Source organism: Procambarus clarkii, chromosome 85 (assembly GCF_040958095.1).
Source record: "Procambarus clarkii isolate CNS0578487 chromosome 85, FALCON_Pclarkii_2.0, whole genome shotgun sequence".
NCBI classification, from domain to species: domain Eukaryota; kingdom Metazoa; phylum Arthropoda; class Malacostraca; order Decapoda; family Cambaridae; genus Procambarus; species Procambarus clarkii.
Window position 1 is genome coordinate 21,967,825 of NC_091234.1, and position 67,004 is coordinate 22,034,828.

Below are 67,004 nucleotides of genomic sequence, written 5' to 3' on the forward strand. Positions count from 1 at the left end.
CCTACAAATGGTAGCCCTAGATATCGCACTACAGTATTAATTACAAGATGAACAATGTAAAATCAATACCACAACAGCAAAGGATGACGGCTTTTCAACAACCGACAAACACCCAGGTCTAACACCAGCCATCCCGAGAGAGGACGTCCCAAGCATGTACACCCCACAACTTTACATCGCCTTTGCTACCTCACGCGAGCACGCAACAGCATGAGGATGCCATACTCCCAAACCAACTCCATGCACTTTGAGGCTTTAACAACTCAACATTTAAAAAGTTGATTTAAACAATCAAACACCTGAATTTTTCCCTAATTAAATTTACTAGGGAAATGCACACCAAGCCATGAAACTTACAATGAAGATGAACAAACTACACACAACTGTCACCAAACTTCCACATACCACCCCCCTCTCACTCCTGCCCTCCCTCCTTAGGTGCTCTGATTGGCTGAGCACCTGAGCCACCACCACTCACCTCTTGTTGTGAGAGCCTAAAGCATGTTTGGTTGCACTTTAAAAGTTCCCGAGTGTACTCGCCTAATTGTGAGTACCGCCTGCCCGGTTCACCATTTTGTTTTTCAATCTACCTCAATTTACCCCTTTACAGTCAAATATTATGCAAAATTCTGTTTAAGACTTGTCCCTTCTTAACTTAAATAACTGCTTTGGCCATCTGCAATCTTTCTAGGTGGGTAAAAATGACTCTTGAAGCCAGAAAGGACTTATCAGACGGCGATCATAACAATACGGTACACACATAAAATCACAACCTGATATACACCAAGCAGAAAATCCACTGGAGCTGTGAGGCGACGTAAACCCTTGCCCAAGGCACTGGCAGCTGCATACTCTACCACAGTATATTACTGACTTTGTAAAAGTCTTACAACCGGATTTCCCCATAAATCACAGCAAGTTTTGAGGCCCCTCCTTGAGTCAACGTCTTACGTAAGACCTACAAGCACTCAGGTGAAGGCTGAAGCAGTTCAACACCATACGCCCCAACTTCAAATACACAGTTGAGAGGCGGGACCAAAACGTGATTTTCTGTGTGTGCCTGAAGTTGGGGCATACGGTCTTGCTTCACCCTTCACTTTACCCTTCACCGGCGTACTTCAGGGGTTTTATTTAATACTTGGACTGGCTTCAGTAGGGCCTCCAGACTTTCTGTGGCTTCACAAGTGTCACGTGAATCCCCTGCATAGCAGTGGAACTGCCTTTTCCCTTCACCTTCAATGCCTCTGCACTGGAAGTATACATCTACACCAGCCCAGAAGAGTCATCAGTCCTGCCACCTCTCCATACCCCCCAGGGCCTGGCACGGCCTGGTACGACTCAGAGGCAAGCCGGGCGCCACTGCTAACTGGCAGTTTGTCCCCACAAACAAGCAGTTAGCCGCCTTCAACTGACAGTGGTACAGCTCAACACAAAGGCACCGCCAGCCACAACGAGCAGTTTGCTAGTTGACCAGATGTCCACCTCGTGTTGACACTGGATGAGTCATCACCGCCGGACTATATAAAGAGCGCTGCCTCCCTGGAGAGGCAATCTCTCCCTTAATGCTCTAGGATCACCTTGGTGTCTCTAACCCGTCGTCCACTTCCAGCCAACATCGTGTGACTGATGCCATGGTGGTATGGTAGCTGTCTTCAGAACACCAGTATATCTTCATACTTTTATTCATTGCTTATAGTTTATTTTTTGCATTTAAGGTCATACTAACTTGTTCACCTTTGCATTACATGATAGTCAAGTATTGTCATGTGTTATTTTTGTTCATTACTATTTCAGTAAATTGTTTAATTATTTATTTGATAATTTTCATTTGTTTCCATCTGCAACTTACACACTGCAAGGCCAATAGCAGCATTTCTTTCATTTATGTGAGGGAGAGCCATACCATCTTGGTTCAGTATAGCTGTGATACCATAACCCGTCACACAAGATATCCAGTTGTAAGACTTTTACCATCAGTGGTGGTAGAGTATGCAACTGGCAATGCCTTTGTTACAGGTTTGCTTCATCTCACAGCCCCAGTGGATTTTCTCACACATTTGAATACATGAAACAACTTTATTTGATACATTCCAAACCAAAGTACTGTACAGTACAGTAATTATCAAACCATCAAATGTGTGGGATAATCATAATGCGCTAAATATCACTAACGTCGCCAATACAAGAACAAAAACGCATACGGCGAACAATATCAAAGGTATTGAATTTACCAAGAATTTTATCGAGGGACAATTGACAGTGAGGGATGGTCGGGAAGCAAGACACGTAAGTCCTGGAAGTCAGGACATGTAGAGACAACGGTTTGGACAATAAGAAGCAGGGCAGCGCTCCATTAAGTGCCCGTGAGTTAAACGTGTATGACCAATATACAACCTCGCCAGAGCCGTTTCCCACCACCGGTTACGGTGGTAGGAGGAAGGCCACGGGAACACACTACTCTTAAGAGCACACAATTTGTTACCAGTAACAGAAGACCAACAACCCTGACAACGGGCAAGAATGGGGAAATGAATAACTGGGTAAAAGTCATAATAAGGAATACCTTTACGGGAGATGGGACAGGTGCGGATAGCTTCCTTAGCGGCAGTGTCCGCACGCTCATTTAAATAATAAGAACACACCAATATGGGTGGGAATCCAGCGAAATTCCACTGTCTTAAATCTACTGGAGATAAGAAACAGACAAAGTTGAATTTCAACTACCAAAGGATGGACTGGATTAAAGGATTCTAGAGCCATGAGGGCACTGCAAGTGTCAACAACAAACACAGAGGAGGATTGACAGCGAGAAAAGAGTTGATGAAGAGCATAGAGAATAGCATAAAGTTCTGCCATGAAGATGCTAGTCTCCGGAGGCAGGAGACACAAAGGTGCAGTCAGGAAAAACAACAGAGTAGCCTACACCGTCTGCACACTTAAGACCCATTGGTGAAGACGGAAATAGAGTGGAAGTGTGAAGAAAAGTGTTCAAGGAAAAGGTGATTTAGAACTGTAGGAGGGGTAAAAGTTTTAGTCATGTGGGTCAAGGCTTACAGAATTTAGGAACGGGGACCCCTCTATAGGGGCAAAGACGGAATGACACGAGGGGAAATATTGGTAACACAAACTGAAAGAGCATTTTGTAAGAGAGACAACCGTACAGAAAGAGATAGGTGGTGAAGGGGAACAGGAACCACAGGATGGGTAAAGGTCAAGGCATGACATAAGCAAGAGTGAGGGTGCTGTAAGGACCGTGCAAGGTGGAGAAGACAGTAGCGATCATGGCGATCCTGTAGAAACAGGACGCCAGTTTCAACATACAGGCTTAGGGTAGGTGTCGAAGGAAAGGTACCAGAGCTGAGCCGTAACCCAGTATGATGCAGTGTGTCCAGATGGTGAAGGGTAGAAGGAGAAGCAGACGAGTAAACAGGGCCATAATCGAGTTTAGACAGAACGAGAGAGGAATGTAAAGAGAGGAGCAGTGTCGATTAGCTCCCCAAGAAGTATGGGACATGACCTAAAGTTAGTTAAGGGCCTTAGAGCATTCAACTCGGACGTAAAAAATATGGGGCGACAAAGACAAACGAGTGTCAAAGATTAGCCCTAAAAGCTTTAGCAGATTCTTTGTACAAAAGGGGATGACCCCTGTTACCTAACAGTAAATAGGTATCTGGGAGTTAGCTGTTACAGGCTGCTTCCTAGGGGGGTGCGTGTGTGGGAGAAAAAAAAATTTAGTAGTTAACCACTGAACTGCTCTGTCTCCAAATAACACCCTGGTGCACAAGAAATAAATTCTTTCCAAAAAAATTTTTTCTCTTCTTATATTGTTAAAATGCAGAGTCTGATCACGGGGAAACTAAACAAAAAATATTGTATGTGACTTACTTTAGCTGCGATATAGCTGGGAAGTTGAGCAAATTATGGGCGCTGAGCGTTGGAGCGATGGGGGTCTGTCGGCCCCGCCACCCCGTGCGACGGCAGTTGCTGCGAATAAAATGTTGCGCAATTATTTTGAAGTTTCTCATTCATTTCTTCTTTTTTTTTGCTGTAATATTATTTAAAAGTGTGTAATTTGTGGAATTTATATAATTCAAAGTATAGAACATCGCTATGCTCAAAATTATGGGCCTCATATATGCGACATATTCTACAATCAAACAGTGTTTTTGCTGTTATTACACTATATACACACACATTGTATATACCCATCTACGTATGTATTCACCATAACGATCCACTATGTTGGTATGGTGAGCCCAAAAAACATGAGTGAGCTTCCACATCCTGCCAGTCCTCCCTCCCTCCTCCAACACATTACTCGCCAACATTCCTCCTCCCAAAATACTGTTATTGTGTTTATTACACTATTTACACACGTTATGTATAAGTATGTACATGTTTTATTCATGTACATACGTACATACTTGCCATCTCCTCACCTCTCTCTCTTGCCTACTTAATGCTCTTGCTTCCCTCATCTCATCACAATCGACTTTATAATGGTCCAGGACGGATCGAAATGTCGTCGTCTATTCAATTTCCAGTGTGTGGTTTGGTCAACAATGAAATCTTCATGCAAGATCTTATAAAGAAAACCCCTAGAACGAGTTTTGCAGATACGAAAGAGTTTAAGGTGAGTAGGCGATGGTTTGAGAAATTTTGAAAAAAAGACGTGGTATTCATAGTGTTATGAGGCATGGTGAGGGTGCCAGCTCAGACAAAGTAGGGGCTGAAAGATTTGTTCGTGATTTTAAAGATTTTGTAGATACTGTATTGATGGATATATTCCACAACAAGTGTTTATTTGTGAGGAGACATGGCTATTCTGGAAAAAATTGCCGAAGAGGACATACATTACCCAAGAGGAGACGTCACTGCCCGGACACAAGCTAACTTGGGCTAACTTGTGTCAGGATAGGCTAACTCTTGTGCTGTGTGGCGATTTGAAAATTAAACCCTTGCTCGTGTATCATTCCGAAAATCCAAGAGTTTTAAAAAATATATAACGTGCAGAAAAACTGTGATGTAGAGTGGTTTGCCCTGCCATCAAAAAATATCTGCAAGAGAAAAGTTTGACACTAAAGGGCCTGCTTCTCGACAATGCTCCTGCTCATCCTCCAGACTTGGAGGATGCATTGTTGGGGCCACTTTTTTTTTTTAGGGATATTCCTGCATGGGCCCTAAGTTTCTGGCTAATGAACCAATGACATGAAGGAGGAGTTTTCAACCTACCTTGTGTTAGGTGTGCAGGGGTCAATAGGCTGAACATAATGTCAGGAGCAAAGGGGGGCGTTTGCCTCTTCAAACACAATTGTGACCATCTTCATCTCTTCGAACTATCCTAAATGCTCTCTTCACCTGTCTGACCAAATTGGGTGTCCAGACCACCTTTGAATCTGAAATTGTAAAATTAATAGTGATTTCAGAATATTCAGTCCATTTATACTAACAAAATTATATACTGTATACTGTAATTGAAATTTTACAGAATGATAAAGGCAATTTAGTAACTTTGTTAAAATGCACATGGGGGAAATACATGAAAATAGGTTAATATGATTTGTAAGGTTGATGGGAAATGTTTATTACTTTTATGATTTAAAAGATGTATAGCCCTAATACTCCATCCTGGGTGCATTCCACCAGGTAATGACCACAGCAAAAGTTTTCCACGAGGCTCTATTGTCACAAACTTTTTACATTTTCAAACTTGATTCATCTTTTTCTCCCTCGTTCCAGGGGTTTTCTTTAACACTTTCGCTCACCCCGCGCGCCACCCCTCGACAGGGCGATATGGGCCCCAGAGTGTCACGGAAGCGCGCGTTAATTCCGAAAAGTGTATACTCTCTTCAACTTTGTCACCTCAATTCTCCTTCTACGAGATTAAATTTGGTATCATTGTGTTCGCAATAAAATTCTCTACAGCACTAAATGCATATAAACTCCAAAAGCCCGGCTAATTATCCGCAGCAAACAGAGAAAGTGCGAACGAGTTACCCGGGAGCGCGCAAACGGGATAAAATGTTTTCACTATTTTCACTCTGGTCACCTCAATTTTTGTCCTAGGTCTTTCATTTTGGTCTCAATGGGTTCGTAATAAAATTCTCTAGAGGAACATTAGCCTATAAAAAAAAAAACCTGGTCACGCTCCAACCGCCGACGAGTTGAAGACGGGCCACGTGTTAGCCGTGAGTGAGTGCTCAGAGGCCTTCCTGCTACACTCCCAATTCCTACCCTTTTCAAGCCTTTCTTTCGCAATTTTCTTCCTGGAAGGGCCTTGTTCATTATTACTATCCATCGTGGAGTAAGCGTAGATAGTTTCTAAAGCCGCAGTAAGAAATATAGCCACGGAAAATAGCCGAAATGTTCACACGTTTGAGATGCGAGGGGAAGCGACATTGGTCACAACAGTGTAGCAAAGACAATGGGCCCACGGCGTGTGCCAAGCAGCCTGAGGGCGACGAGGCTCAACAAAGAAAATGGGAAGACATCGGCGCACATTTTAAAACCAGTCCCCAAAAAATCGGATAAAAACCTGATTTTTGGCGAATTTTTAAAGTGGATGACGCAATGCTGCGTCATCCCCGGCATTACCGCCAGTAAACGGATGACGCAATGCTGCGTCATCCCCGAGCGAAAGTGTTAAAAGGTCTTCATGCAAATGCCTTGGTTTCTCACAAATGATGGCCTCTGAAATGCTATCACCTGCTAACTCCTTGTTGTGTATCCAAATTAATAAAAACTTTTCAACATCCTCAAGTGTTTGTTTTCTTTGTTTCGGGATTGTTGATATGCCTTTTGCCACTTTAACGCTCATAATGTCCTTTTTCTTAGCAAGTATAGTGCATATTGTTGACATAGATTTGTTGTACTGCCTAACTAGTTCAACAACCTGTGCACTGTTTTGACGTTTATGAATGCTCTCTTGTTTTTCCTCTATGGTCATTCTCACATGTGTTTTCCTGGCTTGAACCTTACCACTGTCTTTCTTGGGACTCATGGCAAGATATATAATAACAAATTTTATGTTCAAATAGCCAAAAATCCCAAAACAAATGTAATGCTTTATAAAGAATTCAGGCGCGATAGTTACTAGGCAGGAGACACTGGTAAACTGAGGTGCGATCACCATGCCAACACACGCTAGGTCAGCCCATACGCATATCAACAAACTCATTTCCCGAGGCAAAGTTTGTAACCCGATTCAAATTTTTCGAAGAAATTAGGCTCGTAACCCGAAAAGTTCATAAATATTCATTCGTAAGCCGAGGTGACACTATATATAAGTAAAAAACCAGCGTTGAATGTAATGAAACGCCATTTTCTGGGTGAGTCCCGGAGGCTCCCCGGAGCTATCCCAGGCTGATATGCTAATGTCAGACTTTGGCATCAGTCATGTGTATGGAGTTCTTAGGCCTACCGGGGACCACGGCCAGAACCGGGCCCCCTCAGAGAGGCAAGGGGAGCAATGGCCTATAGAAGCCCCCGTGTAGTTGGAAGCATTCTATGTCTGCCATCGACCGGAACAGGCACCCAGAAAGGTAAGCGCCCCAAAACAAACCCCTATTCTGGTTAAAATTGCTACCTAAAACCGAACTAGTGGATAGAACTCCCCAACCGAAAACAAGCAAACTAGTGTGACGTCACACACTGCCGCGCCGCTGTCTGCGCAGCTCCCCCCTCCCCGGGAGGGGGAAGGGGGAGCCCCAGACCCCCCGCGCCGGCTACCCACACCTCAGTTCTTGAGGCTGGATGTCAAAAACGCGAAAAACCGCCGACCGGAGGGAGGGAGGGATGCCGGGGAGCCTCCGGGACTCACCCAGAAAATGGCGTTTCATTACATTCAACGCTGGTTTTCTGGGGGGAGCCCCGTCGGCTCCCCGGAGCTAACTACCCACAGACAGAAAAAGAGGGACTTACCCGGGAGGCGGTCGTCGCTCACCCCTCAACTCGAAGCCGAGACAACTGGCTGCAACCGCCGACCCAAAGCAACACAGGCCCGACGAGGCCCAGGGACAATCACAAGGTAACGAGCAGCCAGGACCCTGTTCGACCGCCAAAATCCCCGCGCCCGAATATCAGACCAAGACATATTCCCAAAGACGGCAGCAAGAGCCGCGAACTTACGAACGTCATGGGCACGGGGATAGACCGCAGGCTGGCTGGACCTAATAACCCTGCGGACGACCTGAGAGACCCGAACCCGCGAACAGGGAAGAAGGGAAACCGGATCAACCCACAGCGCGTCCCCGGACACAGAAGCTGTGGCGCGCAAATAACGGCGAAGCGCCGCAACCGGACACAAAACATGATGCACCCCCGGCCTGACCAACCAAGCATCAACCACCCATGGACCCCTCCGGAACGCAGCAGTCTCATTCTTCGCCAGAAAAGAAGGAGACGGCTGCAAACGAACAAAACTATCACCACGACCAAAAGAGCAGAAACCCCTGCGCCGGAGGAGAGCATGAAGCTCCCCTACCCGACCCCCAGAGGCCAAAGCCAACAAGAAAAGTGCCTTGGAAAAACAATCCTGGACCGAAGGGGCCACAACGAAACGAGGAGATGAAAGGAAAGCGAGCACTCTGTCCAAAGACCAGGACGGCTCAGGCGACGCATGAGCAGGCCGGAGGTGAAACAATGCACGAGACAGCTTGCGAAACGGCGCAGACGTAACATCGATACCGAAAGCAAGCTGAAGCGGCTCCGCCAGCGCCGCACGATACGAAGCGACAGTGTTAGGCATAAGATGACGGTCCTGAAACAACCACGAGAGGAAGGACAAGACCACCCGAACAGACAAGGAGCTAAGACGACGAAGACGCAAAAAGAAACGGAAGGACCGCCAGGAAACTTCATACTGCCGCCGAGAAGAAGCCCTCAGGTGGGACACCAACAAGGAGGCCACCTGATCACCATAGAGATGATGATAGACTCGAGTCAAAAAAACCATACGCGAAGACTCGAGGAGAAGATCGAACCAGCTACGTGACGTACCGGCCCGATCTGCTGAAAGAGGCGGAGCCGCGGGAAAACCCTCGGGTTCGGACACCGAGCAACCAGCGCCTGAAACCAGATGGGACTTCCTCCAGTTCACCAAGAACCCGAACCCGGCGAGCTGGGAAAGAACCAAATCCCTGGCTAGCAAGCAAGCTGACTGGCTGGGAGCCCAAACCAGCCAGTCGTCGAGGTAGGCCAACACCCGAACACCTAGGAGACGCAAACGAGCCACCACAACCCGTGTAAGGCGTGTGAACACGCGAGGTGCCAGGTTCAACCCGAACGGGAGACAACGAAAGCGGTAACTCAGACGCCCCACTACAAAACCGAGCCAGTCCCTGAACCGCGGATGAATCGGGACATGCCAATAAGCGTCCCGGAGGTCCAGGGACACCATCCAAGCTCCCGGCTCCAAGAGGAGCCGAACCTGAGACAGCGTAGTCATCCGAAAGGAGGGGCAATGAACCCAGGGGTTCAGACGGGACAAGTCCAGAATGAACCGCAGGTCCGCGCAGTCCCGTTTCGGAACCAGAAACAGACGGGAAACCCATCTGAGGGACGACGTCGTTTCGACGACGCCCAAGCGTACCCACTCCAAGACGACTCGACAGAGCGCAGGGGAAGAAGCCTGCCCTGCCAGCCCCGACCCCCCAAAGGGGGGAGGGGCCACCCAACGCCACCGCAGGCCGCGAGACACGACCCGAAAGGCCCACGAATCGTGGGACCAGGCGCGGGCGAACAGCGCAAGCCGCCCCCCTATCGCCCCGTCAAAGGGGCAAACCGCGAAAGGGCCGGCGACCCTTACGAGACCCAGAACCCCGCACAGCGCGAACACCGCGCCGACCAGATGAGGGAGGGTCCGCAGGAGGAGCCAACCCCAAACCTGACACCAGAGGCCTACCACGACGAGAGGAACCCCGAGCCCTGGCACGACCTTTCCGGGAAGACCCACCCCGGGACCCCCGGAAAACCAACAAGTCCGACATCGGACGACAAGCCGCCGACGCAGCCTGAATAAACTGCGCCACAGCCGACTCCCCAAACAGGAGAGGACAAAAAGGTGAAGAACGCCTAAGAGCCAGAGCCAAAGCAGATTCCACGGAGGAACCCAGCACCGCCGGCCGACACGCGAGACGGGAAGCATAGAACAGGGAAACCGCATCCCGCAAAATCAGCGTGAACAGCTTCAACAAGGCAGCCGACGAACGCGCAGCTGAGGACAAGGTGCCGGACCCCGGGACTGACCCAAGCGTCCCCACATCCTCCACGAGCCAATCCGAAGACAGCTCCAGGAGGGAAAAGAACCGCAAGGCCGAACACAAAAGGCCCCGAGCGCGCAAGTCCTCCGCCACGAGCGCCGCCGAAAGGGAGGGAACCTGCACATGGAGCTGAATAACGCCCACATCGCGGGGAAGGGCAGGGGCAAACAAGCACTCATTCAGGTACTCAAGTTCACCCCCCAGGAAAACCTGAAGCACCGTGGAAGCTTCCCGCCACTCCAGCGTGCGGGAACGACAGAAAGAATGCCAGGAATCCAGACCAAACAAGGGGCAATCTGCTAGCCAGGACGACTCCGGAACCTCGTAACAGAGCCAGAAAGGGAACGAAGTCCCAAACCTGAACGTGGACGGATCCATTTCCGAGGCATAATCCGGGTCACGCAGGAGGTAAGCTGCAAAGGCCGCTCGCACCACACCAGGTTGGATGCGATAAGCCGAAAACCTCCGGAAGGACGGAACCGACGTACCCTGGGGAACACGGAACCGTACCCGGGGAGGGGCCGACACCAAATCCAACTCGTACGCAGAGGGGGGGAAAGAAAACCCCACTCCTTGTAACAATAAGCCCCGCTCAGTGGGAAGAAAAACCCAGGCGGGGTCCAGCGGGGCCCAAGGCCCCAAGTCAGCCCCTCCCCAGCCTCGAGGTCCGTCACCACAGGACCCGAGGCCGAGTCCTCTCCCCAAGCCCCGACCCCACAAGACAAGGACGGAGCAGCCGGAAAAGCTGGAGGAAGGGGGGCCCACTGGTCAGACCCTGAAGCCTCGGCCGGGAGACAAGACTCGAATGCCTCTGCCACCCCCCCGGAAGGGGCAACCCCCGAAGCTGCCCGAGTCTCGAGATCAAGTAACCCCTGCTCCGACCCCGAAACCCTCAGACGCTTCGGGGCCGGAAGCAGGGGCGGGGGACCAGAACGAACAGAAGGGGAAGGACGAGGAGGTGCGGACTGAACCAGGATCGAAGCGACCCCCACCCCCAAGTCCGGGTCTCGAAAAGCAAAGCGGGGCAGCCCCGGGGCATCCGGGGAAGCAACCAACCGAGCGCGTTGCAACAGACGAAACCTAGACTGCAACGCACGTGCCGCCTGTACCCGAATAGAATCATCAGAGGATTGGGTAAATTGAGTCACAAGCAAGCAGCAACACTCACAGGACTCAGGGTCGAAAGTATCACCGACCCAACAGGCAGCGTGGCAGAGGCAAAAACAATGAGGGTCACCCTGAGACAAGGGGACCGAGCAACCCTCAAACTCGCACACAGCGAGTGGGGACTCCGGGGTCACATCCATCGGACCCACGCGCCCCCTAGGGGATTCCCAGGGTCCTGAGCGTTTACTTTAAGAGGACTCGCGCTCAGGTAGTCCCAGGCAGGGTGCTGCAAACCGGCGCCCAAAACTACCAAGCAAACTTCTAAAGCTGAACCCCAGGGACGTGTACACTCACGGGGACCTAGCAGGGGGCGCCACCGAGGAGAACAGTGGAAGGGCAAAAACAAACTGAATAAAATGACAGAACCCCCCACCAGGCAAAAACAAAAAGAAAAACAAAACCCCGCAAGAGGACAGCGAACCCCAAGGAACAGAGCCGGCCGCGATGTCGGGAATTACAAGCTGAGCAGCACCCTGCGCCCCTACCAGTGCAAACTGCCTCTTACCTGCCGGTAACAAGGGAGAACAGAACACCCAAGAGCCCAACAGGCGGCCGAAAAACCGAAAGGTAAAACGGACCAGCAGAGGCAGACCCCGAGGAGCCTGTGGAAGGTGGCCCCAAGCCCCAAGGGCAGTACTTACAGGGCACCTAGGGAAGGCAGCCCTAGGCGCATGCAGCCCGAGTACTGAAGATAACTCCTGGCTCTCGCACCCACAAAACTAACACCACACTCAAAGCACAGTGCAGTAGCGACACTGGAGCCAGAGCACACGACCATCGCCTATAGCATCAGCCTCAAGAACTGAGGTGTGGGTAGCCGGCGCGGGGGGTCTGGGGCTTCCCCTTCCCCCTCCCGGGGAGGGGGGAGCTGCGCAGACAGCGGCGCGGCAGTGTGTGACGTCACACTAGTTTGCTTGTTTTCGGTTGGGGAGTTCTATCCACTAGTTCGGTTTTAGGTAGCAATTTTAACCAGAATAGGGGTTTGTTTTGGGGCGCTTACCTTTCTGGGTGCCTGTTCCGGTCGATGGCAGACATAGAATGCTTCCAACTACACGGGGGCTTCTATAGGCCATTGCCCCCCTTGCCTCTCTGAGGGGGCCCGGTTCTGGCCGTGGTCCCCGGTAGGCCTAAGAACTCCATACACATGACTGATGCCAAAGTCTGACATTAGCATATCAGCCTGGGATAGCTCCGGGGAGCCGACGGGGCTCCCCCCAGAAAATTAAAATTTTGTAGATACACTGTGATGTATTGATGGATACATTCCACAACAAGTGTTTAATTGTGAGGAGACATAGCTATTCTGGAAAAAATTGCCGAAGAGGACATACATTACCCAAGAGGAGACGTCACTGCCCTGACACAAGCTAACTTGGGCTAACTTGTGTCAGGATAGGCTAACTCTTGTGCTGTGTGGCGATTTGAAAATTAAACCCTTGCTCGTGTATCATTCCGAAAATCCAAGAGTTTTAAAAAATATATAACGTGCAGAAAAACTGTGATGTGGAGTGGTTTGCCCTGCCATCAAAAAATATCTGCAAGAGAAAAGTTTGACACTCAAGGTCCTGCTTCTCGACAATGCTCCTGCTCATCCTCCAGACTTGGAGGATGCACTGTTGGGGCCACTTTTTTTTTTTAGGGATATTCCTACATGAGCCCTGAGTTTCTGGCTAATGTACCAATGACATGAAGGAGGAGTTTTCAACCTACCTTGTGTTAGGTGTGCAGAGGTCAATGGTTGAACATAATGTCAGGAGCAAAGGGGGGCGTTTGCCTCTTCGAACACAATTGCGACCATCTTCATCTCTTCGAACTATCCTAAATGCTCTCTTCACCTGTCTGACCAAATTGGGTGTCCAGACCACCTTTGAATCTGAAATTGTAAAATTAATAGCAATTTCAGAATATTCAGTCCATTTATACTAACAAAATTATACATACAGTACTGTAATTGAAATTTTGCAGAATGATAAAGGCAATTTAGCAACTTTGTTAAAATGCACATGGGGGAAATACATGAAAATAGGTTAATATTGTTTGTAAGGTTGATGGGAAATGTTTATTACTTTTATGATTTAAAAGATGTATAGCCCTAATACTCCATCCTGGGTGCATTCCACCAGGTAATGACCACAGCAAAAGTTTTCCACGAGGCTCTATTGTCACACAAACTTTTCACATTTTCAAACTTGATTCATCTTTTCCCCCCCCCTCGTTCCAGGGGTTTTCTTTAAAAGGTCTTCATGCAAATGCCTTGGTTTCTCACAAATGATGGCCTCTGAAATGCTATCACCTGCTAACTCCTTGTTGTGTATCCAAATTAATAAAAACTTTTTAACATCCTCAAGTGTTTGTGTTCTTTGTTTTGGGATTGTTGATATGCCTTTTGCCACTTTAATGTTCATAATGTCCTTTTTCTTAGCAAGTACAGTGCATATTGTTGACATAGATTTGTTGTACTGCCTAGCTAGTTCAACAACCTGTGCACCATTTTGATGTTTATGAATGCTCTCTTGTTTTTCCTCTATGGTCATTCTCACATGTGTTTTCTTGGCTTGAACCTTACCACTGGCTTTCTTGGAACTCATGGCAAGATATATCATAACAAATTTTATGTTCAAATAGCCAAAAATCCCAAAACAAATGTAATGCTTTACAAAGAATTCAGGCGCGATACTTACTAGGCAGGAGACACTGGTAAACTGAGGCGCGATCACCATGCCACCACGCGCTAGGTCAGCCCATACGTATATCAACAAACTCCTTTCCCGAGGCAAAGTTTGTAACCCGATTCAAATTTTTCGAAGAAATTAGGCTCGTAACCCGAAAAGTTCATAAATATTCATTCGTAAGCCGAGGTGTCACTATATATAACTAAAAAATTAAACTCAGGATTACTTTCAACCCCCACCCCTTTTGCTCTACTCCATCGCCACCTACCTTCACCCCCCCTCTATGATGTACTCTTCCATAGACACCTACCTTTGCCCCCCTCCTCCCCTCTACTCCTCCATCATCACCTACCTTCACACCCCCTCCCTTCTCCTCCTCCATCGTCACCTTCCTTTCACCCTCCTCTATGATGTACTCTTCCATAGACACCTACGTTCACTGCATATAATGCTCCCCTCTACTCCTCCATCGTCACCTACTTTCACCCCCCCCTCCGCTCTACTCCTCCAGGGTCGCAGACAATTTCACGAGCGTGAGAACTACGAGTTCTCTAACTACTCTCACACTCCTACTCTCTCACCAGTGAGGGGGAGGGAAGGAGGGAGGAAATGAAGGAAGAAAGGTGGGGGAGAGAGAATAGGCAGGGGGGAGGAGGGCCTAGATACATTTCTTCCATATAGATAGGTAGACTGAGGGAGAGCTGCTTGCCAAGAGCCCTATCAGACAGGCTTCCTATTCCTCAACCCTCCCTAATATGCCACATCCTGGTCAGGACAACTTGCTCGATTGTTATTCTTGGTGTGACTCGAGAACTGACCTCGAGGCGGGGCATGGGCATGGATTATCTCCCTGGGGCACGCACCTCCCTGCCCCAGCTCTCTCTCTCTCTCTCTCTCTCACATAATCTATCAAGGGTCTAACATGAGGTCATTGTGCCTACCAGAAGTGTATATGTCCAAGGCTGGCCACCTGTCTGGACCATTCAAATGTATAAACACGTAATTAGTCTATTAAAATTATATATAATGCTACAATTATAAATTAATTTGTTCATGGTCATTTGTTTATCAGTATTTTAATATGAGGTATATATACGCATGTATGTATACGTTGACGTACACATATATGATTATGTGTATGGAATGATTATGATTATGTGTAATCATATATGATTATATCTAATGGAATGCATTAGTAAGTGATGTGGTGGAGGCTGACTCCATACACAGGTTCAAGTGTAGATATGATAGAGCCCAATAGGCTCAGAAACCTGTACACCTGTTGATTGACGGTTGAGAGGTGGAACTAAAGAGCCAGAGCTCAACCCCAGCAAGCACAATTAGGCGAGTATATGAACGAATGCACATGTACACTTTCAAATGAATTAAGATACCTTGAGATACACAATGACTTAGTTTAAATAGTTTAAACACATTATGGTACTGATTTTGACATGCTGATGTCTGGAAGGGAGAGGGGGTGTGGGGGGTTATTGTCTGAGGTGGAGGACCAGAGGAGGGGGTCAGTGGAAGGATGGTGGCTGGAGGGATGCCATTGTTCTAATGGTTATGAAAACAATTATTGATGGCAGGAATTCAGTGGGTGTGTACTTCACCCTCACCATCACCATACTGTGCCCTGCTACAACCCCCCCCCCCCCCACTCCACCCATGCTGTGCGGGGCGTATTACACATTATGGGATAACCGACTGTCTGTCCATTCCCGTCTGCTCGTTATGCTGCCCTTCCTTTTGAAAATTGTCTGCTTTATCGACTTCCTTCAAGACCACACGTTAGCCTCTTATCACGCCCTCTTACCACTCTCAGGGAGCCGGCTCTTCTATACAATAGTTACCACTCAGTCCCCAAGGTGAAAGTGTCCGGGCATATGACTTGTTACGTGTACTTATTTGCGATTCGTTTGGGCTGTCACGTGTGGTGATTAGTGTTGGGTAAGGCTAGGCCAGGTCAGGTCAGACTAGGCCAGGTCAGACTAGGCTAGGTAAGGCTAGGCCAGGTCAGGTCAGGCTAGGCAGGGTGAGAGAAGTAAAGCGGCAGGTACTTACGTTTCCGAGAAAGTAGCGGCGGTAGTATATTGTTGATTTAGATTCGACGACATCGTGAAGCTAGTAGGTGGCGGCCTCATCGCTCTCGAACTTGTTGTTGTTGTTGTAGGGGATACGAGGCACACCCAATATCCCCATTACATTGATCACATCGCACACTAATATTTTTACTATTTCGGACACCAGATTTGTCTGTTTCGTATATGTATAATTGTTCAATATTAAAACCACAATAGAATGCTCTAAGTACTTTCGTATATTAATACATCTTCAGAAGGAATGGTTCGCTCTGAAGATGTATTAATATAAGAAAGTACTAAAGGAAATTCCTGTTTCAATTCTTCCTCCGTGGTCTGACACTCTTATTATATATTGTATATACTGAATTATATATACTATGCTTATATAATATATACTGAAATATTGTTACATTTAACGTATGAAACAAAGTATATATCTGTATTTTTAATAAAATATTAAACATTAATATTTATCAACGTATCTCTGTGAATTACATAATTTATCAGTATTGTACAGCCTGTGATCTCCACCTGGCTGGCCACTGATACCTAAGTAGCTTTCATGTGTCCCGACACCGGCGATAGGATTATATTATTTAACTTTAAAGAGAGATATATTTCTTGAAATGTTGTCACATTAACGTCTTCATCTTCTTTCCTTCTGACATATGGTCACTGCTTCACAAGCGGGGATTTTTCTGGCGGGGGAGAAAGAAACAATTGCGCAGCGCGTCCCGCGGCGTTGCGCGGGCAGTTTGGGGCCGTATAAATACGGGCGCACAATGGGGCTCTGCCTCACTCCGCCCGCCCTCGCCGCTGCCCTCGCAAAGGGCAAGGAGCGCCCTCGTTTTGCGAGGGCAGGCGGAGTGAGGCAGAGCCCCATTGTGCGCCCGTATTTATACGGCCCCAAACTGCCCGCGCAACGCCGCGGGACGCGCTGCGCAATTGTTTCCTTCTCCCCCGCCAGAAAAATCCCCGCTTGTGAAGCAGTGACCATTTTCTGACCAGGGGGAGAAAGATACTGGCAGTATGGGGCGTTAAAGTTTATTGAGGATTAAATTCTGCAGAACATGTAAATATATAAAGTTCAAATATAAAGTAAGTAATTATATAAAGTCTATATTAAACACGGTTTATATTATAGACTTATAACAAAGTTGATATTATATTAAACTTATAGCAACATATCATTTATATATCAAAATATATAAAGTAAGAATTAACAGTAACAATTCCAAGTCCGAGGACTAGATTTAACTTAAGGTACACCCGAAGTATGAGACCTTAGCCTATAGTGACATGGAAACTAATTCTGCAGAAACCTAAAGGTTAACTGGTACTAGAATTAAGGCCGAGTGCAAATGTGTAGTAATTATATAACACTAGGATAAAACTGGCCATTCGGCCTTCCTTCGGCAAGCTCAAGTCAGTCAGTTAGCATGATGACGGCCAGCATGTTGTTGGCCAGCAGCAGACAGCATGTTGTTGGCCAGCGCAGCCAGCATGCTGTTGGCCATACGGTCGCTAACGTTCTTTGGCCATCCGGCCTTCTGGGCTATTTTACTCTTCTTGTTCCTTCGCCATTGCTGTTTCCTACTACGTAATAGTATTCTATTAAACTTTACCTCATCTATCATTAGGTTAGGGGCCCTTACCTCCAACCGCTATTCCTTCCACCGCGCTCTGCCCGCTTGGCGCTCAACGCCGGCTTCTTCTGATCCCTTTATTTGCAGCCACGACAAGCCGGAAACCCCCCCCCCCTCCTTACCCTTCTGCGGCGAGGAAGAGAACGCGAGCCGGATATTCCTCTGATCACCATTACAACGCACGCAGCGGTGTCGGGATGCAGCCGCCCAGGGCCTACGTTAATACTATTATCTTCCCTTTATTTGCTGGGCTATATGGCAGTATTAATATTATTCCGTATCGTTACTGTCATTCCAGTATTATTTTATTAAAATATAAATTGTTATTATGGTTTGGCGTTGCTTTCTTAATTTCTTCCATTCTGCGGCACTTGCCGTCATCGGTTATTTACGATATTACATTGTATTCTTCATTGTACGATTATTTACGACATTGTATTCTTATTATTATCCTTATTACAGTTACTGAATGGCAGCTCCCTGCCGTCGATTTCACTTTGCTCCCGTTCTAAAGATGTTGCCGAAGTTCACGGCGTACTAGCTGCGGCTCGCAGACGCTCATTGACAACACAAGACTACACTCAGCGGCCACTTAGGCAGACTCCTTGGCTTCTATCCAGCCCAATCACCCGTCTGGAGGCAGAGATGGGATAGAGACCAAGGGTAATGTTCCCCGCTCACATTCTACATCCGCTTAGGACACAAGCATGTTATAGATTTGGCTTTAAGAATTGGTCCTTATTCCATTTTATTGTTTATGTATATGTTGCTTAGTTGTTATACCGTTCTTGGTATATGTATTGTTTATATTCAAGATTTATAGTGTTTCGTCTTACCCTGTTAGTTGCTTTGTGCTTCCTTGCTGTTCTCCTACTGGTTTTCTCCCACCTTTGCTCTTAGCAAAGGTACTTCCCCCTTCCGTTTGCTGGAAGATTCTTAGAATTGTTAGCCCCCTTCATTGCTACAGTATAATTACTCGGATGCTCTTTATTCATCCAGGATTGTTAATTAAGGTTTCTCTTAATTCCTGCTGCCGGGCTCTTCCCCCGTTTTTCGTCTCTGTATTGATTCAGCTAGGGTTTCCCCCTCGTCTGTGCTCTTGCCTGTCACGATAACACTGCATGCCGCTTCTGCCCACCCTTACTGCCTTATATCTTTCAGCCCGGGGGAGGTGAGCTACGCGACAAAAAATCGTCGCACGCTCCGACTGGACCAGGTATCGCTTACATGGTCAGGAATCAACACTCTTCGGATCCTACAAGCACAGATCCTACAAGCGCTCCTGTCACCAGGCGGGATTTCTCCAGGATCCTATGCGCTGCCCTCTCTGCGCTAGGCTTGACTTCAGATGACTACGCTCCGCACCCAGCTGTCTCGGGACGGGCTCGCCACATCAGAAATAATGGCAGACGGCAGGCGGAAGAGTAGTGCTCACATCCTACGTCAGACGGGACGTTGTTGCTCTGCTACTTTGAGTGCCTCACGCGGCCAGCTGGCACTCGCCCTTCGGGGGGGGGGGGGGGGGGGGGTCCGGCCGCTGGCCTGCGGTGGGGGTGCAGCGCCGGTCCCCAAGTGTCCCGCTGTCCGCAGCTAATACTTTGCCCAGTCTAGGTGCTAGTAAGCCCTACTTGTAGTCACACCCCCTTCTCCTTATCCATTAGGTCTTTTACGGCCTCTTGGCCGGGTACATTACGTGTTATGTGGTCTCTCACTTATTAGTTATTCTTTGTGTCCTGCCTGTTATATCCTAGTGTTATATAATTACTACACATTTGCACTCGGCCTTAATTCTAGTACCAGTTAACCTTTAGGTTTCTGCAGAATTAGTTTCCATGTCACTATAGGCTAAGGTCTCATACTTACTACGGGTGTACCTTAAGTTAAATCTAGTCCTCGGACTTGGAATTGTTACTGTTAATTCTTACTTTATATATTTACTTTATATATTTTGATATAAACGTTATATATTTACTTTATATATTTACATGTTCAATATTAAGTTTAATATAATATCAACTTTGTTATAAGTCTATAATATAAACCGTGTTTAATATAGACTTTATATAATTACTTACTTTATATTTGAACTTTATATATTTACATGTTCTGCAGAATTTAATCCTCAATAAACTTTAACGCCCCATACTGCCAGTATCTTTCTCCCCCTGGTCAGAAAATAGATTTTAAGGTTAATTAGCATATATGGAAATAAATTACACAATTTATAGGCTGGTGTGAAGGGCTTCACACTCTTAGAGCAAGCCATCAAGAAACTGTACAGTATCAAATGCATATATCTTCGCTCTCACTGCAGTTATATTTATGACAAGTATTTAAAGTGTAGCTTATATTTCTGCCTTTCTGTTGACATAGAAAACTTTCGTTTATTACATTATCTAGATAAAATTAGCATTGATCTTCAAAAGGTTGTAGTTGTAACTTCCATTATAAACAACATTATTATTGCAAACAGTAGGAGTTTCAAAGTCTCATTTGTATGGATACCTTCTCATATAGGTGTTGTCCAGCATGATGACACAAGCAAGGCAGCTAAAACTGAATGTGATAAGCCTGAAGTTGAGTGGGATATGGGCATTCCAATCTCTTCTGTCAAAGCCGCAATATTTTAGGAAATTAGGAAAGACAGAAGAGCAGTCACTGACACACAAAAGCCAGAAAGCAAGAGTATAAAGAGTTATGACATGTTTATGTGCCTCTGTAACCTTTTCCACTACCGCCCACAAGATGATATATGGGGTGCATAATTAATGAACTAAACTAAGTAAACATGTTTAGAATCGAGAATTATATGAACGGACAGCATAAAACTTCCACTAGTGTCACAATGACAGTGTGACATTGTAATTGCCAGAATTAGGCTAGGATATCGATATGTATCGCAGGTGGCTGCAGGTAATGAATAGCCCCCAATGGTGAATATTCCAATTGTAAACTATGTGAACAAGAGCTGGGACATACTCACCAACACTATATCTGTGATTGCCCTGTTATAAGTGACTTCAGACCAAATGGTATAAGGTACTTTGAACTCTGTAATTACTTCATACACTTAGGAATATTGGAAGATATTCTTATGCTGTACCCGGATTTTGCTAACGGAGGCTAATAGATCAGCCTTATATTTTATGTTCTCACCTGATTGTTACCTTGAGGTAGGCCCGTAAGTGGTAGTCCTCTTGAACCATTAACAGTATCAATAGATGATACTGGAGATCTGTGGTGGTGCGACTGGACCCTGCGTGACGGGAGATGTATCCCTTGTTTCTTGTGATTGATTGATGAGGATTAAGCCACCCAAAAGGTAGCACGGGCATGAATAGCCCGTAAGTGGTGTTCTTGTTAGTCACAGTTGATTTTTTTTTTATTGAGGCAATACAATCATAATGTATACAATCATAAGCTTATTTGTGAATCTCTATTAAACAGTAAATCAGAGAGCGTGTAAGGTTCCGTGTTCCATGTCCGAAGAAACAGGGAGATTTTACATAAATACAGTACATGATAGTTTAAGTAGCGAACGCATACCAACAAATAACGATTAGTATCTATAACAAAAATATTGTTCTATGGAGTTGATTTAACTTCCAACCATGTATTTTTAAATAATCTTTAACGTTTTCTGGCTAGTTATGTTAGATTTGATTAAAAATACGCATTCTACTTGTTAATATCGTTAGATTTGATTAAAAATACGCATTCTACTTGTTAACATCATAAATTAAATTTGCGATAATTTGAGCAGAGAAGTTCGACGACTGGATCACTGTGTACAGAAGGTTGATATGCCAGCAAACACTTTCCAGAGAGCAATATATCTTGGATAAGTCGCTCCACGATATTGTTGCTTGGACCATCGACTTCCTTTGGTATTACATATTTACATCTTATTTTGTTATGAAATTATATTTTTTCAGAGTAAAATTATGTTTTCTCATTTTCTGCATCCAGCATCCACATTATAGCGAGTAAATATACCATATTACTTCATTGCTTACGTAATGCTAGGAAGGTTTGAGTAGCTTTGGGTCTTTAGTGGACAGAATCTCCAATAGATGGGGCGAGAGTCGCCCCATCTCTCTCGACCGGGCGGGACTCGAAACTTAAATTAAAATTGCTATATCATTGGTCTCCAACATGATATATTTCCTTTGATGCACTCACAATAACGATTATAGCTCTGTCTTTCTGGAGGCATGTAATATTTTAGGCTTTATTAGCGTATCTTTGTTAATTACACAACATATTGGCAAGTGCGTAGGCGTCTGCACTCCATGACCGAAAAGCTACTGAACGCCACTATAAAAACATATATATCTTCACTTGAGCTTTAAATATGTCTAATGTAATGTATTTAAAATAAAGCTTATATTTCTATCTTTCTTAAGACGTGTAAAACATTTGTGTTTATTAACGAATTTACGTAAAGAAACATTCTTCTCAGAGAGTTGCTCTGTCGCTCAGTCTATGCGGGGGTCGGAGCTAGGCGATTATTAAAATACATTAATCTTCATTAGAACTTTAATTATGTCTATGATAAAGTGTTTAAAATGAGCCTTATATTCCCATCTTTCTTGAGGCATATCAAAAATTTACGATTATTTACAAATTTACGTGAAATAAGCATTGTTCTGAGAGAGAGTTGCTCCGTCGATCGATCTGTCCGGAGTCGGAGCTCGGTTATTATAAAAGAGTACACGTATCTTCGCTTTAAATTTAAATATGCCCATGGTAAGGTATTTAGAACGAAGCTTATATATCTGTCTTTCTTGTGACATATAAAACTCTTACGTTTATTAAGGAATCTGCGTGAAATAGGCATGGTTCTGAGATGAATGCTGCGGTTTTCGAGTTTGACGAGCGATGAAAACTGCCGCTTTTATGCAACTACAAATATCTTCGGTTTTGCTTAAAATATTTGTCTGGTAGAGGTTTTACATATAGATCGCGTTTCTGTCTTCTGACTAATAAATAATTTTGGTTTAATCAGTTATCAAGATGTTTTCAACAATATTCTTTCAGCGTTCGTCTTTTCCAACTTGGGCGACCCTTTTGGAAGCGCGATACTTGGGTTAACCCATCCTATAGTTGGGTCTGTTTCCAACTGGGGTTCGAATAGTAAAAATAAAAAATAAATAAAATAAAATGTTTATTTAGGTAAGGTACATACATACAATAAATTTTTACAAAGATTGGTTGACTTATAGGTAGAGCTAGTACATACAATGCCTAAAGCCACTATTACGCAAAGCGTTTCGGTACGTACTGTAGTAAACAATGTTATCAGTGCCCACGCTGCTGCTGCTGCTCTTGGAACTCTGCGAGGGAAAGAAGTTGTTGTTTTAGATTCAGCTACTCAGAACAAAAGTTCCAAGTAGCACGGGCTATGGTGAGCCCGTAGTGGACTTACCTGGCACAGGAGCGGGGCTGTGGAGAGGAAAGGAAGGCTTTGTGCACTAATGTACACTCTACGTCGGCTCCCGGCAGGTAGTTGTATTTCCCAGAGAACCTTATTAAAGTACCCGGAAGCAAGCAACAACTGGTGCATGTATCGCCAGGAGTTACAGGGTTATTGATAGATTTCAAGTTTCCCCTTTGATCGTGGTGCGAGGAAGACAGCAGATTGATTGATAAAAGATTAAAGCCACCCCAGAGGTGGCACGGCCATGAATAGCCAAAGACAACAGATCTTGCAACGTCATAGACTATTAGTTGCAAGCCTTTAACGTGCAACAAATAAGGATCATATTTTCATCTGAAAGGCATATATTTTCCATAGGCTGTAAGAAAGTGGTTTTGGTGTCAAGTGTCGACCCATAAATCACAGCAACCAAGAAAAATCTGCAGATTTTACACCGCACTTTGATATTTCTAAATTCACACTTACCACAAGAAGATACTGAACAGATCTGAAATGCTAGGAACAGATTCACTTAAGTTTCTGGAGGACATAGGATGTTGTCGACGATGCATTCTGGTCTACCTAGGAGTCCGAACAGATGCTTTATATGGTGGACTGGCAGCTATCAATTCAGCAATTCGGGAAGCCACCGAGGAGCTTAATACAAGCAAGGAGGAGGCAAGTATTAAAACAGACCTGTAAAATGCCTGAGTAGGGGGTGCCGAGTTATTGTTGATCTTGTGCCTATGAAGCAGTCACTTTAGGGCCAAATGGCAGTTGAGTTTTTTTTTATAAACAAACTTAAGTATACAGGGCAGTGCTGCTATCTTATTCTATATGAAGAATTAGAGAGTCTAGGTAAAAAACTAGCTGATTTTATCTAGTATCTCCATCTATAATAATAATAATAATAATAATAATAGTTATTAATATTAATAATTATAATAATAATTTGTTTACACAAATGTCCATAAATATGAGTCATAAAAGGGGAAGATGCACAGATAAGTATATTGCTTAAAGGCACTAATTCACAGTGAGCATTTCAGGCATAACTTAAGATAAAATTAAGATTGTTTAAAGGTTTGATGAGGTGGACACTTAATACTAACAAGAAGCATGCTAACATGCAAAATTGTACAAGACATTTTGTAAATTATATACAGTACAGCTTTTAGAGAGAGCACAACATGAAAAGAAGTCAGAGAAAGGGAACAGGTGTTATTAGGAAATAGTGGAACCTCGAATGATGAGCGACTCCAGTTACGAGCATTCCGAGTAACGAGCGAGCCACTTGCAGAAAATTTGTCTCGATTGATGAGCTTTTGCTTGATTAACGAGCAAACCTCACGATGCTTCCTAGCGTTCCCGATAGTTCTCGGACGCCTCCAACGACAGTGTTGTTGTTGTTTCACAAGATGAGCGTTTCACATGACGAGCTCAGTGCCGGAACGGATTAAATTCGTTAATCGAGGCACCACTGTACTTAAAATTAAGGGACATACAGGAACATAATTAAATTGTTGAAAATTATGAAAATACTTGATAACTTATTGAGAGACATAAACAACAGCTGCTTTAACAGTTCATATAAAGTTACACATTTTTAATTGTGTAACATGCAAAATGTAAGTCCACGTGCCCTCTTCCTTTCCCTGCAGGTGTGGTTAGCCCTGTTTTTGGCCTTCACTCACCTGGTTCCACCTTCAAAGCATCTGAGAGTTTAGCTTTGGGTGTAGCCATCAACCACATCAATAATGCAGGCAGTTGAGCCTTCAGGTCCTGCCAGGGTTTTGAAGCAATTGTCTCCACAACTGCTCACTCCCATCCCCCCCACTCCAAGCCTTCTTCCGAGGACATCTTTCTGTCCCAAGTGTTGGATGAAGACTATGGCTATTCCCCAGAGTCTATGTGGCAGTCTTCTGGGGCTAAGAGGGAGCCAAGGAGTGCCTATGGGTGTTGTTTAACCCTTTGTGGACCTTGGTTACCTCTCTGCAGTATCATTTGCTCCATGGGATAAATTTCATATCATTCTATGTATGAGTATGATTGTTCAGCTGCTGCTCCTTGTGTTCAGTTCCAGGTTCCATTTGGTGCCTCAGAATCATCATAGTTCTGGAGGTTTCCTTCCCATGTTTTCCCTTTGGTGGCTCACACAGATTTGTTTTGGTTTCTCTTGCAGAATTTAGACCATTCTAAATTTGAAATAATGCCGACTCATCACACCAACAGCTGGCAGTGGTGCAGCAGCTGGGACAATGACGCAGGAGGCAGGGAAAGTAACACTGACTGAAAATCCCAAATGAGGCTTAACCAAGTCTGAACCCAGGCCAGAAGAAACTGAGACTTCTGCCAGCATACCAGGAACCTGAACTTGGGGAGCCAGGAAAAACCAGATCCCTGGCTAGCAGACACGCACTCCCATCAGAGGAGAACTGAGGGTGGAGCAGCTGGCTGACCCCTGGCTGCCTCCCTCCCTGAAAACGAGGGAGAGGTGGAGATGCGGCAAATGAGCTGGCACAAGTTTCATGAAATTTTGATAATTTATTAGATTATTGGGAGAGTTCTATTGTGGTTTCTGGGGGTTGCATTCTCATGCAAAGCCAACAATATTTGTTCTTACTTGCCGATTTTTGGTGCCTTCCTCAATGGTGGCATAAATGAGCAACTTAATATATAAATGTCATTGCTTCCTGCTCCTCTGGGAGGGGGGTTATGTTCTGGTTCTTGGTTCCCAGTAGGCCGTAGAACATGACTGATGGAACCTGGTCATATGACACACTAACAAACCAGTGTGACACCCTAACAAGGGGAGCCGGTCGGCTGAGCGGACAGCACACTGGACTTGTGATCCTGTGGTCCTGGGTTCGATCCCAGGCGCCGGCGAGAAACAGTGGGCAAATTTTCTTTCACCCTATGCCCCTGTTACTTAGCAGTAAAATAGGTACCTGGGTGTTAGTCAGCTGTCACGGGCTGCTTCCTGGGGGTGGAGGCCTGGTTGAAGACCGGGCCGCGGGGACACTAAAGCCCCGAAATCATCTCAAGATAACCTCAAGATAACAAAGATGGTAGCTTCAGGGAGCCACCGGGGAACAACCGTGGACATCTTCAAGAGGAAACTAGATTGTTTCCTCCAAGGAGTGCTGGACCTACCGGGCTGTGGTGGATATGTGGGCCTGCGGGCCGCTCCAAGCAACACCCTGGTAGACCAAACTCTCACAAGTCAAGCCTGGCCTCAGGCCAGGCTTGGGGAGTAGAAGAACTCCCAGAACCCCATCAACCAGGTTTCGCCCAGAATTTGAAGTGTCAGCTTCAATGCTATTTTTTTTTTTAACCCTAAACAAATATAGAGATTGTTGTAAGTGTGGATGCTTTTATTGTATTTTATTTTATATTATTTGCATAAAATAGATTATCATGGGATTACTGTACATACCAGACAAGTTTTTTTTTGTTTTTAAACATATTTATCACTGTCCAGCATCCAAGAATTTCACAAAATGATTAGTCTAGCTTTAGGAATATATAGAAAAATTCTATTCATTATTACTCCCAAAACCCAGCAGTAGAGAACCAGCTGTAAAGTAGTAAACAATATAAAGAGAAAAGCCACAACTCTTGTGAATGGTTATTTGAATGCAAGCATACAAGTGAAATTAGACCTTTATTGTACCCAGTACATTACAAAATTGATACCTATCTTGAGGTTATCTTGAGATGATTTTGGGGCTTAGTGTCCCCGCAGCCCGGTCCTCGACCAGGCCTCCAACCCCAGGAAGCAGCCCGTGACAGCTGACTAACACCCAGGTACCTATTTTACTGCTAGGTAACAGGGGCATAGGGTGAAAGAAACTCTGCCCATTGTTTCTCGCCAGTGCCTATAGTGTAGGGAGTAATGGCAGCTGCTATAATGTAGAGAGTAATGGCAGCTGCTATAATGTAGAGAGTAATGACAGCTGCTATAATGTAGAGAGTAATGGCAGCTGCTATAATGTAGAGAGTAATGGCAGCTGCTATAATGTAGAGAGTAATGACAGCTGCTATAATGTAGAGAGTAATGGCAGCTGCTATAATGTAGAGAGTAATGACAGCTGCTATAATGTAGAGAGTAATGGCAGCTGCTATAATGTAGAGAGTAATGGCAGCTGCTATAATGTAGAGAGTAATGGCAGCTGCTATAATGTAGAGAGTAATGACAGCTGCTATAATGTAGGGAGTAATGGCAGCTGCTATAATGTAGAGAGTAATGGCAGCTGCTATAATGTAGGGAGTAATGACAGCTGCTATAATGTAGGTAGTAATGGCAGCTGCTATAATGTAGAGAGTAATGGCAGCTGCTATAATGTAGAGAGTAATCAAACATTGAACAAGTTCGTTATTGTATATTCATCTTGACCACTAGCAAAAATCATCAAAGTCAAAATTCTTTTGAATATAATATGGCTATTCAAATCAATTAACTAATTTAGATATGGAAAGTTGGTAGAAAAATATTAAGTAAAAAAGATATAAAAGTTTTACAGTGGTCTTATTACAGGTGTATTACTCATTTACCGTTACTATAATTTTTCAGTACTGTATACTGTATTATGGATTTATTGTTACTTTCATTTACTAGTATATTATGTATTATCTTTGCATTTTTATTCATGTATTACGCATTAATATTGCTCTCATTTACTGGTAGGTGATTCATTACCATGATCTGTCTTTGAATTTAGAGCCTTGAAAAGAATGATAAGTTTTGCTGCGTTCTCTGTTCTAAGCTGATTCCTTAGCTTGGTATTTACCTGAAGTATTTACCTCAGTATTTACCTGAATTTACCTGTGGGCCACTGTCTCTCTCTGGCCTCGATGAGACAGGAAGCTGGTGGCTTGTCAAAGGTCCCTATCTCCAGATGATTTTATCCAACTGCATTTTGAATTGCAGCCACGTTTTGGCATATACTGCTACGGAAGGTGTATGCGGTTCCATGGGTTTATAAGCCGGTGAGTGAAAAACCATAGTCTCTTATGTCCTACATAGTGGCTTGAAACTGTTGTTCCTTGTTTGTGTTACATCTGACCTTGTAAAGAAGGTCAAATGAAAATATTGTTCAGCATTTTAAGAGTTTCAATGAGACCAGCACTCTCATGTCTCTCTTGCATTGTTGTTAGCCCTGCGGCAACTCAATCGTTTGTGGTATGAGATTCAACTTGGTTCTGGAATGATTTTTGTCACCTGGTTTTGAACTTTTTCCTAAGCAGATATGTGTGTTTCTGAAGATTAGGTCTCCATGCTTGGATACAATAATCTAATTCAGGACACACCAGAGAATTATACAGTTAAATAACCACCTTCCTTTCCTTTCCTTGAAGTTATATGTTTGTTTGACTTTTCCTAGGGTTTGGTTGGCTTTTTCTTGGGAAAGTCATTGTGGCTTCCTGAAGCTGTCACACTGAGATGTGGCTCACTTCTACTAGATTTCATCAGCCTTGGCATTCAATTTTTGCATACTGTACATTGATTTGCTTGTGGTGTAGATGAAGAACTGATATTTTATAATGTTGACATTGCAAAATATCCCAGCATAGGCGACCAGGGATACCATCCCTGCTTACACCTTCTTTTTACATAGCTAGAACTCCTTGCTTTATGGGATTATTACCTATAATTATTTCCAGTTGTTAATCTTTCTAACCAAAAGTATACATTACAGATAAATATATTTATATACCGTATTTACAGATTGATAATTGTAGCAAAGATTGCAACAATTCCGAATATGAAGAGAATCACAAGCTCAAGAAAACTGTGACCCAAGACCCAAATGAAACGTGTATGAACACTGACGGAGGAGGCATTGTTCCTGACAACGGCACTCCTGCACACGTCATAAAGAAGCAAAAATGTGCCGTTTGTCTCACCTGCATTGGATTGTTACAGTGGGGTTGCTCGGCTGATGCTGTCAAGCTGGTAAGAGATGCTCCGTTAGTCCATCACTCTTTCACATGCTGGTTAATAAACTATTGAATACCGTCTTGCTAAATTTAATGCTAGAGAGACTCACTTGTGTTGTGGGTTTTAATTTTCATATAATGGCTCCCAAATGTGTAATTTATAAACTTTCAGAAAATCTTTTATTATTACCAAACTTTGTATAATTTAGGATAAATTAGAAGAATACATGCCCATAAAAATAGCATGATTATTGGTGTAGTAAATCAAAACTGAATTAAGTTTATTGAGGTATAAATGCACATAAAGGGATGAGGTAGCTCAAGTCATTCTCATCCTGTTCAGTTCAACATACATACATACATACATACATACATACATACATACATACATACATACATACATACATACATACATACACACACACACACACACACACACACACACACACACACACACACACACACACACACACACACACACACACACACACTTGGAAGTTCCAAATGCCCTTGCTGGGACTAGAACTTCCGCTTGTGTGATGCAAAGCCGAGTGCTGTACCATTGTACCATCACCCTACAAAAGTATAGGAGAGTCTTTATGAACCCATTCAACCCCATGGCTGAGTGTATTCGGGTTATGTGGTTAACTATTTCATCTAGTCCAGGTTTAAGCCACAGAACAGGAAATATCAAATGATAAACCAGAATAGTACACAGGTGTAGGTGTTCCATCATGTAGGTGGAAGTTCTAGTCCCAGTTTAGTTTAGTTCATTTATTTTGCACCCCATACCCCATCCTGTGGGTGGTAGTGGAAAGGGTTACAGAGGCACATAATGGGCTCAGTGACTGAACCCCAGAATTCATGTAGCTAAGCCAGTTACAGTCTTGATGAGCTAGTTGCAATATTCATTATACGTCGTCACATCATCAATGGATTCGAGATCAACCAAAAGTACAGTTTCTTAAATAGGCAACTGACAGCAAGGGCATTTGGAACTTTGTAGTATTTAAAGTGAGGGCTGTGTACTATGTGAACGGCATGTGTATGCCCACTACACGCCCACGTACGTGCAGTGGGTGTAGATAAGTGCTCAGCCCTGGCGCCCTTGTTGGCGGTTCCCAGGGCTCAGGGGTCTGATTGGAGCTCCTGGGTTTCTTCTGACCTTATGTGGGCCCTTGTACCCTCCCCGCTGGGTCTGCTTTTGCAGGGTATCAGATTTCCGTATCCCCCTTCCTCTTTATGAGTTTGAGTTGGGTGGGGCTTCCTCTAGGGTTCATTTCTGGGTGCCTTTGGGCGCCTCGGGTTTGTTTGGGCGCTAGAAGCAATCTTAATGAGTGGCTTTAGAGAACCACTGGGGCTATTCCAGAAAGAGGCATTTTATTTTGAATGCTGCCTTTTTGTATCTGTTTGGAGATAATTTTCTCACTTGTCCAAGTGTGATAGAGCCACTTAGAGTTTAAAGTAAATATTCTATATTACAAATGCTTTTGTTAAAATTTTGTCTCATGTAGTTTTGTATATTTCAGCTGAATGACTCTGTATCACAAGCAGGACATGATGCAGAATGCTTCACTCTAGCACTGTCCTTTCCAGTCAGTCTGAGTCTGCGAGTTCATTGGGTCTGGGCACTTCTGCTGCAGGCTTATCCACACTTCCCGACAAAAGTATGAATCTTAATCATTTTTCAACATTTCTTGTATCAGTGATATAGACTTTCCACAGGAAGAAAACAAACAAGCAACACTTCATCCAACTAACACTCTAGCTCGTTAACGCTTAACCCCCCCTTCCCAAAGGGGGAAGGGGAAGCTGGCTCAAGTGAGCCGGCAACCCACCTCCTCAGTTCTTGAACTGATGTCCTGGTGGTCAGATTGGTCACCTCTGCCCTAAATTTCCTGGCTGGTAGAACCATTTTCGTCAGCCGGATCAGCACCGGGTAGGTACAGTGATCAGGTTGGTGTTATGGAGCAAACAGTTGTTCCATAGCTTCCTCGCTTGAGTAGAGGAATTCTACACTGACATTGTCGGGGGCGGATGTCCAGTGGTGCAGCATTGGTGGTGCTGATGACTTTTTTATAGTATCTGAGCCCTGGTGACTGGTTTTCCCCAGAAACCGGACTTTGATGCGGTAAATCATAACGAGGTATCTCTATGACTTACGCATCATTGGAGATTGCCTACCATCTCTACTCGGTATATTGTACCAAGTTGGGGAGTGGGGTCTTGAGGCCAGTCAAGTCTGGCCTCGGGCAGGGCTTGGGGAGTAGAACTCCCAGAACCCCATCAAGCAGGGTTTAACAATCTAGAATGAAGCTAGCTTTTCTGCCTTATATTTACCCACCCGACAGTACTGGGTGCTAGAGCTCTTCCTTCTCTTCTCTATGCTCGGTTCCTAAACTTGTCGGTTGTATTGTTCCTCAGGTTTCCTTCTTCTCGGATTTTCCTTGGGGAGATTCAGGAGGCCTTTGGCGAGTACCTCCTGCAAGACATGGTTTACGCCTTGGTGATGGATCCGGCTTTGTTTGAGTTAGGTTCTTCTGTCCCACATTGGGTGTGTTATGAGGTTCTAGTCTTCCTGGCTAGCAGACCTTTCTTCTCTAGGAGCTTGGTGCAGCATTTATTGTACCAGCGCTTGAGTGGCGAGAGGTCTCTTCAGTGTTGCAAGTATTTTTGGGGGCTCCCTCAAGTTCCTCATTGAGTGCCTCTTCGCTCCTGCATTTCCTTGTGATATGGGTCTGGTGCAATTGCACGCTCAGGTTCCAACTCTTTCGTCTTCTTTGGCCACTGATGACCTTCAGGTTTGCAGTCATTTGGCCTCAGTCACGTGCTTCTTTGGTCTTCTGTAGCTGTCTTCAGACTGGCTTTTGGAGGATGTGGGGGCATTGAGTGTGGGACCTTCGACTGGGTTTCTGGTTTCGGCTGCTGCGGCATTGTCTGCCTTGCTGAAGCTGTTTGCGCCAATCCTCCGGGAGGTGGTTTCTATGTTTTTCAACTTTTGTATCGCGTGTCGACTGGCCGTCTTTGCTCTCTCTTTGGATTCAGCTTGGGCCCCTGGCTGTGCAGTCTTCTATGTCATTCTGTCCTCTGTTGTGCCCTGAGGACTGTGTTGCCCAGTTTTTGTCAGCGGCTTCAACCAGTTGCTGCCGATATACTGTATACCAATATATAAGTCTTTGACCATATTAGACTTGTTGGTGATCTGGGGGAGGGGGTCATTTTAGGACCTCTTAGTTGGGTTATGCCAGGGTTCGGGCCTTGTTTGGTTAGGGTAGGTCTTTAGTGCCAGTTTCTGCATCGGTGTGTTTCCCAGGGCCTTTTTCGTCTGGTCGGCGCAGTGTTTGCTCTGTGCGGCGATTGGTTTCTCGGGGTTCATGTTGCTCCTTTTGCGGGTCGCCCCTAATCTAATTGATAGGGCAATAGGGGGAGGCTAGCTCTTTTTGCCCGTGCTTGGTCCCACGATTCGTGGGCTTTTTGGGTCATCTCTTGCTGCTTTTGGTGGCATTGGGCAAGCCGTCCCTCTGTCGGGAAAGCAGGCGGGTCTTGGGGGACAGGCCTCTTCCCCATCCCTCTGTCAGGTCGTCTCAGAGTGGCTTCGCTTGGGCGTGGTCGAAAAGACCTCATCTCTCAAGTCAGTTTCCCCGCTTGTTTCGAGTTCAGAAACAAGACTGTGCGAATCTCCGGTACATTCTGGACTTGTCTCATCTGAATCAGGTGATTCCTCAAAGCTGGAGAAATTGCTGACCTAGAGAGCGTGCAGAGATCCTTTACTGCTAGAATCCACTCAGTAAAACATCTAAATTACTGGGACCGACTAAAGAGCCTAAATCTGTACTCCCTTGAGCGCAGGCGGGAGAGATACATAATAATTTACACGTGGAAAATAATTGAGGGGCTGGTCCCAAACCTGCACACAGAAATAACACCACATGAGACCAGAAGACATGGCAGGATGTGCAGAATACCCCCGTTGAAAAGCAGAGGTGCAACAGGTACTCTGAGAGAGAACTCTATCAACATCAGAGGCCCGAGACTGTTCAACACGCTTCCACTACACATAAGGGGCATAACTGGCAAACCCCTCACAGTGTTCAAGAGAGAACTGGATAAGCACCTCCAAAGGATACCTGATCAACCAGGCTGTGACTCATACGTCAGGCTGCGAGCAGCCGCGTCTAACAGCCTGGTTGATCAGTCCAGCAACCAGGAGGCCTGGTCGACGACCGGGCCGCGGGGACACTAAGCCCCGGAAGCACCTCAAGGTAGCCTCAAGGTAGCCCCTCCTTTCGGATGACCACATTGTCCCTGATCTGGCTTCTTCTCGAGCTAAGCGCTTGGATGATTTCCCTGGACCTCAAGGACGCTTATTGCTACATCCATGTTCATCTGGGTTTCAGGGATTGGTTGGTTTTCGTGGTGGGGCGAAAAGCTTACAGTTTTCGTTGTCTCCCATTTGGCTTGAATCTGGCACCTCACATTTTCACGCACCTAACCAGGGTCGTGGTGGCCCATCTGCGTCTGCTAGGTCTTCGGGTTCTGGCCTACCTCGACGACTGGTTGGTGTGGGCTCCCAGCCAGTCTGCTTGTCTGCTAGCCAAGAATCTCAGATCTTCTTTCCCAGCTTGCCGGGTTCGGGTTCATGGTAAATTGATGGTAGTCCCAGTTGGTTCCATCCCAGGTTCGGACTTAGCTGGGCCTAGTGTGGGATTCTCGGACTGCAACTATTCCTCTCTCCTGCGGCTTTGCTCTGGTTGCAGTCTCATTCAGTTGTTTTTGAGGGGGGACCTGGATCACTTGGTGGTTGCTCGAGCAGTTGTGAGGGAGCCTGAACTTTGCCCTGCTGGTTTATCCGCTGTGCAGGGTTTGTTTTCTGAGGCTGTTCTGGTGTCTCGGAGCAACCTCCTTCTATTCCAAGTGGTGGGCGGGGATGTTGGCTCTGCTCCAGGGGCCCTCTTCTGTAGTTCCCAGAGCTTGGGAGGAGTTAGAGTTGGGCCTTGGGTCCTATTTGACACTTTGTGAGCTCTGGTGCTGTCTGTGGAGGGTCTTTTGTTGCAGGGAGTGGAGTTTCTTATCCTCCCTGCCTGTAAGAGTTCAATATGGGTGTGGCTCTCCCAAGCGTTCATTTCAGAGTACATTTGGGTTCTTCAATTTCATCATTCCAGATGTTTTCTACCTCCTGAGTCCTCCAGGCAGCAGCTCAGGAGGTCTTTTGTGTGTACTGTACCTCTTGCTCGACCCAGATTCAGCCTTGGTGATGTACCTGGGCTCTTTTGAATTCAGTTTTTCTTCCCATTATTGGAGTACATTAACGAGGTTCTGGAGTCGTCCTGGTTAACAAACTGTTCTTTGTTTACCCTTGGGGCTTGGCGTGGTTTCTATCATTACCCCCATGCTTAACACTTTAGTCCGGGCATGACACAGCATTGAGTCATCCGATTACTGTCGGTAATCTGAGGGATGATGCAGCATTGCGTCATCCCTGGCTGGTGAAAGGCTGGGACCCAAATCGCACAGTTGAGGGGTGGCGGGCGGGGCACGCCAAAGTGTTAAGTGGTAGGTGGTGTCTCTTATTTTGCAGGTGTTTCATTGGGGCATGGGGGTGGTCTCCTTTGAGCCTCTCATTCCCTGCCTCTTTGCTCCTGCTCTCTCCTGTGATGTAGATCTCCTGCAGCTGCATGCGTCTCTTATGTCAGCTGAATTGGTTTCTGACAACTTTGTGCCTGCTCACTTTTGAGTCTTCTGGAGCTGCTTTTCGATTGGGTCATGGAGGATGTTGGCGCACTCGGCGAGGCCCTTCTCGTGGGGTTTTGGTGGCTACTGCCACTGTTGGCGCACTGCGTCAATAATCCTCCTGAACCAGTATGCTCTGGTTCTCAGGGAGACGGTGGTCACATTTTTTGCCTCCCGTTTAGCATGTCAGCAGGTTATCCTGACCTGATCCTTGGAATTGGCATGGACCCAGTATACCTTCTTTGCTTCTTCCTTTTCCTCGCTTCTGTTTTGTAGAAATTGGTTTCCTAGTTCCTGTCATCTGATTTCCAGTTTCATGACCAAAGAGTTTGGCATAGGACCAAAGAGCCAAAACTCAACCCCTGTAAGCACAACTAAGTGACATGGGGGAGGGAGAAGGATGAAGAGTTGAAATTCTGGAAAAGAATGTGGCTGATGAATGAGGAGGCTTGAAAGTTTGGTGAGCTGGCCACCATTGGTTGGCATTAGGTATTGATCTTGAAGTTAATGTTGAGTTTACTTGATCGGCAGGAGGCTAGGGCATGAATGGAGTCTTCTGACTGTGACTGACCTATGATACAACACATTCTTATCTTAGGGAGCAACCCAATGACTACTCATAACGGTGCTTTACACATTGTCTCAAAGCTTCATTTTGATGCCTCTTAAATAAATTTATTGTGGTATATTTAATAAAAAATTGCTTGTATCAAAGTGCAAATATGCAAGTGTGCATGTTTTATGTTGTGTTGTATTATTTATTTATATGCCGTAAGGTATTTAATATAAAACTTTGGCAGGGGCGTGATGATCATGTTGGCACTATCAAAGATGTCTGGAAGAATGTAGTTGGTCCCCAAGTTGCAGAAGTGGTTGGGAAAACCTTTATTGTTGGGCCTTACCAGGACTTTGTTCTCAATGTCACATCTACATACATTCATGACTTGGAAGACTGTAAGATAATGTGAGTACCATACTTGTATTGATTCCAGTCAATATTAAAAAACAATGTCACACATTTATATGATTGAAATTACTTAGATACTGCATTCTGAAACTTTGTCTGATCTCGTCAAACAGTATTCTTTTGTAATTTTTCATATATGTTTGGAGAATTAATTTTGTTAGGAAAATGTTTTAAACAACACTTTGCTGTCTACAGGGACCAGCTGTGTGGAAGCATATTTGCAGCACGTCAAAAGCAACATAGAAAGTACTCCAACGGTATATATTCCAAACAGGCAGTAGACACAGCCATTAAGAAATTACCTGATCAAGAATTTCTTAAGGTTTGTCCATCCCCTCCTTCCATACCAGATGAAGCAGTCTCATTTTCAAGTCTTCAGTGCCAACAGGCACCACTATACATGGCTGGTAAAACACATTCACAAGCTGTAACTTACTGATTTAATGATAGGAAGTCTTAGGGGACAATGGGGGAATGCCTAATGTATTTAGTGTAAACATATTATTATATTTCTGGGGGGAGCCCCGTCGGCTCCCCGGAGCTATCCCAGGCTGATATGCTAATGTCAGACTTTGGCATCAGTCATGTGTATGGAGTTCTTAGGCCTACCGGGGACCACGGCCAGAACCGGGCCCCCTCAGAGAGGCAAGGGGAGCAATGGCCTATAGAAGCCCCCGTGTAGTTGGAAGCATTCTATGTCTGCCATCGACCGGAACAGGCACCCAGAAAGGTAAGCTCCCCAAAACAAACCCCTATTCTGGTTAAAATTGCTACCTAAAACCGAACTAGTGGATAGAACTCCCCAACCGAAAACAAGCAAACTAGTGTGACGTCACACACTGCCGCGCCGCTGTCTGCGCAGCTCCCCCCTCCCCGGGAGGGGGAAGGGGGAGCCCCAGACCCCCCGCGCCGGCTACCCACACCTCAGTTCTTGAGGCTGATGCTATTGGGGGTGCATCATGTTTTGTGTCCGGTTGCGGCGCTTCGCCGTTATTTGCGCGCCACAGCTTCTGTGTCCAGGGATGCGCTGTGGGTTGATCCGGTTTCCCTTCTTCCCTGTTCGCGGGTTCGGGTCTCTCAGGTCGTCCGCAGGGTTATTAGGTCCAGCCAGCCTGCGGTCTATCCCCGTGCCCATGACGTTCGTAAGTTCGCGGCTCTTGCTGCCGTCTTTGGGAATATGTCTTGGTCTGATATTCGGGCGCGGGGATTTTGGCGGTCGAACAGGGTCCTGGCTGCTCATTACCTTGTGAATGTCCCTGGGCCTCGTCGGGCCTGTGTTGCTTTGGGTCGGCGGTTGCAGCCAGTTGTCTCGGCTTCGAGTTGAGGGGTGAGCGACGACCGCCTCCCGGGTAAGTCCCTCTTTTTCTGTCTGTGGGTAGTTAGCTCCGGGGAGCCGACGGGGCTCCCCCCAGAAAACCAGCGTTGAATGTAATGAAACGCCATTTTCTGGGTGAGTCCCGGAGGCTCCCCGGCATCCCTCCCTCCCTCCGGTCGGCGGTTTTTCGCGTTTTTGACATCCAGCCTCAAGAACTGAGGTGTGGGTAGCCGGCGCGGGGGGTCTGGGGCTCCCCCTTCCCCCTCCCGGGGAGGGGGGAGCTGCGCAGACAGCGGCGCGGCAGTGTGTGACGTCACACTAGTTTGCTTGTTTTCGGTTGGGGAGTTCTATCCACTAGTTCGGTTTTAGGTAGCAATTTTAACCAGAATAGGGGTTTGTTTTGGGGCGCTTACCTTTCTGGGTGCCTGTTCCGGTCGATGGCAGACATAGAATGCTTCCAACTACACGGGGGCTTCTATAGGCCATTGCTCCCCTTGCCTCTCTGAGGGGGCCCGGTTCTGGCCGTGGTCCCCGGTAGGCCTAAGAACTCCATACACATGACTGATGCCAAAGTCTGACATTAGCATATCAGCCTGGGATAGCTCCGGGGAGCCTCCGGGACTCACCCAGAAAATGGCGTTTCATTACATTCAACGCTGGTTTTTTGCAACGTATACACTATTGGGTGAACAAGTTTCACACAAAATTGGTGTTTCATTACATTCAATGCTGGTTTTCTGTGGGAAGCTCCGTCGGCTCCTTGGAGCTATTGGACTGATATTAGCTAATATTAGTATGGGGCTTCAGTCATATGGAGTTGTCATGCCTGCTGGAGATGGCTAGCCAGAACATGGTCCCCTCAGAGAGGCACAGGGAGCAATGGCCTATGAAACTTCCTTGTATGAAAGTTTTTTGGTCTGCCATCGACCGGTGTTAGACACCCAGAAATTTAGGCGCCCCAAAACAGGCCCCAACTGGTAGGAAAATAGCAACAGGAGACCAAACAAAGGGTAGAAACTTTCTTCAAAGCAAACAAGAAACAAACAACATGTCATCACACCATGTGCCGCTCATTAGTGACTACTCCCCCCCCCCCCAGGAGGGGGGGAAGGGTTTCTGCCCACATAGCTGGCCGCCGGACCATTAGTTTGTCGACCAAAGCTAAACGGGGTGGACGTTTACTCTATTCTCAGTTGCCTGACAGGCTTTTCACCCAGTTGGTGTTCCTGCTGTACACTGAGCAGTGGCCAGGAATTGGTGCCAAGGGCTGCATGTGCTTAGGGCTTCCCCTCCCTAAGTGCCCTGTGTGTACAACCCTTGAAGTTCAGGGTTGCCTTCCCTGGATTCATCGGGCTCCCATTCCCATAGAGGTAGCGGTTGCTTGACTTCTGCCTCTCCCTTGGGGTCAGCTTTGATCTCGGTGCTTTTGTTTGGCCCTGGGTAGGGGGTGGTTGTTGCTGGTTGGGGCGCACTGGGCTGCACAGCTTGCATAATCGTAGCGGCTGAGCATCTTTCTGGTCCTCTGGGTTGTGTTGTTTCTTCGGAGTTCTCTTTCCTCCTTTTAGCTTTCTTTATTGCCTGTTGGGAGGCTGCCAAGGTTCCTTTTAGGTGGTGATACCTAGGTTCAGTAGGGCAGTCCTTTGGGCCTCAGAGGTTGGTCCCCTCATGGGCCAGTTTGCCCATATAATATAAGGGGTTACAACCGGCTTTGGCAGCTCTAGTGCCTGGGCTTTCCGTAGGGATACATTCCCTCTACAGGCCCTAGAAACCCCCGTCGGGGCTTGGTTGACCGATGGATGTGTCCTCCGAGCCCCATCTCACCTTGTGTGAGTTTGAGGATTGTTCGTTACCCCTGTCTTAGGGTGACAATCACCTGTTCTGCCTCTGTCATGCTGCTTGTTGGGTCGACGACACCTACGACATGGAGTCTTGCAAAACTTGTTCTCCGCTCGTGCTCCAATTTACCCATTGTGCTTTAGCTGAGGTTCGGGGTCAAGTAGCATGCGTGTTGTATGCTAGGTTTAAGTTGTCGCAACGTGCTAGGTTGGTTGCCCACTCAAATGCCCCGGGGCTGCCTCGTTTTGGTTTTAGGGACCCGGATTTGGGGGGGGGGGGGCGTTGATCTTTTCGACCTTGGTTCAGTCCGTGCCCCTTCGCCCGTGCCCCTGTTGCCGGCTCCCAAACATCTGAGGGTTTCGGAGTTGGGGCATGGTTTAGCTGGGAATGAGACTTGGGTGGCTCCAGGGGTTGTCCCATTCGATGTGGAGACGGAGGCATTCGGGCCTGTTCCTCGTGCCAAGGCCTCTGGGTCCTTCCAGCAGGACTTTTCTTTGCTGCCTTTCCCTTGGACTCTGCCTTTTCTTCAAGGGTGGAGGGCATTGAGGGCTGCGTTGGCCTGGTTCCTGGTTTGGATGATTCCGGGGCTGGAGAGGAAGTAGCCTGGAGGTGCATTAACCAGTTTTGATCCCGCGTGGGCTTTGGTGCCTTCGGGGCAGAGTCTGCTGTTGCAAGGTTCGAGGTTTCCATGTCCCTCTTCCTTGTATGAATTTGATGAGAGTTCGCCCCCCCCCCCCCCTCCCGGGGTTTGTTTCCAGATTGCCTTGAATTTCACGGCTTCGTCATTCCGCAGGTTTTCTACTTTTTGGATGTTCCCTGTGGAGGTCTGGGAGACCCTCGATGCCTACCTTCTATGACCTCCTATGAGACCCGGATTTCGTCTCTGTGATGGACCCGGTCTCCATTGAGTTCGGGTCTTCTTCCCCGTATTGGGTGCATTATGAGGTCTCGACATCTTACTATAATGCTGCATCAAAATTAATGTTTTACCACTAGGTATTGAAGTTTATGCATCTGGCAGGCAAATGAAAGTAGCATCATTCCTGTTCCTCAAATAATGCCGAGCCGGTCGGCCGAGCGGACAGCACGCTGGACTTGTGATCCTGTGGTCCCGGGTTCGATCCCGGGTACCGGCGAGAAACAATGGGCAGAGTTTCTTTCACCCTATGCCCCTGTTACCTAGCAGTAAAATAGGTACCTGGGTGTTAGTCAGCTGTCACGGGCTGCTTCTTGGGGGTGGAGGCCTGGTCGAGGACCGGGCCGCGAGGACACTAAAGCCCCGAAATCATCTCAAGATAATCTCAAGATAATCAAGAGCCATACAATGAGCCTTGTGCCACAGGGAGAACATAAGCAATCAGCGGCTAAGCGGATATACTGTTTCGCAGCTTAGTGTATCTTAGTTATATAAATTCTTCTTGAATTGGGCATATTTAAGGAATTAGAGAATAGATCGTCATAGGCACCACCATAGGTTTTGTGTTGAGCAAGTAAAATAAGATGTGTTTGCTTAGAAGAAGGAAAAAGGATATTACTCGAACATAGAAAATGTTGAAAGCATTGCTACAAGAGCTTTAACATAAGGTAGAAAAATTGGATAAAGGTGAGGAAATATTAAAACACGATAGGGGTAAATTTATAAATTATAGAATTATAAATTATAAATTAAATTAAATTAAATTTATAGTGACTTATAAAATATATATGTGTGACCAGTTCATGGAAAAAAAACACTAGGATAAACATTGTATATTCGTGTTTTCAGTAATAATAATCCTGTTTATTTTGACCAGACCACACACTAGAAGTTGAAGGGACGACGACGTTTCGGTCCGTCCTGGACCATTCTCAATCTACTCACAATCGACTTGAGAATGGTCCAGGACAGACCGAAACGTCGTCGTCCCTTCAACTTCTAGTGTGTGGTCTGGTCAACATACTTCAACCACGTTATTGTGACTCATCGCCTGCAATCCTGTTTATAAAGAAATGGCTAAAACTAATGTTTCATTTGTTTTCTTCGCAGGTCGGTACAACAAGTACAGCAGAGACTTGCCGCAGACACCATGGTTTGTTGAGGGTGAACGCAAACTACAATCCAGTGTGCAGGAGCTGTTGTGTGAACGACTTAGTCAGGCTGTTTGTGCCGATGGTAAGCTCGCTTCTCATTTATATACCATTTGAAAATAATTAATTACATGTATTTTACATGTAACTAACATGTAAATTTTACATGTAACATGTATTAATTGCTTGTAATTGCATGTATACATGTAACATAGTGGCACGTTTTATACACGAGAAGCCGAAGTTATTTATGAGTGGCTGTTGGGGGGGGGGTATATATGAGTGGCGGCAGTTACACGTGAGTGGCAGGGGTTACTCATGAGGGGCAGGAGGCTACTTATAAGTAGCAGGGGTTACACATAAGTGGCGGGGGCTACTCACAAGTAGCAAGGGTTACACATAAGTGGCAGGGGCTACTCACAAGTAGCAAGGGTTACACATAAGTGGCAGGGGCTACTCACAAGTAGCAAGGGTTACACATAAGTGGCGGGGGCTACTCACAAGTAACAAGGGTTACACATAAGTGGCAGGGGCTACTCACAAGTAACAAGGGTTACACATAAGTGGCAGGGGCTACTCACAAGTAGCAAGGGTTACACATAAGTGGCAGGGGCTACTCACAAGTAGCAAGGGTTACACATAAGTGGCGGGGGCTACTCACAAGTAACAAGGGTTACACATAAGTGGCAGGGGGCTACTCACAAGTAACAAGGGTTACACATAAGTGGCGGGGGCTACTTACAAGTAGCAAGGGTTACACTTAAGTGGCGAGGGCTACTCACAAGTAGCAAGGGTTACACATAAGTGGCGGGGGCTACTCACAAGTAGCAAGGGTTACACATAAGTGGCAGGGGCTACTCACAAGTAGCAAGGGTTACACATAAGTGGCAGGGGCTACTCACAAGTAGCAAGGGTTACACATAAGTGGCAGGGGGCTACTTACAAGTAGCAAGGGTTACACATAAGTGGCAGGGGCTACTCACAAGTAGCAAGGGTTACACATAAGTGGCAGGGGCTACTCACAAGTAGCAAGGGTTACACATAAGTGGCAGGGGGCTACTTACAAGTAGCAAGGGTTACACATAAGTGGCAGAGGCTACTCACAAGTAGCAAGGGTTACACATAAGTGGCAGGGGGCTACTTACAAGTAGCAAGGGTTACACATAAGTGGCAGGGGCTACTCACAAGTAGCAAGGGTTACACATAAGTGGCAGGGGCTACTCACAAGTAGCAAGGGTTACACATAAGTGGCAGGGGCTACTCACAAGTAGCAAGGGTTACACATAAGTGGCGGGGGCTACTCACAAGTAGCAAGGGTTACACATAAGTGGCAGGGGCTACTCACAAGTAGCAAGGGTTACACATAAGTGGCAGGGGCTACTCACAAGTAGCAAGGGTTACACATAAGTGGCAGGGGCTACTCACAAGTAGCAAGGGTTACACATAAGTGGCAGGGGCTACTCACAAGTAGCAAGGGTTACACATAAGTGGCGGGGGCTACTCACAAGTAACAAGGGTTACACATAAGTGGCAGGGGCTACTCACAAGTAACAAGGGTTACACATAAGTGGCAGGGGCTACTCACAAGTAACAAGGGTTACACATAAGTGGCGAGGGCTACTCACAAGTAGCAAGGGTTACACATAAGTGGCAGGGGCTACTCACAAGTAGCAAGGGTTACACATAAGTGGCAGGGGGCTACTTACAAGTAGCAAGTGACACATAAGTGGCAGGGGCTACTCACAAGTAACAGGAATAATAAATTTTATATAATAAAAATATATATACAGTACTGTATATACTACAAGTATTTGTAGTATATCCAGTATATATATTTTTATCATGCAAACACATGTTAGGCATTTTTAAGTGGCATCCAAATTGGCATGCAGAATAGTTTAGGAAATGTATATACAGTACATAATAATGCATTGCAATATTGAGATGTTAAAAATATAGAAATGAACCCCTGCAAAATTATTTTAACCCCTGCAGTGTGCATAGTGCCTTAATTCAGACAAATTTTTACACTACATACCTTACCGGGTGGTGCAAAAAATGATCGAGTTAAGAAATATTTTAATGTTTTTTTCATTTTTGTTCACTGTGGTTTCAAATTCAAATTGTTGACTTTGCCAATATTTTGACATTTTTTCACATTTTACATAACTTCAATTAATGTTAATAATTTATCAACCTGTGCCTCATGACATTGTTACATGAAACAGGTGTGCAGTGCAGGAACTAATCTTTTCTTTTGAATGATGAGTAATCCTTTAATAAATGAGTAGCGGGGGACCTGTGAAGTGGTCGTGGAAGGGGGGAGACAGGACTACTCACCACTGGGGACCCCCACCACTGGGAAGGAATGTCCCTTCTCCGACTTGTATTAGCTCCGTCAGTTATGAGATACAACCAATCTTCTTAAATTGAAGATCTTCAATCTTCAATCAATCGAAAGTGTTAATAATTATCACTTTCACGCTTTGGTGCCTCTTGAGCGAGTCAACTATTTGTGATAATAATTTGAAAGTGTAAATTATAATTATTTGCCATTCGTAATAGATGACTGAGTATTGCTTTAAGCTTTATTTACTTTAAGATTTTATAGAAGTATACAAGTTATTAAGTCATATGTGTTCTTGTTCTTTTTTCTTGGCCAGATGTCAAGTTTTCCTCGTCAGGACGAGAAGATGTTGATGTTCGGTGTCTCGGGAATGGCCGACCGTTTGTATTTGAATTTATTAATCCATGTCGTTCCAAATTCTCCAGGGCTGATTTAATTAAACTACAGAATTTAATAAATGGTTCCACAAGCTTGATTCATCTGAGGGACCTTCAAATTGTTGACAGGTAAGATACATACGGGTCTGCTTGTATTTGGTTCCAGAGACATGTTCATATCATGTACTGTATAGTGTTATTGTACATTTATTTCGCAGCCATCATAGCAGAGAAGGTTTAATTCAGCAGTCTGTAGGCACTTTTAAGTTATTGATGCTCTCAATGAATAAAGATATTAAGTTTAATCGACTTGAGAATGGTCCAGGACGGACCGAAACGTCGTCGTCCCTTCACCTTCTAGTGTGTTGTCTGGTCAACATAATAAGTTTATTACGTTTACTGAAAAATAGTATTGAATGAATTACAAGATGAGATTCGTTATTCTGCAAGATGACACTGAAATTGATGCATTACTTGGGATACCCACAGATATATTTAAGAAAAAATGGGGGTGCCAAATTTTCGTTGTTTCTCCAATCTCCAGCTACCCTTAACACTATTCTCTAAACAGCAAGACATATTATTAATTTTTAATCCTTGTAGTGTGGTCATTGTCATGTGTTGATCTCTTGGGTCACTGCAGTTATCATCATTTAACAATTATCACTATTATTTTCTAATTTGTATACCAGTGATGGTAATGTAATAGTCATTATTGCTCTATATGGATGTCATGAATTTAATTAACCAAGGATCATGAAAAAATGGTGCTATCATTTTGTAATTACTTACTATGGAAATGAGGTTATTCTGTACTAGGGGCTGCGGTTATTGTTAACTCTTCGGCCGCGCATCCCTTCATATGAAAGGGATGTCGAGCCGAGCCACAAGTCGAGCCTGGCCTCACAAGTCGAGCCTGGCCTCGAGCCGGGCTTGGGGAGTAGAAGAACTCCCAGAACCCCATCAACCAGGTATGATGGGGTAGCTAAATGTGCTCAGACTGTGCATCACATCATATGAAGTGTTAGGGAACTGTACAAGATTTAAGTCTTCCACATACATGTAGTTCACAGTTCCTTCTTCAGGCCTCCAGTAACAATCCCCCATTTTGGAAAAAAAAACTGGAGTTCCTTAACATTCCTTCTAGGGCCTTAGTAAAAAAAAAATTAAGGACCATATCTGGCAATATCATCCATCCACCCAAGGGGGGTGGTAGGAGAAGCGAACACTCTTACGTATTCAGAGTTAAATGGCAAGTTTTTCCCTGAATGCTCTGTGTTCCCTTCTCTGAGGCTGTGGTTCCTTATAATTGCACCAGAGGTGGTACCCCCTATATATATATATATATATATATATATATATATATATATATATATATGCAAACAAGCCTGAATGGTCCCCAGGACTATATACAACTGAAAACTCACACCCCAGAAGTGACTCGAACCCATACTCCCACAACTGGTATGTACAGGGACGCCTTAATCCGCTTGACCATCACGACCGGACAAAAGGAAGTGATAGCCGAGGCTATATGAACCACTTCCCCGCCGGCACTCGGATGGTAATCTTGGGCATAGCATTTTATCAAATCACCTCATTCTTTGGGGCACACGTGAGGAACACAAATGCAAACAAGCCTGAATGGTCCCCAGGACTATATACAACTGAAAACTCACACCCCAGAAGTGACTCGAACCCATACTCCCACAACTGGTATGTACAGGGACGCCTTAATCCGCTTGACCATCACGACCGGACAAAAGGAAGTGATAGCCGAGGCTATATGAACCACTTCCCCGCCGGCACTCGGATGGTAATCTTGGGCATAGCATTTTATCAAATCACCTCATTCTTTGGGGCACACGTGAGGAACACAAATGCAAACAAGCCTGAATGGTCCCCAGGACTATATACAACTGAAAACTCACACCCCAGAAGTGACTCGAACCCATACTCCCACAACTGGTATGTACAGGGACGCCTTAATCCGCTTGACCATCACGACCGGACAAAAGGAAGTGATAGCCGAGGCTATATGAACCACTTCCCCGCCGGCACTCGGATGGTAATCTTGGGCATAGCATTTTATCAAATCACCTCATTCTTTGGGGCACACGTGAGGAACACAAATGCAAACAAGCCTGAATGGTCCCCAGGACTATATACAACTGAAAACTCACACCCCAGAAGTGACTCGAACCCATACTCCCACAACTGGTATGTACAGGGACGCCTTAATCCGCTTGACCATCACGACCGGACAAAAGGAAGTGATAGCCGAGGCTATATGAACCACTTCCCCGCCGGCACTCGGATGGTAATCTTGGGCATAGCATTTTATCAAATCACCTCATTCTTTGGGGCACACGTGAGGAACACAAATGCAAACAAGCCTGAATGGTCCCCAGGACTATATACAACTGAAAACTCACACCCCAGAAGTGACTCGAACCCATAAACTCATACATGTGAGTTTTCAGTTGTATATAGTCCTGGGGACCATTCAGGCTTGTTTGCATTTGTGTTCCTCACGTGTGCCCCAAAGAATGAGGTGATTTGATAAAATGCTATGCCCAAGATTACCATCCGAGTGCCGGCGGGGAAGTGGTTCATATAGCCTCGGCTATCACTTCCTTTTGTCCGGTCGTGATGGTCAAGCGGATTAAGGCGTCCCTGTACATACCAGTTGTGGGAGTATGGGTTCGAGTCACTTCTGGGGTGTGAGTTTTCAGTTGTATATAGTCCTGGGGACCATTCAGGCTTGTTTGCATTTGTGTTCCTCACGTGTGCCCCAAAGAATGAGGTGATTTGATAAAATGCTATGCCCAAGATTACCATCCGAGTGCCGGCGGGGAAGTGGTTCATATAGCCTCGGCTATCACTTCCTTTTGTCCGGTCGTGATGGTCAAGCGGATTAAGGCGTCCCTGTACATACCAGTTGTGGGAGTATGGGTTCGAGTCACTTCTGGGGTGTGAGTTTTCAGTTGTATATAGTCCTGGGGACCATTCAGGCTTGTTTGCATTTGTGTTCCTCACGTGTGCCCCAAAGAATGAGGTGATTTGATAAAATGCTATGCCCAAGATTACCATCCGAGTGCCGGCGGGGAAGTGGTTCATATAGCCTCGGCTATCACTTCCTTTTGTCCGGTCGTGATGGTCAAGCGGATTAAGGCGTCCCTGTACATACCAGTTGTGGGAGTATGGGTTCGAGTCACTTCTGGGGTGTGAGTTTTCAGTTGTATATAGTCCTGGGGACCTTTCAGGCTTGTTTGCATTTGTGTTCCTCACGTGTGCCCCAAAGAATGAGGTGATTTGATAAAATGCTATGCCCAAGATTACCATCCGAGTGCCGGCGGGGAAGTGGTTCATATAGCCTCGGCTATCACTTCCTTTTGTCCGGTCGTGATGGTCAAGCGGATTAAGGCGTCCCTGTACATACCAGTTGTGGGAGTATGGGTTCGAGTCACTTCTGGGGTGTGAGTTTTCAGTTGTATATAGTCCTGGGGACCATTCAGGCTTGTTTGCATTTGTGTTCCTCACGTGTGCCCCAAAGAATGAGGTGATTTGATAAAATGCTATGCCCAAGATTACCATCCGAGTGCCGGCGGGGAAGTGGTTCATATAGCCTCGGCTATCACTTCCTTTTGTCCGGTCGTGATGGTCAAGCGGATTAAGGCGTCCCTGTACATACCAGTTGTGGGAGTATGGGTTCGAGTCACTTCTGGGGTGTGAGTTTTCAGTTGTATATAGTCCTGGGGACCATTCAGGCTTGTTTGCATTTGTGTTCCTCACGTGTGCCCCAAAGAATGAGGTGATTTGATAAAATGCTATGCCCAAGATTACCATCCGAGTGCCGGCGGGGAAGTGGTTCATATAGCCTCGGCTATCACTTCCTTTTGTCCGGTCGTGATGGTCAAGCGGATTAAGGCGTCCCTGTACATACCAGTTGTGGGAGTATGGGTTCGAGTCACTTCTGGGGTGTGAGTTTTCAGTTATATATATATATATATATATATATATATATTATATATATATTATATATATATATTATTATATATATATATATATATATATATATATATATATATATATATATATATATATATATATATATATATATATATATATATATATATGAATATATACATACATACAGTATATAAATATTTAGGGGTACCACAACTGGTGCAATTGAAGGGACCCACATCCTCAAAGAAGAAAATAAAGTGTGTTCAGAGAAGACCTTGTGGATCCTCACTAAACACTTTAATCTTTTCCTCTCCTACCACCCCTATTAGTTTTTATTAATTTTGTTTTATTTAATTTTATTGCATTGCTACAGTTTACAGAGAATACACACTTATATAACAATATAACAATCAGTGTTCGAAGACCTCGTCCAGCTCTTCGGAGGTTGAGTGCGTAACCAAGATATGACAAGCATTTCCCCTCAGAACTGCGACACTGAGGCACTGGAACAGGAAACTGGCTGCTCTTGAGTCTTTAGTTTTCCCAATGAGGTCCTCACCCAACTCCTTTAGGAACTTAAGTGCACATTTACCCAGGCGCCCAGAATCTCAGAGCCTATCGGCACGAACCTGTAACAACATTCTAGGTCCATGTACTTGTTGGTTTTCTGGGTCTCTCTGAAGGTGGCCGTCCCGCCTCCCTCAACTGTGCTGTAAGGTAGATAGGTATCAGCCAATGTAGACACACATGTGTAATCCCATACAACCTGTTTACCTTCCCTCCATTGCTGCAGGGTGACTCCATATGGGCATTTTTGGCTGTTGTCAGGTCTGCACAACTGAGGTTCCCTTTGTGCTGGACACCCAGCTGTAGCCAAACTTCTCTCGATGATGTCATTGACTGCTTCATGTCTGGCAATCTTTCTCTGTGACTTACGACAGACGAGATCATGGCTGCCGTATTGGTCCGCCTGTGCATGACTGCAAATACACCGGTGTTCGGTGGAGATAGGGGTGGCAAGGCGCAGGGCGACACCAATACTTAGGGCCTGATGGTCCAGGCGGGTGCCCAAGGCGGAATTTGGGACTGCCAACAGGAAGTCCCTGGCATGGGGAGCTTGCACAGCTAGAAGACGCACTCTGTCCTTCCCAGAAGCTGCCTCCAGCAATGATGTGGCGATTTTCTCCACTATGGGCTATCCCATTTGGCCTGTTTGCAGTCATTTGGAAAAGTTGGTCAAGGGTGAGAGTTGGCAAGAGTGTCCCACTGACCGGCTCCTTCCGCGAATTTGGGATCATGAATCCCAATGGAGTCTCTTAGGTATTCTGGTAGTATTTCTCAACTAGTTCACCTGTAGGACTGGTCGAGGATAAGAATGCCGGCAATGCTAACTGTGTCGCCTTGCGAATACCTATTCCCCCGAGTCTAACTGGGAGCGTTACTTGGTCCCATTGGTCCTCTTGCAAGGAGAGGTTTAACACTTTCATGGTTATTGACCTTAGGAGTGAGTCATATTCTGTTAATTTTGGGCTGTCAAAGGAGGGAGCACACCTTAGGAAATAGGTCAGTCTGGGCAAAGCCAGGCCTTGTGAGAAGCATTGTGGAAATCCAAAGCCCCTATTCTTCCCTCCATCCTCCTCAGGTTGTTCAGCTTTTCCTTGAGGATTACCTCAATGGCGCTCGAGCCCAGAGATGCCCATAGCAGCACACTGTTGGTGGGAACGCTCACTGGGGCTCCTGGCAATATGATTCATACTAGATCTATGATTGGTTGGCTGGATGAGATGATTTCACACTTTGATGGGTTTAGGGTGAGTCCTCCTCGCCCTTAGATTTCACCAGCTGTAGATCTTCTAGCAGGGACTCCTGTGTCCCTGCCAGGGTGCCATCGTCTAGGAACCAGATGTTGAGTTCAGTGGTCAACCTGCTTGTGACCTCTTTAATATCCCTCCATAATATCTAGTGCCCTCTACCCTGTGACGTCACAGATTCGCGGCACAGTTTCGATTTGTCATGAGGCTGGAGTGTTCATTCTGTGGCTTTGTTGGACATATCTGCACATGGAAGGAGAGAGGGAGGGATATATGGATGGAAGGAGAGAGGGACGGATGGATATATAGATGGATGGAGGGAAGGATGGATGGAGGGATGGATGGATGGAGAGAGGGAGGTATGGAGGGATGGATGGGTGTTGAGTTGAACTACGTGACCAGTGAAGCAGAGAGTGCGTATGTAATATTACTTTTGTATATATGTTTGTTTAGTAATATTATTAGGATAATAAAAAATTATATAAATATTTGTTTCATGAATATTGTATTAGATGGAGATTCTCCAGGCTGTCTCCAGGCAATCTACTGAGCCACATCCCAGAAGGGGATCTTGGGGGGGGGGGGAAAGAGAGAGGCATGAAGTGAGGGTGTGTATCATAAAAAATACTTACTTTAGAACTGATTTATTAGTTTTATTGTTTCGAAGCCGTAGGTTACTGAACTGTGGCGACGAAATCGAACAAAACACGCATGGTGTTGTGTGCACACGGATTAGGCCCGTCCACTCACGCTGGAGTTGTGCAGCCAATAACAAGAATAATTTCTCGAATAGCAGATGTCTATCATATTACAGAAATGTCTATCATATTACAGAATATTTTTGGTTTTATTTAGTTAATTAGATAATAAAGCGTTATTAAAAGTTTAGTTTAATTAGATAATAAAGAGTTACTAAAACTTCAGTTTTAGAAATGATTTATTAATCTGAAACGTTCAAAGTCATGGGTCACTGAACTATGACGACACAGACGAAAGTGAGTGAAACCTCACTTTACAGTGAGGTTTACTGTACAGTATTCCTTTATTTGTCCACCCTCACTCATCTTGTTTCATCACAGAAAATGTGTATAAGAAGATTTCAACACTTTAGCTTGCTATTCACGCTTCAGCCTTTAAATTAATTTGCAAAGATACATGTGCCACAAATCGGTGAACGAAAATCATGGAAACACTCTCGTTCACTTGTGTGGACCATTCTGGCTGGTGTTTGGTTCTTATGGTTCACTTGTTGTGTGGTCCACTTTTGTGATCCAACTTGTCTTATGACGGAATTATTAACACTTTCGCGCTTTAGATTAGAGATAACTCGTCGCTGTTTTTTCTTACGATTCCGCATAACAGCCTAGTTTTCTCGTCAATCGAAAAAATATTTTTATAAATTCCATTTCTTAACCGAAATGGATGGGGATACTTTTGTTTTGTAGAGAATTTATTTGCGAATTTTTTGGTACCAGAATGAATATTATATCACATAAACTTCTATGAGTAAAAAAAAAAATACACAAAGTATGTTTGGGGGTGTGGCGAGCGTGTGGCAGTGGGTTCCCTTTAGCCGTTGATATATCCAACACGTGGGAAATATTTGTATGTGTTATGTATATGTCTGTGTAGGGAATTTTACTGTGATCACTGTCATACAAATTATAAAATGTTTCAACAAGTATAAACATGATAAACATCAAACGAACGAAAACAATGCGTTCGTTTCTGCCGCGAACGCATACTGAGCGACGTGGTTCTATATTTGGCGCTTCTCTTACACATGCTTTGTACAAATGTTATACAGTTCATCTTATAGAAAATTTTATTGCGAACACATTGGTATAAAAAAGAAATACGTACATAGAAAAGTAGGGTCAGGAAACGTATAAACTTTCCAAGCATGATTTCCCCCCTGTGTTTTCGCCAGTGCGCTCGCGGCTAACTACTCTCCACTTCACACACTCTTGCGGGTGGGCAATTACCTATATTAAACATTCATATGCATATGTCCGTGTAGAGAATTTTATTGCGATTCCAATGACACCAAAATTAGCGATGTAGGACAACTGTAGGCTTCGCAACCATTAAGAGAGTGGAAACATTTTGTTGCTGTTTGGCGCTCTCGGCGAGTGATCTGCATAGTTTTTTATTTGGTGTTGATACTCCTTATGCTTGGGCGGCATTTTATAGGTATGCTCTTATAGACAATTTCATTGCGAACACAGTGATACGAAATTTAAATACGTGCGCCTTCAATTGTTGTCAGGACAGTCAAAAGAGTGTACACTTTTTCGGTCTTACCGCGTAGGTGCGCGAAGTGCCGAAAGCATCTGGGGTATTGTTTTTTTTTGAGCGCCGAGAGCGCGAAAGTGTTAATTGTAACCTGTGATAGAATGTGAAAGTTTTCCACCACTCTATGAACTGTCCCAACATCGTAAGCTTGTGGTCCACTTGTGGACAACTTGTGTGGTCCACTTGTGGACAACTTGTGTGGTCCACTTGTGTGATCGTACTTGTCATGTGAGGGAATTATTAACACTATCTGTCACCGGGCAGGCGCACGGTCAACTTAGGGGTCATGCACCCGGCATGCGGGCGAGCGTGTGGGCAAGCGCGTGGTGACACCTAAATATGTATACTCGTTTCAGCTTTCTCACCTTAATTCTCGTGCTACGTCGCTCGTTTTGGTATCATTGTGTTTGCAATTAAATTCCCTACAGGTGTGTATAAATATAATGTCCAAAAGCCTGGCTTGACTCCCAACAGCAAAGCCTAAAGTCAGCAAAAGTTACCCATGAGTGCACAAAATCAGTAAAATGTGCATGCTCGTTCCATTTTTCTCACCTTAATTCTCGTGCTACGTTACTCGTTTTGGTATCATTGTGTTCGCAATTAAATTCCCTACAGATGTGTATGAATATAATGTACAAAAGTTAGAGTGCCTCCCCGCAGAAAAGCCAAAAGTTACCCGTGAACGAGCACCAATTTGTACAACACTGCAACCTAATGTTGCAGTGTACCGCAGCAGCAACCTAATAACCTAATGTTGATCAACTGGGCTGTGGTGGGTATGTGGGCCTGCGGGCCACTCCAAGCAACAGCCTGGTGGACCAAACTCTCACAAGTCAAGCCTGGCCTTGGGCCGCTCCAAGCAACAGCCTGGTGGACCAAGCTCTCACAAGTCAAGCCTGGCCTCAGGCCGCTCCAAGCAACAGCCTGGTGGACCAAACTCTCACAAGTCAAGCCTGGCCTGCGGGCCGCTCCAAGCAACAGCCTGGTGGACCAGACTCTCACAAGTCAAGCCTGGCCTGCGGGCCGCTCCAAGCAACAGCCTGGTGGACCAGACTCTCACAAGTCAAGCCTGGCCTGCGGGCCGCTCCAAGCAACACCCTGGTGGACCAAACTCTCACAAGTCAAGCCTGGCCTCGGGCTGGGCTTGGGGAGTAGAAGAACTCCCAGAACCCCATCAACCAAGTATCAACCAGGTATCAACCAGGTAATGTGTATACTCGTTCAGTTTGATAACATCAATTTTCGTGTTACGTCTTTCGTTTTGGTATCAAATTGTTCGCAATAAAAAGGCGCGTATTTTAAAACTAGTCCCATAATAATAGAGCAATAACTGGAATTTTAACAAATATTTTAATTCTGGAAGCTCACCATCACAAAATTATTTATATCTTTCCAGTGTTCCGACATAAATTTGTGTGTTACATCTTTCATTTTGGTATCAAACTGTTTGCGACGTAAAGGCGCGCATTTTAAAACTAGTCCCAACATAATAGCATAATGAATAGAATTTTAACAAATATTTTAAAATTTTGACCAAAAGCCTATTTACAATCATATAGGTGTTCAGACATCAAGTTTCATGTTACATCTTTCATTTTGGTATCAAATTGTGCACATTCTAAAGGCGCTTATTTTTATACTATCCCGAGGTCGATTGGATAAAAGATGAATTTTATACAAATATTTTTGTAGTGGACGCAAGTCCGGTCCAAAGTTAGGACTCGGGAGAAAAATAATGGACACGAGTCCGGTCCAAAGTGACTGATAGTGTTAATTGTAACCTGTGATAGAATGTGAAAGTTTTCCACCAGTCTGTGAACTCTGTCCCGACATCGTAAGCTTATCTGCACGTCCCCCGCTTCGGTGAACCATTGTTCATCGAACCGGGTGAGTAAATCCGACCTGAAAAGTGCGACCTAGCCGGAGATTCGTTGAATCGGGGTACGTTGAATCGACGTTGTACTAATTACATATCACCCTTGATAGCTCAGGGGAGCCTTCAGGACTCGCCCAGAAAATGGCATTTCGTTATATCCAATGCTGGTTGTTTTCTGTGAACTCTCCAGTTGTCTATAAAGCTTTGCTGACTTTCTGAATGCCTTTCCGGTGGGGGTGGCGAATTGTTACTCACTCTGTGTCTCTGTGAAGGGGTGGCCAGGTTCTGGCTCTGATCCCCTCTAGGCTACACAAAACTCTTGCAACTGATGTGACCCATTAGATAGAGCAATCTCAGCAAGATAGCTTCAGGGAGCCACTGGAGCTCTTCCTGAAAGAAGCATTTCGTTACATTCAATGCTGTTTTTTTCAGGAAAGATATAAAAAACCTAAAAGAAGGTGAAGAAGAGAAAACTAAGGCTTATTGTGCCCTTTGTGTTTCACGCAAAGGATATAATCCTGCTATACTGGAGAGATTAACAACTGTGCCAGAGCTTACCCTCCAGCAGAAGACACCGCTTCGAGTTCTCCACAGACGCCCACTTGCCACCAGACCCAGAGTTATCCATAGCATGAAAGCCTCACCCGTTGATGATAATTTTTTTAAGGTTGGTATTTAACGTTCTTTATTGTAGTCCAAAGTTATTATAAGAAGAAAGAGCTAAGCCTTTATGATTGTATAGCATAAAATCAAAGTTCAGGTGATTCAAAGATCCTAAATATCACTTGGGAGGCCAATACAGGATTAGAGACATAAGTTTACCCATGTTTAAAGTGGTCTGATTCAATGAGGGCTTCATCAAGAGAGTGAGTGTAAAGAAACAGTTGGTAAGAAAAGTTTCTGATAATCCGGAAAATCAGGACATGCAACCAGGATATGGAAGAATTAAAATGGAACACAGTAAAGGGCATATGTCTTTCCATGAAATGCTCTGGAGTTAACTGTGTGGGGGTGGTATGTAACTCGGCCATTAATGTTTCCTACTTCCTAATGATTGCAACACCAGTATGACTGGGGAACTTGGACGGGAAATATGATGGGAACTTGGTGTGAGATTTTTTTTCTTTGACGATTATCAAAAGAATTAACACTTTCGCGCTTTAGATTAGAGATAACTCGTCGCCGTTTTTTCTTACGATTCCACATAACAGCCTACTTTTCTAGTCCATCGAAAAAATATTTCTATAAATTCCATTTTTTAACTGAAATGGATGAGGATACTCTCAGATTATATACGTTTTGTAGAGAATTTATTTGCAAATTTTTTGGTACCAGAAAGAATATTATATCACAAACTTCTATGAGTAAAAAAAAAAAACACAAAGTATGTTTGGGGGTGTGGCTCTGTGGTGTGGCGGGCGTGTGGCAGTGGGTTCCCTTTAGCCGTTGATATATCCAACACGTGGGAAATATTTGTATGTGTTATGTATATGTCTGTGTAGGGAATTTTACTGCAATCACTGTCATACAAATTATAAAATGTTTCAACAAGTATAAACATGACAAACATCAAACGAACGAAAACAATGCGTTCGTTTCTGCCGCGAACGCATACCGAGCGACGTGGTTCTATATTTGGCACTTCTCTTACACATGCTTTGTACAAATGTTATACATTTCATCTTATAGAAAATTTTATTGCGAACACATTGGTATAAAAAAGAAATACGTACATAGAAAAGTAGGGTCAGGAAACGTATAAATGTATAAACTTTCCAAGCATGATTTCCCCCCTGTGTTTTCGCCAGTGCACTCGCGGCTAACTACTCTCCACTTCACACACTCTTGCGGGTGGGCAATTACCTATATTAAACATTCATATGCATATGTCCGTGTAGAGAATTTTATTGCGATTCCAATGATACCAAAATTAGCGATGTAGGACAACTGTAGACTTCGCAACCATTAAGAGAGTGGAAACATTTTGTTGCTGTTTGGCGCTCTCGGCGAGTGATCTGCATAGTTTTTTATTTGGTGTTGATACTCCTTATGCTTGGGCGGCATTTTATAGGTATGCTCTTATAGACAATTTCATTGCGAACACAGTGATACCAAATTTAAATACGTGCGCCTTCAATTATTGTCAGGACAGTCAAAAGAGTGTACACTTTTTCGGTCTTACCGCATAGGCGCGCGAAGTGCCGAAAGCATGTGGGGTATTGATTTTTTTTGAGCGCCGAGAGCGCGAAAGTGTTAAGTCCTATTGATGTTACGTTAATCGTAACTACCTCGCAAGAGAGGCAGACCTTAAACAGCAAGAGCTGCCAGTGGCAGATATTTAATCTTAAAGCCTAAGATCATAGGACCGAGGGAGCAAACCGCCAGGCGAAACCACTCGGGTAACACCTGTCACTTAGGTCGCTGGCTCCTCCTAGTTGACAACTAATAAATGGTAGCCGATGGATTCTCACTTCTTATTTATAGAAGTGTGGTGCTGTGCAATGGACTCGAGCTTTAGATACAGACTTGATATGAACATAAGCAGGCAAAGCGTTGCAGAACATGAAATGTGGGGCAGTAATATTGGAAGGTTTGACGTAAACGACTGTTTTCTATAACAAAACAATTTATTCACAAAACAAGAACTAAAACTACTACACAGTGAATTTACGTTACTTTACTGTCACTCCAGTGGCACATTCAAGAACAGCTAATCAACAGCCTGATGGACCCACGGTATCCTTATCCCGTCGTCGCTGACTGACTAATGACACTAACTGAACAAAATGGTGCCCACTGGTGACGCAAGCTTGCAATCAATATTGTCACGGCTTCACAGTGATCAGTACTATAATCACAAAAACTTGACTGGCGCTCGCTGCCCTCAACGAGGTACCAAGTAACAAGGCGGTTAATCCAAGAATGATAACCCCTTATAAAAAATCTTACGTTAACACTTGTCTCTCAGGACAATCAACAACAAAAGTTACTCTAATCGAATTTAAACAATTACGTTAATACATACGTGTCTCAACGACACTTAAATGGCAGCAATAACTCGTAAATCAATTAATTACATCAACTTGAAAGTCAAGCATTCGGTGAGTAATTCCCAATTAATTACTGAATACAACAGCCTATTAATTCAGACGAGTATTGATAAAGCCTACTGTCTCTCAACTGACAGTTCTCTTCCGGTCTTACGACAAGATTACCTTAACGAGGGTAGACTACTGTACCACACACAAGGTTACAAGACATTCCGTGTAAATAACAACATCAACACCCGGTGAATTCACTAAGTGGCGGTTACTAATTATCTTTAATTAGCTACGAGTGCTTAATCACTCTGTCCGCAGACAGATCTGATCAGTCCAACGAATTACAGCAGCTTAATTACAGCGCAATTGACTCCGATCATAACAGACCGTCAACCCCTTACGTTAATCAATCAATTAACGACAGCTCGTTAAATCGTTAACACTACGTTAGTCTTCACTTGACAATTCCTCCACTGCGTGAACTTCACTGTGACTGTTGCCTTTACACGTCTCTACGTTAATCACAACAATGTTCAACAAAACAAGTGACCTTGTTAAGTAAATCGTGACCCCCGGTGACGTTAACTGACTTTAATTCTCACGGAATCCTTCACAGTACACAACACCTTCCACCAAGGACAAACTTGTCTACGGTTTACACACGGTACAACACAGTACATCACAGTACAACACAGTACATCCTTGCCACTCACGGCAAAACTTGTAAATGACTTCCCCCAGTAAATTATCCACCAATAATTCACATTTTACCACAACACAACAGTAAAATTTATAACCAAGGGAAACCTCCCTGTTACCACTTTCACTGCTGAAAAAGGGAATCAAATTACAGGAAAACATACGCGGCACATAGAAAAAATAGAAGCAAATAACTCACTTTACTCTACCTCTGAATGTGTCACTAGGTGTCCTCACACAAGTCAAAAATCACAGTTGGGCCCAACCTCAACTTGATGACGGCAAACAGGGTAGACTCACACGTCTCCAATTCCCATTCACCTCACCAGGTGGTCACAGGGACAGAGGACAGACGGAACACTGGGGCGAACCCAGCTTCAGAGTTTTATTACTCAAACGGAAACAGTGTACTTACATCAATCGGCGGGCCCGCAACACTCCCTTTCACTCATATACCCGACAACCTCACACTCCCACTGCTGCTGCTGGATGATGACGTAGGCGTCCTCACTTCCTACACATGGTCAGGTGGAGCACAGGGTCCTAGACCACGGGGTTAGCTCCACACACAGAGACCAGGGTGGTGCGACACACCGGCTTAGGCAGACCAGGGTGCGCGCACAACAGCAGGGATGCGGTACCACGCCCTTCCACTTGACACGGTACCCCAGGATACGACGGTACAAAGTGTTACACGGTACACGAGACCCGAGACGGAGTCTTTCACTGTTCCTCAGAATTAGAACTTTTAAGGTTTCTCTCATAACACTGAAACCTTCTCTAGCACGTCTCGCTGCAGTACCTTCAAGCACAGATACGATAGACGGCGGATGTCACTTTCGTAGTCCGATAATTAACACCTCACTCAGTCCAGTTGCTCTAAGATGGCGTCCCACAATTACGCGGCTAGATGACAAGTTCACACGGTTCGGTACAAGCACCTTTCCGACTACCGGATTCTTACGCACGGCACACGGAAAGATAGCAAGATGATAGGCGTGACTTTAGTAACGTTGCAGGCGGTATTTCCTAATGCTTGGCCTAGCACAAGAAATTACGTCCTCTGACAGCAACGTCCTCTGACAGCAATGTCTTTTCCCGCCAAGTCTGCCTCTGGGGTACTATGCTGTACCCCTCAGCGTCTTGCCCAATCACGGTTCAGCATTCCTGAGGCCCAGGAGCCTTGGCCAATGGCGTACCTGCCTCATGACGCTACCCCCTCTCTCACGAGGTGGACACGTGATAGGGGGGGTGGTCTACGGTCGTTAACCCCCCCATACCCCCCTTTCTACACTTGACTTGTACAAAATTTCCCTGAAATCAACTCCCTCCTGTAATTTCCTTCACAGACCTGATACAGCTATCAGAGTGACATCAATGGCTAGCAAATGTCATGGGCTGTCCAACGACACCCAACACGACTGTGGAAAAGTTATATTCAGAAAGTTGAATCACGGTGCACATCACTGGTGCACTATGCAATTTCGTACTTAATTCAGTGCACGAGAGAGCAGGAAAAATATGTCTCCTGACACTTGGCAAATGCTTTATGGATAATATGTGAATGTACCGATTGATCGAGGCATTTGTACAGGTATAAATAATCAGTGGCAGTAGGTATCGGTTATGAATCAGTGGCAGTAGGAGTATCAGTTATGACATCAAAATATTATATCCACATAGGTGGGCCAAACAGATCATGGACATTAGGAGTGGTAGAGGAAGTGGTGCTGGTTCGAGTGCATTCATGATGCCATATTTTCCCAGGTGAAGTGGTAATAATTAGAGATGGAGGTACTCAAGGTAGCAAGTCAGTCACCACTGAGGTCATGAGAGACATTCCAGCCACAAAAGTGGCCAAGGTATGGGGAGAATCAGAAGGGTGAGTCAATGATGGCAATGGATCTGGGGCCAACACAGCCAGAGCAGCAGAGCCCAGTTTCCATCACAGCCAGAGCAGCAGAGCCCAGTTTCCATCACAGCCAGAGCAGCAGAGCCCAGTTTCCATCACAGCCAAAGCAGCAGAGCCCAGTTTCCATCACAGTCTGACTCTGGGTCCTGGTCGCCCCCCTATGAGTCTGAGAGGGAGAAGGGATATTGAGAAGTTAACAAAAATACCTTTTCAACACAAATGAACTTAAATTGAACTTCAGTGCCCTGCCCAGCCTTCATGGAACACTGGGAGGTACAAGCACATTGGCAATCTCAGGGGTAACACTGAATATATATGCAGGGGGTAACCGCTGAAGGGTCTGAATTGGTACTGATAGGAATACCAACCCTGTCATGCCCACTGGACCCGATGTCTAACCAGCCATTCTAGCCAGATGAGCCGATTGATTCAGGTGGCCCTTGCCGAACCTCCCATTTTATTCCTATTCTCGCCCCTTCCCCCAGTGAACTGTGTTGCTCCTCAGGAGCCACAGCCATTGCATAGGCTTAACGACCAGTTGAAGAAACAATGAGTAATATGTGGGTTTCTGTGCATGACGAAGGTACAGGTGGCCAAGTCACTTTGGGTACACCACCACAGGTTGGGGTTTGAAATGATAATAATCTTAGAATCTTAGAAATAATAATCTTATAATAATCTTAGAAATGATAATAATCTTAGAATGTTATAATGTTGTATATCCTTCTTTTAGTTTTTCAGAGTGTACAATTAATGAAGTTTTGCCATTTAGTTTGATTACAAAACTGACGTATAATTAATGTGTTACAGCTTCATCTAACAACACAAGCTGGAACTTACATCAAGGAATTTGTTCATGGTGACTTTGGGCGCACATCTCCGGACCTGGGATCTATTTTAGGCCTTGAAGTTGATATAGTTGCTTTGGATGTTGAGGTAAGAAACAATAATATTACATGAAATTCTTTTCTGTGTTATATATTGTACATTGATTTCTTTGTAAATGTTTAGTATTTAATCTAGTTTGAAAATAGCATTAACCCTTAAACTGCGCAACACGTTATATGTTGTGTTGATGGGATATAAATTATGAATTAATTCAACCTGTCCTCCAAAATTGATGGTACATTACCTGTGGTATGTATCAAATATGGACTGTTGCGTTCCCCTAAAAAAATCCATGTTTTGTAATATTAATTCTGTACAGGACCTGAGAAAGATGAGGATAATTAAGCCTAACCTCTCATAGATCTAAGGGTACATAATTAGGTGTAAGATAAGTTAGAACAAATCCACAAGGGCCGTGACAAGGATTCGAACCTGCGTCCGGGAGCATCCCAGACACTGCCTTAATCGACTGAGCTACGACAGGGTAAAAGAGTTAAGAGGCAATGTCTGGGATGCTCCCGGACGTAGGTTCGAATCCTCATCACGGCCCTTGTGGATTTGTTCATTTGTTGCATCACGTTAGTGTGATCTCTGTGTGTAAGATAAGTTAGGTTGTTTGTTGTTAATGAGTTTCTGCTATTTCCTTTAGTATGTCAATAGTAAAAAAACAAGAACTTTTCTGTGGGGGAGCCCTGTCGGTTCCCTGGAGCTATGGGACTGATATTACCTATATTAGTCTGGGGCTTCAGTCACATGGAGTTCGAGCCTATCGGGGACCACGACCCAGAACCTGGTTCCCTCAGAGAGGCTCAGGGAACAATGGCCTAATAAACTTCCTTGTATAAGAGTAGTCATGTCTGCCATCGACCAGGGTTAGACTCCCAGAAAGGTAGGCATGATGACCAGACCACACACTTAAAAAGTGAAGGGACGACGACGTTTCGGTCTGTTCTGGACCATTCTCAAGTCGATTGAGAATGCTCCAGGATGGACCGAAACGTCGTCATCCCTTCACCTTCTAGTGTGTGGTCTGGTCATCATTCTTTAGCCACGTTATTGTGACTCATCACCTGCAAAAGGTAGGCATTCCCAAAACAGATACCAATTGGTAGGAAAATTGCAATTGGAGACTGAACAGAGGCTAAAAACTACCCCAAGGAAAACAAAACAAGATAACAAACAACACGTCATTACACCATGCACCGTTCATTCTCATCGAACACTTCCCCTCCAAGGGGGAGGGGGACCACGGCCCACTGAGCCAGCCTCTGGACCGCTAGTTTGTCAACTGAAGCCGGCTGGGGCGGTCATCTTCTCAGGTCAGAATTGCCTACCAGGATTTACACCCGTGCGCTGGTACCCACTGTGTGTTGGTGCGGTGGCCAGGAGTCCAGTACCCAAGGCTGTATGTGCTTAGGGCTCCCTTTCCTAAGCCCCCTGTAAGTACACCCCCCGGGTTTCAGGGTTCTCTTCCCTGGGATCTTCAGGTTCCCACTCCCGTATAGGTAGCGGTTGCTTGGCTTCGGCCTTGACCTTGGGGTCAGCTTAAGTCTTGGTGCTTTTGTTTGGTCCTGGGTAGGGAGTGGTTGTTGCTGGTTGGGGCGCACTGGGCTGCACCATTTGCATAACTGCAGCGACTGTGTCGCTTTCTCGCCAGCTGGGTTGTGGTGTTTCCTAGAGGTTCTTTTCCTCCATTTAGTTCCTTTATTGCCTGTTAGGAAGCTACCAGTGTTCTTATTAGGTACTGTACTCACTTAGTTGTATTCTCCTAGTTGTGCTTGCAGGGGTTGAGCTCTGCTCTTTCAACCCGCCTCTCGACTGTCAATCAATCAACTGTTACTAACTACTAACTAAAGCTGTCTACACAGCCACCGGAGTCCCTACCTAGGGGCACCGGTGATACCTAGGCTCAGTAGGGCGGTCCTCCTCTGGGCCCCTGCAGTTGCTCCCTTCACAGGGGCCAGTTTGTCCGGTTAACATGCTGGGTTCAACTGGGTTTGGCAGCACCAGTGCCTGGGCTTCCCATAGGAAGACATCCCCCTATGGGGCTTGGTTGACTAATGGATGTGTCCTCTGAGTCCCATCTCGCCTTGTGCGAGTTGTTTCAGTGTGACAATCACCTGTTTTGCCTTCGTCATTCTGCTTGTTGGGTTGACGACACCTTCGACCCAGTGTCTTGTGAGATTTGTTCACCAATGTACCCACTCTAGCTGCAGATAGGGGTCAAGCAGCTTACACGTTACATGCTAGGTTTAGGTTGATGCAACGCACTCATTAATAGTCGCCCGCTCGAATGCCCCGGGCTGCCCCGTTTTGGTTTTAGAGACCCAGACTTGGAGGCGGTGGTCGCTTTGACCTTGGTTCAGTCCGCCCCTTCGTCCTCTCACACCCGAAGGTATGTCAGGTGCATCATGTGTTGTGTCCGGTTGCTGCTTTAAGCCGTTACCTGTGTGCCTCAGCTTCTGTGTCTGGGGAAGCGCTGTGGTTTGACCCTGTATTCCTCGTTCCCTGTTCCAGGGCTCGGGTCTCTCAGGTCATCCAGGAAAGGGGTAGGGATTCGCGGGAATGAGCAATGTGCGGTATGGTGACGTGTTGCTTGTTATTTTGTTTTCCCTGGGGGGGGGAGTTTTTAGCCTCTGTTTGGTCTCCGGTTGCAATTTTCCTACCACTTGAGGTCTGTTTGGGGCGCCTACCTTTCTGGGTGTCTAACCCTGGTCAATGGCAGACATGACTACTCTTATTAAAAGGAGTTTCATAGGCCACTGTTTCCTGAGGGGACCAGGTTCTGGCTTGTGGTGCCCTGTAGGCTCAAACTCCGTGAGACTGAAGCCCCAGACTAATATAGCTAATATCAGTCCGATAGCTCCAGGGGCTCTAGCTAGAAAATGGGGTTTCATTACATTCAACACTGGTTTTTAGGTACAACAGTCTATATTATATACATACCCACAGTCACTATAGGTACTGTCATTTTTGGTGAGTGGCTGGATATGTATTTGTATATCAAGATATATAAATAATGATGCTTTATCTTCTGTTACAGAATGTTGCTCTGATTGGCCACCGAGCTGTGATAAATGACATTAAAGTAATATATGAAATGGAATAAAATAAAAATTCTCTACACTTGTTTAACTGGAACCTGCAGGCTGAATGTCTTAATTTAATATGCTTTTCTTGTCCTTGGTGGTTCTCTGAATGTTTCTCGCTGAGATTGCTACCACCTACTGGGTAACATGTCACAGGAGTAATGTTTGCCATTCCAGGGACCAGAGCCATAACCTGACCCCTTCATGGAGGCACTGGATGTGAGTGATAATCCGCCACCACTCTGGGAGAGCATTTAGAAAATCACTGAAGCTGTACATCTACAAGCTTTGTAGAAAACAAAGCCTTGAAATTACCGAACAACTCCACAAATGATCCAAATGAAACAATTGGTTCACTCAAAACTTGTTCAAACTCATTATTCCTGATAGCCCTCACCAAGCAGCCTGGCCCAAAGCCCCACAGCTGAATTCTGTGGGTCAGTTCTGTTACTGATGTGGTTATAGCAACAACCTTTAGTGGTCCGGATTGCCAGCTTTCATGGCGAGCCCTTCTGCTTTCAGCTAATTGCCAGCTTTCATGGCGGCCCTTCTGCTTTCAGCTAATTGCCAGCTTTCATGGCGAGCCCTTCTGCTTTCAGCTAATTGCCAGCTTTCATGGCGAGCCCTTCTGCTTTCAGCTAATTGCCAGCTTTCATGGCGAGCCCTTCTGCTTTCAGCTAATTGCCAGCTTTCATGGCGAGCCCTTCTGCTTTCAGCTAATTGCCAGCTTTCATGGCGAGCCCTTCTGCTTTCAGCTAATTGCCAGCTTTCATGGCGAGCCCTTCTGCTTTCAGCTAATTGCCAGCTTTCATGGCGAGCCCTTCTGCTTTCAGCTAATTGCCAGCCATCCTTTGGACCATGTCCTGAGAGGACCTTTTGCTTGTACTTAATTCTCATATTTTAGTGTTTGCTTCACTTGCTTGATTATATCCTGCTTTGTTGTGAGGACTTTGCTTCTTTTGGGCTTTGAGCTGCATGCACTTAGGGTTTACTTTCCTGGGTGCTCGTTAGTGCTGCCCCAGTACTGAAAGAATTGCTTCTTTGGTGTGGTCAGGAATTTGCCCAAGAGGTCAGGCCACTGGAGAGGAGCACCTCATCTTGGGCTGTTCAGTGTCTTTGACTTCTATTTGTGCCCTTAGTTGGGTGGGCATTCTGATTGGTTGTGCTTGGAGTTCACACACATGCTTATACAGCACTTGTCCTGCAGACGCCTTTTGTACCCACACAGCTTTTGGCTGCGTTTGGCGAGAGTTCTTTCAGCGAAAGTCCCCAGTGCCTGGGAATCCTGCTTGTTTAGTTATCTTTTAGGCCATGGTAATTTCCCTACAGGTCTCAGTCGTGGTTCATCATGAATCGGCGTGTTGAATTTGTGCGCACTATATGTGAACTTGAGAGGTGCTCATCATCTCTGCTTCAGGACGACAAACATTCTCTCTGCTTCCGTCATGTTGCCTGTTGGGTCATCGACACCTATGGCCCTGAATCATGTAGTGTGCTCTCAATAAGCTTCTGGCTGAACCTGCATTAAGTACAGAAGCTTGCCAGGCAGCACCCTCTTTACATGCGAAGTTTGCTCATGTTATGGGTGTTCCTGGCTTTGTGCTAGAGTTGGCCCCTATGTGTTTAGGGAGCCAGAATTGGAGGTGATGGTGACCACCTGGCTAAGTCTGCACCTTCTCTTCCTTCTCTTGCAGGTGAGGTTTAATGTTTCTAGTGGTCCTTCTCTTCCCCTTCAGTACTGCCTCCAAAACATCAGAGTTGGAGCAGAGTGTAGCTTGGTCTTCTGGGGGGGGGGGGTCCTCTTCCGCTTATGTATGTAGGTGTATCATAGACAGCTTGATGTATGTATCACAGCCTGATTGATCAGGTATCCTGTGGAGGTGCTTATCGAGTTCTCTCTTGAAAAGTGAGAGGTCCTGGCAAGGGTTCTGCTGTATCTCTGTATGACTAGCGAGAGGTGAGTACCATCTTTATTGTGTTCTTGAGCGGAGATCCTTATTCTCCACTTGAGGGATGTGGGCAAGTAATTATCTAAAGAAGGCACCATGATGCCTTCTTTATGAACTGCATCATGAAGAAGCCGTGATGCAGTTCAGACAATAAGAAGCAGGGCAACTTTCCTTTTAAGTGTCCATGACTTAAGCATGTTTTGGCAAATATGTAATCTAGCCAGAGCCATTTCCCACCATCTATTATGGTAGGTGGAAGGCCAAGGGCATAGGTTTTAAGAAAGTAGTTTGTTACCTATAACGTCATACCAGTGACTGTCAATGGTCACGCACTGAGGAATGAATGAATGGGTAGAAATATGAATAAGGAATGCCTTTTTGTGGAAACCAGGACAAGTGCGGATAGCCTCCTTAGTGCCAGTGTTTGCTCTGCATGTTCATATAAGGTAAGAGTAATGTGGCTGGGAACCCAGCAAAACTCGTCTATCGTAAATTTGCTAGAGATTAGAAACGGCCAATACAGTGGTACCTCGGATTACGAGCGCCCCTGGTTACGAGTTTTTCGGGTTACGAGCAGGATTTGCTCGGAAAATTTGTATCGGGATACGACCGTTGCCTCAGGATACTAGTGTGTTAATACACGTACAGGCCGACCTAGCGTGTGGTGGCATGGCGATCGCTGCTCAGTTTACCAGTGTCTCGTGCCCAGTGACTATACCGCCTCAATTCTTCACCAGGATTTACAGTGTTTCGTTGGATATTTGGCCATTTGAACATAAAAGTTATTATATATCTCGCAATGGGTCCCAAGAAACCAGTGGTAAGGTTCACCCCAAGAAAATAGTTGAGAGTAGATACAGTAGAGGATGTCCCTTCCTCATTAAGAAAATGTGTGAAGTATGGGAAGAACTGCAAAGTTTTGTTGAAAAAAACTCGCCCAGATAAAGCTGTAGCAGGCCGTTGCATTGACCTTTTAAATGTCAATGTGATGTCTTACTACAGACAAGTGTTAAAATGTAGGGAAAAACAAGTGTCTTTAGACAGATTCTTATTAAGACAAGCAAGCAGTGAGCCACAAGCAGGTCCTAGTGGTATGCAGACAAAACGTGCCAGAGAGTGCACACCAGAGAAGTCCTCACTGCCTGATGTTATAATGGAAGGGGACTCCCCTTCCAAACCGTAACACCTCTCCTCCTCCCCTCTCCTCACCATCTTCCATACACCAACAGCAGTCATCAGCAAGGGTTAGTAATAACTTGAACATAGTTTTGTAGTGTAGATTTCGATGAATTAGGTATAAAATTTAGTTTGAAATGAGGTTTTTGGGTAGTCGGGAATGGATTAACTCATTTCCCATTATTTCTTATGGGGAAATAAGCTTCGGTTTACGAGTTTTCGGGTTACGAGCCGTCTCCAGGAACGGATTAAACTCTTAAACCGAGGTACCCTGTATTGTATTTCGACCACCACAAGTTGCAAAGGGTTAAATGACTATAGCCATGAGTCATTGTGCGAGACAACGACAAAAGAACATTGGCAGTGGAAAAGCAGTAGACAAAGAGCATACAGGATTGCATAAAGTTGAACATGCTAGTCTCCAGGAATAGGTGGCATATATGGGCTTGGTAAAAAAAAATGGAGTA

The 67,004-nt window shown here is 45.3% G+C and overlaps 1 protein-coding gene and 1 long non-coding RNA gene across 5 annotated transcripts in view; one reads left to right on the forward strand and one right to left on the reverse strand.

Moving 5' to 3' along the window:
- LOC138358679 (uncharacterized) overlaps nt 1-16,465 on the reverse strand; it is a 20,317-nt gene extending 3,852 nt beyond the window's left edge. Inside the window, exons 1-4 of one of the 3 annotated variants that reach the window (XR_011225540.1) lie at nt 16,166-16,465; nt 13,137-13,299; nt 5,233-5,396; nt 3,886-3,984 (exon numbers count right to left, since the gene is read on the reverse strand). This is a non-coding gene — a long non-coding RNA (uncharacterized lncRNA). The remainder of the gene's footprint in view (nt 1-3,885; nt 3,985-5,232; nt 5,397-13,136; nt 13,300-16,165) is intronic. The other 2 variants (XR_011225542.1, XR_011225541.1) reach the window with 2 other exon arrangements.
- Nucleotides 16,466-23,115: 6,650 nt separating this feature from the next.
- On the forward strand, nt 23,116-60,410 carry LOC123746734 (Pseudouridine synthase 10). 2 transcript variants are annotated; one of them, XM_045728482.2, is made up of 9 exons: nt 23,116-23,928; nt 28,979-29,206; nt 30,720-30,857; nt 35,721-35,884; nt 36,083-36,294; nt 41,065-41,190; nt 43,769-43,958; nt 54,216-54,450; nt 60,246-60,410. In XM_045728482.2, exons 1-9 carry the CDS (start codon nt 23,764-23,766, stop codon nt 60,393-60,395), a joined length of 1,608 nt encoding a protein of 535 aa, XP_045584438.2. In that variant the 5' UTR covers nt 23,116-23,763; the 3' UTR covers nt 60,396-60,410. The 2 variants fall into 2 exon arrangements, with proteins under 2 accessions (XP_045584438.2, XP_045584440.2); XM_045728484.2 differs by having other exon boundaries at nt 23,126-23,336.
- Nucleotides 60,411-67,004: the final 6,594 nt, after the last annotated feature.

Excerpts from the sequence above, each read along its gene's own strand:
- LOC123746734 (XM_045728482.2), top strand. The coding sequence starts at position 23,764 with ATGCTAGGAACAGATTCACTTAAGTTTCTGGAGGACATAGGATGTTGT. Across the intron at positions 23,929-28,978 it reads TTAATACAAGCAAGGAGGAG|ATTGATAATTGTAGCAAAGA; the intron begins GCAAGTATTAAA and ends CCGTATTTACAG. Across the intron at positions 29,207-30,719 it reads CGGCTGATGCTGTCAAGCTG|CTGAATGACTCTGTATCACA; the intron begins GTAAGAGATGCT and ends TGTATATTTCAG.